Source organism: Dipodomys spectabilis, unplaced genomic scaffold, assembly GCF_019054845.1.
Source record: "Dipodomys spectabilis isolate Male_0828 unplaced genomic scaffold, ASM1905484v1 ptg000514l, whole genome shotgun sequence".
Lineage (NCBI taxonomy): Eukaryota > Metazoa > Chordata > Mammalia > Rodentia > Heteromyidae > Dipodomys > Dipodomys spectabilis.
This window is the reverse complement of record NW_024871191.1, coordinates 607,523-679,611: the sequence shown is the minus strand read 5'-3', so window position 1 is coordinate 679,611 and position 72,089 is coordinate 607,523. Positions and strand designations below refer to the sequence as shown.

General features: G+C 37.4%; 1 non-coding gene and 1 pseudogene across 1 annotated transcript; both read right to left on the bottom strand.

The window, feature by feature from the left end:
- Positions 1-32,567: 32,567 nt before the first annotated feature.
- Positions 32,568-32,674, bottom strand: LOC122099449. Its single transcript, XR_006145924.1, has one exon. It is a non-coding gene; the product is annotated as a U6 spliceosomal RNA (small nuclear RNA).
- Positions 32,675-36,546: 3,872 nt separating this feature from the next.
- On the bottom strand, positions 36,547-36,643 carry LOC122099445 (annotated as a pseudogene).
- Between the last annotated feature and the right edge of the window lie 35,446 nt (positions 36,644-72,089).

The following is a 72,089-nucleotide window of genomic DNA, read 5'->3' as shown; positions in this document are numbered from 1 at the left end:
CAGTAACTTTTCTACTATTTTTCTTCATTATTGATGCTCATAGTACTTTTTATTGTTGTCTTCTGCGCATATGCCATTTTTAAGGCTTGAACTCAATGTTTAATGGTCTCCATTGTATTTTTTGCTCATGGGTGATGACACTATTCATTGAGCCACATCCATACCTTCTCCTTCTTGCTGGATAATTGAAGATAAATTTTCACATTTTTTTTCTGTTTGGACTGACATTGAACCAAAATGTTCAGGTCTTACCTCCTGAGTTTCTAGGATTCTACTCATGAGCCACTAACACCTATCTTTTCTTTACTGTTATTTTAATTATGTGGTAGAAGAAAGTGGAAGTATATTTGTTTTAAGTGTGCAATTTTCAAATACAAGTTAGAATCAACTTGATATAATGTAACTGTCATCAATTTTAACAGTTAAATCAATAAATACTACACATTCCCACAGAAATATAATTGAAAACAAGAGGCATAATTGTTTTCCTAAAACAAGTAATAGATTCATGAATTTCTTTCTCATTACAATTCATGTTTTATATAACTTTAATTAGCAGACTTCCATGACTAAAAGTTAAAATATTAATTTTATACCATAAGAAGCAAAGTGATTATAGCTAAAAATAGACATTTCATCACAGCCAAAAGATAAGGTTGAGCAGCCTCACTAAAAAGAAATGTTACATACAGAAACTAATAGATATCATATAGTTTGATTATTACACAAGTTATAAATGAATGGGATTACCACTCCATACTTCATAAATGTGTAAAAAATAATTATGTAGCTAAGTGCCAGTGGTTCATATTTGTAATCCTAGCTACTAAGGAATCGCACAGCTCAGAATCATAGTTCAAAACCAGCATAGGCAGGAAAGTCCATGAGACACTTATCTCCAATGAGCCACCAGAAAACTGGCAGTGGCTCAAGTGGTAGAGCACTAGCTTTGAGCTGAACAGCTGAGAGAAAGCGTCCAGGCCCAGATTTCAAACCCCAGGATCGACAAAAATTAGAAATAAACAAATATTTTGATGTAAATGTTAAAATCTATTCTAAAATTTAAATCTTCACTAGATATAATAGTTTACATAAATGTAGGGAAGTGTTTTGTAGTTTTAGTTGTCATTGAATCAATTGTGTAAATCACACATTTCTCACTCAATTCATATTTACATGTTTGTATACTTATATGTCATAAGTATAATTAATGATAAGTGATAGCCAGTGCTGTTTAAGGAATCTCCCTTGGCTTTCTAACATTAACTCTTCTACCCTAAAATCGATATGCCCTCCAACGTTGTCAGAGGTTTCATGAGTTACTCATCTCATTGAAGGAGAAAATTATAAGCCATAATCATTGTTTGGAACAACTGTCACATTTACATGCATTTCACTTAGTTTAAGAACCATTCCAGTAATAGCAAAATGTCTTCTGAGCTTTTCAATCTCTTAAGTGATGAAAATCTTTAATTATACATCTATTTTTTTGACTAACATCCTATTCCTTAGAAAGATCTTTTTGTGTAACCCTGTGTTCCTGATTAGAGGATGGAACAAAGGCAATAATGAAAATAGCCAAGGAAAATACTTGAAAGCATTTTATAAAAGCAATCACAGACATTCCTGTTTTCACTGGTTTCAATGAGAATGTACATTAAAGTATGACATTTTTGTTATCATTTAAACTTCAAATAGCAGTGTAGAAGGGAAGAGAAAACTTTGTTTGGAGGTACTTTGACTTTGAACAATTCAACATAAGCATAATGGATTTATCTTGTTTTTCTGTGTAGTCGCCAAAATAATGGAGAGCAACGGCCAAAGGCAGGAAAACACCTAAGCCAAAACGGTAAACTTTTGTCTATAAAAATAATTGTGAGGGTCTGACTCTTTCAAAATCAGGCTTGCAAAGAGGAAATGTGTATTTGCTTTAGTGTGAACAATAAAAATATAAAATCCTTTATTAATGTTTTGCATATCTTGACTAGGATTTCTCATGTTGGAGAAGAGGAAAGGTAAGAAAAAAATCAAAATGGTTTGACTATTCACAAAAATCATTCTTATTTATCAGCTATAGCAACACAATACCCTTGGTTACTCTTAGTATCATTCTTTTTTTACATTTAGAAGCATTATTTGTTGCTGGGATATATGCTGCAAACCGTTGAGTATTAATAAATAGTCATTACTTAAGAGAGGAAAGTTGCTGGGTAAACAAACCTAAAATATCAAAGAGAGAATAGTGGAAACTATTTTCTAGCTATATCATAATCTTTCGGTGTGGAGTTTGTTTCCCATTGTTCCAAGGGATGCATTTTTGTTATCTTCTTTTTCAACATCTAGTGATCGTATAACATCCTATACCATCCTGGGATTGTTGTATCTTTACTGGATTTTCTATTTTCTGTTGCAAAGTTAGGAAGGATAAAAAATTGAGTTTCTGTTTTACCTTATTTTTTATTACTTTAAAGAGTATAATTCAAAATGACATAAGTTATCTTTATAATATTAGGAGACAGATTTCATTTCTATATTCTTACCCTGGTCTTCTACATAACTTTAGTACTTAATGATCCCCAAATGTGAAAATAAAGATAGGGAGCTTTTTATTTAGATATTATTTATAATTTCAAGACTTCATTAATGCAAGGCCCTTAGTAGTATGTACACCACACATGTGTACAAAGCCAGTGGCAACTTTTTCTTATTCTCAGAAACTAGGACATGTGGTGTCCCTGTAGTTGCATAGGGAAAAGGCTGTAGTTGACTTAGTTTACTCAGTCAAATCTGTTGTAACAAATTTCTACAAGTTAAGTGGCTTGTATAATCCGTATTTATCATTTTGCAGTTCTAAAGGACAGAAATCTAAAAGACGTCTCACTAGATTAAAATCGAGTCACTGAGAGAGCTGAAATACTTTTCAGATGATTCTAGTGCAAACATGCACTTACTTCCGCTTTCCAGAAACTTCAGAATCTGGGTTGTTGTCTTTTCCTTTATCTTCTTTACATCTTTCTGAGGGTTCTTACCGAATCATGTCCCTTTCCAACTACAGCTGGGACTTTTAAGTACCCATTTGAATATAATTTTCCCATCTGATAATTATTCAAATTTGCGTTCCTTGGGTAATGAAGGGTGATTATTTTACAAACTTGTATATATATATATATATATATATATATATATATATATATATATATATGTATAAAATGCAAATCTACATTTGAGGGATTACATATTTCAGGATGATAGATATTTTGGGAAGGTATTTTGCTGCCTACTACAGTGAGTGTGTAGCATTCTTTCTACTATAAGCTGTTATCCTTTCATTAAATTTGAACAACATATTTCTTATATGAAATATAACTAAAAATTTTAGTCCCTGAAAGCAAATAATCTTGGTTAAAACATTCTCATGTACTAAAATCTCTAAATCCCAGAGAGCATCTCCTGAAGCAGTACAGGCACTGTCAATTTTGATACATTCTGTTTAAAATCTTCTCTTTTCAAGAGAATTTGCCTGCTATTATTTTGGAATTATAGTTAATATTTATTTGACAGTTATTTTTAAAGAATGCACCACCCAATACTGGTTCTCTTTTTCTAAGTTTTTGTAGTCTAATCTATTCCTGAAACACAGCTATTTGAATATACTGGTTCTCTTTTTCTAACTTTTTGTAGTCTAATCTATTCCTGAAACACAGCTATTTGAATTACATGAACTGCTTATTGAATTTGAATCAGTGTGGATAGAAAAAGAAGAAAAAAGATGTCTCTGTGTGTATTTCACGTTAAAAATGTAACTACCAGCTATTTATCTTAAAATCATTTTTTTCATTATATTTCGATTCTGATCAAATTTAGCCTCTCAACTCAAAAAATAATGCAGTCTTATTCAAACAGCAAATTACTATTTATTTTAAAATTATTTTTAAAAAATTTTAAAAATTACTATTTATTTTAAAAACTATTTAAAAAATTAGCCAAGGCAAATGGTTTATTAGATATTTAGAGTCATGTTCCCACCCTATGGTAGAAGCCAGACAGGGAATAAAATCATATTTTTATACTTCCTTAAGCTACTCTGATTTACTTCACCTATTTTTGAAAGAATGAAATTCTGGCTTTGAAGCCTTTTGCTTGATATCTACTATGTGCATTCTTACTTTATTAATAGGAGAATTTGGAGAAAGGATGAGAATTCACACTAGAAAATGTAGAAGAAGAAAAAAGGAGAAATCTAGACATTTTGTTCTTCCTCATCTCAATGACTAGGTCTGGATAATGATTGTGGATATTAGATACAGTGGTCTATAGTGATTAAACACATGTTTAGAAAAAGATAACCACACAAGTGATCACATAGAGAATGCTTATTTATATATAAAAAAGAATAGCATCAAACAGGAGAGAATGTTTATATATAAAACAAAAAAATTAATAGCATCAAACAGTAAATGTTATCTATTTGTTTAGTGCTATACTCACCTATCATAAATGTATATAAGAATGGCAAGAAACTAACATCTTAATATCATATTCAATATTAGCTTAGTTCTGCCTGTTTATATATATATATATACATATGTGTGTGTGTGTGTGTGTGTGTGTGAGTGTGTGAGTGTGTGTGTGTGTGTGTGTGTGTGTGTGTGGCTGTATTTGAGTTTTGCCTCTATTTCACATGCTATATTCTTCCACTATATAAGCTGAAAGAAGACTCCCTTTAGAAATATGCTGTTTTTAGGGCTAATGGAAAATAAATCATCTGTTAGACACAGACAATGGGATAAAAATCTTCCCCTAGAAATACCCTTTGACCACTTCTGGTTCATTTTTGTAAGCTGAAGTAAGTCACATGGCCCATCTTGACACTGCAGAGTAGAGGTAAATCTCACCTACAGGAATCAGGACAGAGAAATATGCCAAATATACAACACTTGTGATAAAGAGGAAAAAGAAGAGAACTATAATACAATCAATCATACTTGCCATCACATGTCTCTGCAGGAAGGAAGTATTATGTACCTTTGCTTCTAAAATTACTGAGATCCTCAAATCATGATTTTATGCTTGGATGTTACAGGAATTAGAGAATATTTTGATACTGAGGCAGCATAAAATCTCAAAGAAACCTCGATTAATCATTTCAATACTACATTTTGTTCTGCTAGGAGAAGAAACCATTTTATATACAATACTTTATACTTTCTTACCTAGTATTTTTTCCAGAAATGGATTTTGTTATTCTCCACCAGAATAAATGCCTTCATTTATCTGCATCTTCTGCAGATAGCATAGTCAATTATATATATGCGGATTTCATCAGTAGCACTTTTTAAAAATGCAAAAAATGTGGACAGGAAGCCAATATACATATTTTTCCACCATCACCTTCCACATTCTCCTTCTTCCTTCCTAGGAAACACATCCAATCAATAAAAAAGTCTTAGATATTTAGCTCTTGACCTTGAAAGTGGAAGCAGAATGTTATGGATGTCGGAGATGACTGTTAATGGTGTTTTACATAATAATGTCATATGTAACAGCCCTATGAGTCCTGCAGGTCTTAACACTGTACTTCTTTAGTGATGTGATAGGAATGTCAGCTTACTAAACTTAGTATTGTTTTGCACTTCTTTTCTACCACCTGGCCAAAATTATAATACAAAGCAATGGAATGAAAAAGTGATGCCATCTTAAGAAAGTCATTTAGGGCTGTGGAAATGTGGCTTTGTGGTACAGTTATTGCCTAGCGTGCATGAAACACTGGGATCCATTGCTTAGTACCACATACACAGAAAAAGAAACACTGGAAGTGGTACTGTGGCTCAAGTGGTAGAGTGCTATCTTTGAGAAAAAAAAAAACTCTCAAGAACAGTTCCCTGGCCCTGAGTTGAAGCTCCAGGACTGGCAAAATAAGTCATTTTGTTAGTAAATGCAAAATAACCCATCCATAGAATATATAATTGCTCCTTCCATACTGATACCTGACAATAGTCCTTAATTCATGTACTTTACCTATATTTAAAAAAAAACTTTGTTGAGTAGAAAAAGTTTTGTTAATAGGTCACGGCAAGTAATGACAGGAATGTGTTTAGATATCAGTTGAAAAATAATCCTGGAAATTCAAAGATTCCAAACTTTTGAGTGTTCAATGCTAATCACAATGAGAAGGGTAGTCTAAGTGAGATTTTGGAAATATTTTTATCAAGCATGGCACCAAAAAGGCACAGCATAATTAATAGTTTTGACAGAAGGGAAGGAATAACTCCAGATGGAAGGAATAAATGATAATAATAACTAAGTTATACCAAAAACAGTTCTAGGGAACCATTTTCAGTTATTGAAGAACTAGTTATCAACTAGGCTTATTCCTCATCGCCTTTGGCATTCTAAAATTCTTCAGCTAGTTCTTAATATCTCTGAGGTAAGTTTTATATCCTTCTTTCATACCTGATCTCCTTTGCTTTCTAAAAATCTGTCTTTCTATATTTCTCTTTGAACAATTTCTGAACAATTCCCTATGAACAAATTCCTAACCAGTATGAATTAACTTCCTCTCTCCCAGCACTACAAACAAATATTTAAGAGTTTTAACGGGACCATTTCAAGTAATATACTGCAAATATCACTACAATATCATGTGTATATCTAAAATTCCCTTGAAAATAATAAACTCTACTTTCTATTGAAGGTTAGTTATTTTATTCTAGGAAAGTTTTGGAAAAATAGACAGTATATCTTTGAAGTGAAAAAGGTCAAAAATTAGTAGCATCAAAGTTTTAGAAGGTGTCTGTCTTCAGAAATATATATATATATATATATATATATATGCACATATGTGTGTATAGAAAGACATACATTTTTATAGATTATTTGTCATCATATATATATATATATATCATTATATATCTAAATTTATGTATAGAAAAATGTACATTATACTGAAACAAAAATCTTAAAATATAATTAAAATTAAAAAAATACATCAAACCAAGTGCCAGTGACTCATGCCTATAAATGGAGCTGTTCTGGGTAATGAGATCTTAGAATTGTTTTTGAAACTAGCCCAGACAGGAAAGTACTTGTTAGATTCTTATTTCCAATTAACCACTAAAAACAAGAATTAGCTCTGTGCCTCAAGTTGTAGAGTGCTGGAACTGAGCATAAAAAGGCTTAGGGACAATGCCGAGGCCTTATAAACAACAAAACAACAACAGCAACACAATATATTACATTAATTTCACAAAAGCATCTTTTAACTGCAGTGAACATTTCTTAGAAACATGAATACATGCCTCTGGAAAATGTTAAGTAAAAGTATAGAATATTTACATCTATGTTAAATACATGACTATTTAAATTGTTTAAGATATTTAGGTAATGATTAGGAATTAAGAATAATGATAATATATTGAGACTGGTTTTTATTCTATTTTACAATAGTAATAAAATGATATTTGTAATGATTACGTAAATTACTTTTATTTGGTATTTGAATTATAATAAGTGATAAATATTTTTATGTGATTTCCATAGGAAAGCATCATTTTCTTAATGGTATCAATTCTTTTGTAATTTCAAAACATTTAAGAAAATTAGTCCAAGGTTTATGCTAAGGCTATGTTTGTCCTAATTCGTAGGAATTAAAATTCCAAAAATTCAATGGATATTGCCATTCAGGAACATCTTCATGGGTACTAATATTGGAGTTGCTTAAGTGGAATTGTTTTATTTAATTTGTTATTTTCACAAATAAATCATGATGATTATGTATTTTGCATCTTTTTTACTGCTAATGGCTCTTACCTTGAGAATAATTTTTTCCTTGCAAAGTAGAGAAAAGCAATTGGATTCAGCAAGTAACATATGGCTTTCATAAAATGCAGATGCACAGATTAGGGCCTTCTGTCATTTGCTAAAAGTTTCTTCCAGAAAATGTTATCAATTACTTATAAGTGATGCACAATTCCCAGGTATTCTAGTTATCACATACACTTTTTGATTGAGTTATCTCTGCATAAACTCAATATAAACAGACCAAAAAATTCAAAATAAACAGAAATCAAATATTTGTTAAAAAAGTTGTAGTTTACAAATAGTTTTTAGCCAACACCGAAAACATCTTTTTAGATATTCTGCAATTTTTGTGAAGTATTTTTAACAATAGTTTTTTTTTTGGCTGACATGTAATTCACATGCCTTATATGATCTCCATCTATAGTATACATTTTAGTGCTTTGGAAGTGAATTGTACAATCATAGTTTTGCCAAGCCTAATTTTCACAAACTTGCGATTCTTCCAATAGAAATGCTGTAAATTTTAGAACATACATTAAAATAGATATAAAATTCACTTACAAGAATTTGTCCAGCATACATCCTCTCTAGTGTGTCTCTTCAAAAATCGTTTTTGGGGATCATTTCCAGGGTCTCACACAGACTACTCAAGTGCACTGTCAATAAACTACATTCTCTGTCCAAACAAGTTTTTTTTTTAATTCTCTTTAATACATACATAAAAGTGTAATGGCTGGATCTTATACAATTCTCTTTGACCATTTGAAGACTTGACAACTTGTGTGCTAAAATGATTGCAGAATTATACAAATCAATCCAATATGTGGAGTATATAAATTTCTCCACAAATGCATTACTATATTTTGTGTCATCTTTTTATATTATGGTCATACTAGTGAGTTTTCATTTTATTTTTTCTTAGATACTAAAGAGGAGCTTATTTCATATGCTCCTCCTATTCACTATTAATTTACATATATTCTTTAAAGAAATATCCTGTTTGGGAAAAATTATATAAAATTAAAAGATATAAAACTACTTAACACTCAGTATCATTGTAGCTTTAACAAATATGTGCCCTCTATCTGTTGGATATGTTTTCACTTCTTTCATAGAATTATGAAAACTTATCAGTTGATCTTAACCAGTTAATTCTTGCTTTTCTTTAGCCACTAATGCTTTCCATTTCAAATTTTTAGAAACCTTTACTGATCCAATGTCATTAATTTTTACATTTATGTTTTATAGGTTTTTACATCTCACATTTAGTTTGATAATCATATTTTATTTTAAATTTTTGTTTAAGTTTTGAGGAAGTAGTCTAAGATCTAGAAAGGCAACAGTGCCAATACACCCATTTAAGATTCTATTTTTATTTCATAAAGTCATGGCATCCTTTTCAAAATCTATTGACCATAAATCTAAGAATTTATTTTTGATAAATCTGTTACATTCTTCTATGTGTCTGTCCTTATAGTAGAGCAATGTTGTCTTCACCACTAAACATGGTAATAAGATTCAAATCTAGTATGGGGGCTCAAGCTACACCATTTTACAAAATTGTTCTGACTGACCTGTATTCCTTGAATTTACATATGTGTTTATTGAGCAGCTGGACCAATATTCTACAGAGTTATCTAGATGTTTGATAGTCACTCATATTGTGCACTTTGTGAAAACACAAAACCCCAGATATTATATATAGAAAAAGTCTTAAGAGAATGCTTGAAACAACTAAAATTAATTTAGGAATGAGTTAAAATTTAGATATAGATTTAGATATATGAATAGCACTATACCATAATAAACCCGAATGATAATGACTTAGCTGTACTACAGAAGAGAGTGAGAGGGGATAGAATAGAATGATGGACCGCATAGGAGCTGTATGTCATTGGTATTGTGTTTCAAAAATCAGAAACTCTTCAGCGAAGAGAAGGAGGAAAATAATCAAAGGGTCCTGAATCAATTTTCTTTTTAATCCACCTAATAGTATGGACTGAGAGTCAGAGAAGATGGGAAAAAATAAAATAGAAAATAAAGCATTGTATAGACCACTTACAATGTAAAGAAATATTAATAGGAATATGAAAAATAATTTCCAAAGAAATAAAAGAAAGAATAGGTAATCTCTAAAGAGAAAAAGAATGAAGCCAAAAAAAGAAGAAAAGTAAAACCTTTATCAAAAACAAATGCAAGAGTTTGGAAGTGGAAAGGCATTGGAAATATTCTAAATACAATAAAATAATAAAAATTGCCAACATGGATAGAATATAGATCACATTTTAGCATATATAATTTTGAAAAAAACATACTAGGGATGAAAATTTTAAAGTCGTAATTTAAAACAGTACATTATAACTACACAGTATAGTTCAGTGGTTAAATCTTGGCCTAGCATATGTGAAACAATGGTGTGATCTCCCAAGCATTACAAAGTACACACAAAGCATACACACACAAAAACAACATAAACACACACACACAGACAAACACCACATTCACACATTTGGAATATTGTTATTATCATATTAAACAGAGGAAATTATCACAAATAGTAAAAGTAAGTTAATATATGAAATCATAATATAGCTCATACTATTTAAAAATTTAGTAGAAATAAAATAGACGCAATATACTTGGATTTTTATAGATGAAGTTAATTGAAAATTAAGAAATAGAAGACACGAGAACCTTTGCAAACAAGTTTTAAATAAGAAACATTTTGAAATATTTATCCTTTTATTTTGACAAAAGATTGATGTTACTGGTGTTTTAACTCAAGATTTAGAATATGATAACGGGCTGCTCTATATCTCACTAGGGATGGCTATATCTCTAATCATCTCAATGTGGATATTTCTATAATTAGGTCTCAGTTTCTCAGGCTCTCCCGAATTACAAACCCTATTCACAGTTCCTACCATTGCTAAAAAATGGAAGCCACAAATCACCATGCCCAGCTCAACCCTTTTTTTAATTCAAGTACAAATACCAAATACAAGTACCAAAAAGTGAACAGGTAATGAAGCCTTTCTTATTAAAAGTATGTGCTTCTTAGAAATAGAGTAAGTATTTGTTACCTGGAAAATATGTTTAGCACTATAAGAAAATAAATTTATTTAAATTCACCAACCATATAAAATTCAGAAAATAATTTTAGATATTCACATATTAAATATTTTAAAAGTAAAATATATATGTCTGAATAATTTACATGTGTTAAAATTATGCAAAATTAAATTAACTAATCCTACAACCATGAAAAAAGAATTACCCTAAAGAAACAAATGAAAATAAGTAATTAAGTTCAAAATTTGAAATTTACACAGTAAAACGGATTGTACTGTTTAGTTGACTTATGTAACTGCAAACCATCTGTATATCAAATTTAATAATAAAAATACATGAACAAAGAAAGAAAAAGTACAGTAGTTGAGTGTATAAATAAAATTGATGGAGGGGATAACAATGTTCCTTCCATGAGAAATGTACTCATTACCTTACTTATGTAACTGTAAGCCCCTCTACATTACCTTCATAATAAAATTAAATTGAAATTAAAAAATGAACCAAATAATATTCCAATTAAGAATTCTTAGAAACCACTGGTTAAAAACTTTGTAAAATCCGCCCCACTTACCCAAGGGTTATATTTTGAGGATAATATATAAATACATAAATTTCAGCAGAGAAGCAAAAAGTTTAAAAACTGTTACAAAGTTAAGTAGTAAATCAGAATATATTACTATAATGATCATTATATGAATTTTTAGTGGTAGTCAATTATGTAAGAAATGAGGCAATTTTCCATTCGTTTGCACATAATAAGTGAGAAATAATTTTCTAGGTCTTTTTAAATATATCATAAGTTTAATAAAGAATTATTCTGTCACATCATATGATAATCAGTTAAAGATGATATTAAAACAAAGAACAGATTGTACTAAGTTTTGGGATGTTAATGTATATACTTATTTTGGTTGTGGGAAATTGTGGGTATTTCAACTTTGGGTATTGTTCTTGCTAGGTTGGAATAATATCAGTGGCTAATTTTAGGATAGGGATTCCTTTCCACAAGAACATGCACCTGATCTGTCCTTTTATTCTTCCCATCATCTATGGCATCTGAGTTGCAAACCAATGTCTCTAGCTTCCTACCTTAGCTTGCCTGGATCCTGCAGTCCTTCAAATCTTAGTGTCTAGATAGTGCAGGATGGTGTAAATGATCCAATGCATCCAGCATTTAGGATATTGAATGTGATGTATTGATATTCATTGTGTTGGTCACTTTTCTGTCATTATGAGGAAAATACCTGCAAAGAAAATTTCTGTGGAGGAAACTATTATTTTGACTCATGTTTTAAGAGAACACAATGTTAGAATTCATCACATGATAAAATAACAGGTAGAAAGTATCAAATGCTGATTGTTTTTCCAAGAAAGTTACCTATAGTATCTAACTTAATCCTCACAATAATCCCATGAAGTAGAACTACATCTATTTCTAATGCTCAGATGATGATATTGAGGTCTTCAGAGTTGGAATTACTAGTACAACATTGCACACATGGTAAATGCTAGTCTGCGGCCCATTCCCACTGTATCAAATAACTTCATTCTATGACTAAAATACCAGCACTTAGTCTACTAAATCTAGGAAAATTTCCCAGAATTATTGTCCACACTCTAATAATATTTCACTTTATCCTTGTTAGAAAATAGGTAACTGAGCCGGATGCCAGTGGCTCATGCCTGTAATCCTAGCTACTCAGTAGGCTGAGACCTGAGGATGGCTGTTCAAAGCCAGCTCAGGCAGGAAAGTCCGAGAGATTCTTATCTCTAATAAACCACTAGTAAACCAGAAGTGGCATTGTAGCTCAAGGGGTAAAATGCTCGCCTTGAGAGGAAGAGCACAGAGACAGTGCCCAAGCATAGAGTTCAAGCCCCACGACCAACCATAAAAACAAACAGGAAATAAGTAAATGTAATATGAAAACTCCAAGTTCATAATCAATTTATACCTCCTTGGTGAAAGGAACTGTTAAACTATAACATTCTTTATTTCTAGCTCAAACTTGTAGAAATCATATTCTATCCCATGACTCAAAACTGCACTGCCTGGAGACCCCCCCCCCCATCACTGTTTAACACAGTCATACTGAATGACTTGCCCAATTCCTGATGGAAACAGACTACAGTACTTATGCACCAATCATATCCACATTGTAGCTCACCTAAGTTGTTTACCATTAGAAGTATTTTGATTGCTTTCTTACCTAAGGTACTACTTTAAAATGCTATTAAAGCAAGACTGACATAAAAATCAGCTTTGACCCCAGATAAATATTTTACGTTTCATATACCCAAAAATGCAGTCTGACCCCTCATTAATGTTAGGAATGAGAGGTTAAAAATCATAGACACCAAGACCTAAGCATGAATTAAAGACACTCAAACTTGTGAATACCATTGATTTAAAAAGACATCAATACTACTGCATATTTTCAAAATTTCTTGGATATTGAAGATTCAATCATAAAATATTAACACTTGAAAATAACTCATTTTCTTGGGAGTAGGACACAAAACCCAAGATTAATCCTAATCATTTTCAAAGACCTTTATTTATCCTAAAAATTCACTCATAACTACAAAGATTCCAAAACTAAATGAAGTAGAGAGACACAAAGGAAATAATTTAACTACATCACATACATCAAAGGACTGTGTTAATAGAAAACAAAGTTATATAATAATTAGCTTAACAAACTCACTTACATTCTTTTATTCTATTTCATTTACTTTCATAAAAACTGGGTTTTCATAAAATGACGCATAAAAAAGCTTATATACCCACTTTCATTTTCACTTAAATCTTAACAATATTTATTTCAGAAATTTTAGCTCTATAGTCAATGAACTGAAAGAATACCAAAATATTCAAACGCCTTTCAGAAATTGCAAGAGCCTCTCTGGGATGTTATGTATACTGGAAAAGATATTCAAAAAACCTTATTTGTTAAAGTTGTGATAGTTACTCCCACAAAAGAACCATTAGTGATATTCCTCCAGCAGTGTTCTTTCCGTTGAGGAGCGTTTTTGCTATTCGGGGTCTTTTATTGTTCCATATGAATTTTTGGATTGCCTCTTCTATTTCCTTGAAGAATGAGGGTGGAATTTTGATAGGTATTGCATTGAATTTGTAGATAGCCTTGGGAAGTATTGCCATTTTCACAATGTTGATCTTTCCAATCCAGGAGCATGGGAGGTTTTGCTATTTTTTAAGTTCTGTGTTGATTTCCTTTTTCAAGATTTTAAAGTTTTCATCATAGAGGTCCTTCACTTCTTTAGTTAAGTTAATTCCTAGGTATTTTATTTTTTGTGGGGCTATTACAAATGGAGTTGCTTTCCTAATTTCAGCCACACTTTTCTCATTGTTGGCATACAGAAAAGCCATGGATTTTTGGGGGTTAATTTTATAACCTGCTGCTTTGCCAAAGTTTTGAATCAGCTTGAGTAATTTGGGAGTGGAGTGCTGGAGGGGATGTGGACAGAAAGGAACCTTACTTCATTGTTGGTGGGAATGTAAACTTGTTCAACCACTTTGGAAAGCAGTATGGAGATTCCTCAAAAGACTCCACATAGAGCTCCCCAATGACCCAGCAATCCCACTTTTGGGCATTTACCCAAATGACCTCAAACAAGGCCACACTAAAGCTACCAGCACAACTATGTTTATTGCAGCATTATTTACCATAGCTAAGATATGGAACCAACCCAGATGCCCCTCAGTAGATGAATGGATCAAGAAGATGTGGTATATATACACAATGGAATTCTATGCCTCCATCAGAAAGAATGACATTGCCCCATTTGTTAGGAAATGGAAAGGCTTGGAAAAAATTATATTAAGTGAAGTAAGCCAGGCCCAAAGAAACATAGGTCCCATGGTTTCCCTTATTTGCAATATCTAGTATAGGTATGAGTCAAGCGGAAAAAGTCAGAGAATGTGATGTTAGGAAAACGAACCCTCAAGTATGTATTTTAATGTTTTTGTTTCTTTCATGCATGTGGTTCTAATGCATTTATAATATTATTTCTTTGTTGCTTTGTATGTCCCTCCCCCACAGTGTAACCCCCGCTTTCACTATATTTGATGTCAGTATAACATGTGGAGGAGAGGGGACAAACAAGTCGTTTAAGGATTCAGGTGGACCTGTTGCAACAATGAGAAGTACAAAATGTCATGTCAAAACCAGCTTTACAATGTCGGTGGGGGGGGGGGGCATGATTGGGTGGGGGGGAGGGGGGAGGCTGGGAAGGGAGGTGAAGGGTAAACAAAGGAGGAGGCTGCAATGCTTGGTAAGAAATGTATGCATTTTCCTGCCCATGTAATTGTAACCCCTCTGTACAGTATGTTCTCAATTAAAATAAAATTAAATTAAAAAAAAAAAAGAACCATTAGTGAAGATCCTTGTGCATGTACAAAACAACTTGAAATACATCCATAATCTCAAGATGACACATGCTTTTTGTTTGTTCATTTTTGAAAGGAATATCTAACAATACTTATTTTCAGTCAATTAGATGGGATATTCAAACATAATATGGGGTTGATTATCTCTTAGTGAGAATAGATATGATTTTACATAGAAAGTTATTTTCACAGAAATCCGGAAAGAGTTTATCAACCTTGTGTTTCATAGGAATAACCAGAGAGTAATACCCGTTTGGTCAATTCGGTCAAACGCAATCCTTGAGTATATCTTAAAAGTATAACCAATTTAAGAGGTCAAATACATATATTGTACTGACAGTCATCTTACAGCAATAACTTTCTACCTAATTATATCTGTATCTTCTAACCTAATATATACTAAGCGCTGAAAGTGATCTCATTTATCTAACTTAATGTTGTAAATGCTTATATTGTGATGATATTATTTGACAAATAAAATGTACAGAAGGGTGGTTCCACTGAAATGACATGACAGAACACTGATAAATAAAAACATGGCAACACAGTTAGCTCTTTTCAGCCTCATTCTGTCCACATTGGCAAGCAACATTGCAACAGCACACGCACACATATACACATACACACGTGTGCACATGCACACACATATACATGCATGCAAATTCAGGATTTAGTACCAAAACAAGTACAAATAAAATATTGGTGATTAAGACAAATGATAATTTGCCTTATTACAAAATAATGCACAATCCAGTCACCATGGGTGTTACATTTTACTTGCCTCGCCACATGTGACCACTTAATTTATTTTAATTATTTAATAATTCATTTGTTCGGTGCTAATACTCAGGCTTGAACTCAGAGGCTGGTTTTCTCCCAGAATTTGTTGTTGTTTTTTTGTTTTAGTTTTCTCAAGCCTAGAGTTTTACTGCTTGTACCACAGCTCCATTTCTAACTTTTGCTGGTGACTTTCAAATCAGAATCTAATGGACTTTTTTTTTTCTTGGTCTGCTTTCAAACCACAATCCTCAGATTTCATCTTTCTGATTATCTAGGATTAAAGACATGAGCCAACAATGTGGCGTCTACTTTTTCCTCTGTAGTTATTTAATGCAAATACTTAGATGGTAATTTAAATCTTTATAGAAGCAAGATGTACAGTGATGATATTTTCCTGTCAGAAATTTAAGCTACTAAATTTCTTCTTAAGACCATGAACAAAAAATATCATGATATAATATAAGAGAACTCACTATTGAACATATGAGCTTTAAGAGCTTTCTAATAGATCCATTATTTGTTACCCAACATTAGGAAAAAAAAGTGTATAATGCAGTAGTAAAATAGAAGTATTTTGTGGGCATACTTAAATGCCTTGATTTTTAAAAGACACTTGTTTTCATCTAAAAAAGTAGGCCTGTCTATGTCTTCATGTGATTTTGATGATTGAATGTGCTTATTGAGAAGTCAAAGTGTATTAGTAGTCCTTTGCTATCAATTAAATCTCACCTTTTCTTCTTGGAGAATATAATGGTTAAAGCAATAGTTCAGAATCAGCAAGCAATTGTTAAGATCACGCATCCAGCGCAAGTGGATCACCAGTAAGTAATCCTTGATCCCATTTTCCACAAAGTTTTGTCCCAGATACAATCGACATGCCTTCTCTAGCTGCTTTCCTTCACTCTACAGGAAAAGTGTGATTCAACTAATTTCAGTCATATCTGTTACTAGAATTATCGGATTTAGATTCTTGTCTGCAATTTGCTCACAGCTATGTCTCTTTATATAGGCTACTAAAAAATGTATTTACTAATTTCAAGTAAATAAATAAATTCTATTTCCATATCTTTTATTATTATTTTTAACTGTGAAAATACTGTACAGAGTGATTACAATTACATAGGCAAGATAATGAGTACATTTATCAAGCATTGTAGCCTCCTCCTTTGTTTCCCCTTCCCATCCCTTCCCATCCTTCCCCTGCCACCACCCTCCCCCCGCGCGCTGCACCAAAGTTATAATGTTTATTTTCGACATAACGACTTGTACATCTCATTGTTGCAATAGGTCCACCTGTATCCCTATTTAAACAATTTGTTTTTCCCCTTTCCCTCCACAAATTATACCGACATCAAATACAGTGAAAGCAGGGGTTACACTGTGAGGGAGGGACATACAAAGCAACAAAGAAATAATCTTACAAATGTGTTAGAAACAATCACATGAAAGAAAAAAAAACATTTGAATATATATCTTAGGGTTCATTTCCCTAACATCACCTTATCTAACCTTTTCTGCTTGACTCAGATAATATACAATTGTTTACTCTATAAATTGATCAGAGGCATGGATTTTGTGGATAGCTAGGCTATTGCACATCTGTCTCTCTCCTCTTCCTTTCATGGTTCTCATAGAAAATATGACTGTTCAATAATTATCCTAATTTATTTTGTTTTTATATTTTTTGTTGCCTCATTTCACTTTTTGCTCTGCCAGTTCCCAAATCACTTACATAGAAGGCATTATTTCATATTTTCTCATTCTTAGAATAAGCTTCACATGAAGACACCACTGGCCCTCATTTTCAGTCTGTAACTTTGAAGTTGGGTTAAGGTTAGAGAGGCTGGAATATCCAGCAAAGGGTTAAGGGGGCTGGCCTGAGTCAAGGTAAGGTGGGTCCTGAGCACCTTCAAAGGAGGTACCTTTTGAATTTTATTAAGGGCTATGGTAAACCCCCCCTTTTTGAATATGGCAAGAACCTGAGCCAGAAGGCCCTCCAGGCAGCTTGGGTTTTGAAGCCCCAGAATTATATCATCCATGTAGGCATAGGCAAGAGAGGTATCTGAACCCAGAACAGGCCGTAAAAGTGTGGCCAACTATTGTTGGCAGAAGGCCAGGCTATTGGCTATTCCCTGTGGCAGCACCGTCCATTCACACCTCTAATCAGGCTGGGAAAAATTAAGAGAAGGGATGAAGAAAGCAAACTTTTCACAGTCATCTGAATGCAGGGGGACAGAAAAAAACCAATCTTTAATATCTGCTGGAGCCTGCTGGCAATGAAAGGCAATCCTGAATTAGGGGGCGAGGATGCGGAAAAATAAAGACATAAGACACAGGATGGGGTTGGGAGGTCTGCAGCTCAAGACTGCAGCACCGTTTATTTTTAACTTTCCCTAATATATACTATTAGAAGTCAAGAGGTAACATAAGGTTACAATAGTCCAGAAAAACAAGGTAAATTTCAGGAAAAACAGAGTGCAGTAAAAACAAGACAAGGTCAACTGGTAGAGAGTAAAAAAAACTCTGCAGACATAGCAAAGCAATCCCGGGCACCTAGTGTTTCTTTTTTTTTCTTTTGGTCCAGTCGTGGGGCCTGAACTCTGGGCCTGGGCGCAGTCCCTCAGCTCTTCAGTTCAAGGCTAGCGCTCTACCACTTGAGCCACAATGCCACTTCTGGGTTTTTTCTTTTTGCTTATATAGTGCTGAGGAATCGAACCCAGGGCCTCAGGCATGCAAGGCAAGCGCTCTACCACTGAGCCAACTTCCCAGCCCACCTAGTGTTTCTTAAGTAAGCCAGCTCCTTGTACGTGCCTCCAAGTGAGCACAGGGGTCAAGATGACCTTAAGAGCTTTACTGCCGACTCCCAAAAAATGTAAATTACAACCAAGGTATATTCTGAAGGTAGAGAGGAAGTCCAGGGCATGCCTCTTAAGGGCGTTCCTACTAGCTCCATCCCTTCATTAACCTTACATCTTGGAGCATAAGCCAATCCCCTGAGGCTTTTTGAATAACAAATACGGGTGTGTTCCAAGGACTCATAGAAGGACATATGTGCCCAAGATTTATCTGTTTCTCCACCAGAAGGTGGAGGGCTACAAGTTTAGGTTTGTTCAATGGCCACTGCTCCACCCAGATTGGGCTTCCTGGCTTCCATCTAATGGGAGGTACTCGGGGGGCAGTGGCTTTTAGGATTGGGGGTGCACCCAAGCGAGTCCCCTTTGTTCTTCTCTGTAGTTATGAAAGTTAAAAAAATCCTTTTTCTTAACTCCCTCTAGATCCTGTTTAAGACTTTGTGCTTCATATCCATCCAGGATATCATCATAGGATGCTTGATGGTCTGTAGTGAACATGGCATCCATTTGTAGGGTGGAGTCCTTCCACCAAGGGGACGATCCTATGGGCTGAGGTCTTTTTGCCACGAGGCTGCCTGGGCCTCACAGCAGTGGGGATTCCTCCTTGAGTTAATGGGGCTAGAGGATGCCCCTCCCCTAATTTAAAGGCTTTCCATCTAAATCAAACTTGGATACACATTCTTTTTCCAATGGTATCCCTCCCTGACCCTGGGGCAGGGTGTAGGGGGTGGTTTGCTCCCAGGCTGGCTGGCAGGATATTGTTGTGAACAGTCCCTCTTAAAGTGCCCCTCCTGGCAACATTTGAAACAAGTCCTTCTGCCCGATGGTCTTGGGGTTCTTTAGCCCTGGGCTGCCAGTGCCTGGGTAATAGCCTCAGTCATTACAGATGTCTGACCCTGTAAAGCTAAGACAGTGATTGGGACTGGTGCTGTTGCATGTCCACATCCTGCGAGGCCACCACCCATCTGCCCAGGGAACTCTCTCTCAATCCTGTGCAGGCCATGTAGTGGTCTGCATTCATCTCTTCCCAGACAAGCAGGTTTACAAACTGATCTCGGAGGTTCCCTGCTGGCAGCTTCCAGTGAATGCCCTGTTGGACTTGGTCTATAAAATCAGGTAGAGGCTCACCTGGTTTTTGTCTCACTCCTGCTATGGGGCACATCATCCAGTTTGTACCATGCGGCAAGTCCTGCTGCCTCACCTGGTCATGGAACAGGCCAGGTATTGCGGCCTATTGGATGCCAGTGGAGTACCCTTCCCCCATCCCTGTAAACATGAGTAAGTAATAGCTATAGCTGGTTGAGCCTGCCGGTTATTCTCCGCTCACACTCTGCATTCCTCCTTAAAGTAAGCACAACATTTAATAACTGAGAACAAGTAAGGACGGCTTTGGCCACATCCAGCCAGTCCTTAGGGACACACAGGTGATAAGCAATGTCTGGTAATAGGGTCTGGGCCCGAGGAGTTTGGGCCATCCTCCGCCACTGCCTTACGGAGTTCTTTAAGATCCTTAGCTTCCCATGGATACCATTCCAAGGGCCTGTTAGCTCCTGGTGCCAGATTGACTGGATACGCTTGGGGAAATGAATTCTGTGGCCTAGGGTCTGGGCTCTTGGGTGGTGGCCCTTTCTTTCCAGTGGTGGCCTCCGAGTAGTCTACTTCCCCAGCCCTCTGCCCCTCCATGGAAGGTTGGTAGGGGTACAGGTCTTGCAAGTCCCTTTTGCAGGTTGCATAAGGCACCGTGCCTCCCCTCTAATCGGGGGAATAGGGAGGGGGCCTACAACTATCAGCAGCATCTGAGTTAGAGGGAGTAACATTCACCCTTATTTTGACTTCCACTGTGCATGTGTCAGTGTGTTCTCAGTCGAATTTGACCCATTCCTTTTCCTTCTCACTTCCCAAGTCCTCCTGTACTCTTTCTAGGCCTAATGTTGTCTCCTCCTCCTTCTTCTGTGAGATAGCATTACCCATAGTAAGGGTTTCACTTACCCTGAGAGACTGCTTAGCCTCGGCAGGTATCTTTTACCTTTGTGCCCCACGTTGGGCGCCAGATGTCGGGACATTGTCCATCCCACGAAAGATGGACGGGGCCCGAGGAAAGGTAAGTGCTGCCGCTCGCCCATTCCCCAGCCTCCCTCAACCCAGGAGATAATCAGATGCAGCAGGGAGTCAAGTCAGGCAGGAAGAAACTCATTTATTAACAGAGCAAGCCCTTTTAAAGCAAAAAAGAGTGGGAGGCATGGCAGGGGAGGAAGAGGAATCAATCACTGTCAAGGTCACACCCTATCATGCACCTAAGGTTCCACAGGCTGGTTACGCACTGAATGTAAAGCAAATTGGGTTCTGCCCACTCAACTCCCTCTCAGCACCATCTTTGCTGCCCATGTGTCCTACAATCAAGGAAAGGATTCTTAAAGGTGTCATAGAGAAAAGATTGATTATTTATAAAGGATATACTGTCAGAATAAATACAGATTCCTTAGCTGATATGATAAAAAGGAAAAAAAGAGGCTTGCATGATAGATGACAAACAGTAAAGGCAAACAACTACCAACCGTGAATATGATCCCAAGCCAAACTCTCCTTTATATTTAAAGGATATATAAAAATATTTCATGGGGCTGGGAAGGTGGCTAATTGGTAGAGCGCTTGCCTTGCGTGCCTGAGGCCCTGGGTTCAATTCCTCAGCACCACATAAGAAAAAAGAAAAAAGCCAGAATCAGTGCTGTGGCTCAAGTGGTAGAGTGCTAGCCTTGAGCTGAAGAGCTGAAGGACAGCACCTAGGCCCAGAGTTCAGGTCCCATGAACACACCACCCCAAAAAAAAAATCATGACAAAGAAAACTTGAAACAATGTATCTCCACCAGTTCAGCAGGATAGAAGTGAATCAAATGTATCCTACATAGAGAAGATCATGAAGAAAAGAAACTGGTAATATAAGATGTTGCCTACCAGAGAACAAGGTAAATACATTAAGAGTAGATGAGGCACAGCTCCTAAGAGCTCCTAAAAGAACTCACCCAAATATATAAAATTAGTTGGAAAAAAATGAGACATCACAACATAAATTAGCAAAATTGTGAATGTGATAAGAGAGAACTTTGAAAACCATATGCCAATCACCAGGAGAATCTTGGAGAAATTGATGCTTTCCTATAGTTGAATTGAACCAAGAAATGATACATAAGAAGAAATGAAAATTAAATGTCAATAAACAATTTTCCATACCAGAAAAATATAGGACTCAATGGATTTACCATGAAATTAAGGCATGCATATAACTTACAATACTCAGAACTAACTCTTCAGTGGAATAGAAAGGGAAATGGAATTATCAAACACATTCAATGAAGCTAGAATTAGATTCTTCCTCATATCAGATAGGGACTCACCAAAGAAAGAGAACTATGAACCCAGCACTTTTATAAGCATTGATGCAAAAGTTCTTAATAAAATTCTCACCAACCAATTTCAGCAACTATCAAAAAAATCATATCCTATGATCAAACAGTATGCATCCTAGGATACAATTGGATTCAATATACTTGTCAATAAACATAACGCACACCATCAGCAGAAGCAAGAACAAGAACTACATGATCATCTATAGGGATGTAGAAATAGCTTTTAACAAGCTCAAATAGCACTTTATGATTAAAATGTCTGAGAAGCTAGGAACGCATGGAAATTTCTTCAATATAATGTAAAGTATGTGTATGAAAAAGAGATAATAAGCATGTACCGAATGGTGGAAGCATGAAGATATTAAAATTAGGGAAGAGAAAAGGATGTCCACTCTCTCTATTATTCTTCAAAATAGTAATGGACTTTCTAGAAGGGCTATAGGTAAGAGAAAAACATAAAGGGAATTTAAATAGGGAAGAAGTAAAACTATCACTTTTCACAGATGAAATGATCCTGTATTTAAAGGACCCTATAGCTTCCTACCTCAAGTTAGTAAAGGTGATGCTAACCTTCAGCAATGTAGCAGGGTATAAAACCCACAAGAATCAGTACTTTTTCTGTGTTACCAACAATGGGAAGACACAGGCTGAAATCCAAAAAACCACCTCATATGTATTAGCCTCAAAATCAAATCAAATCTAAACAAAACAAAACAACAACAATAAAAGTAGGAACTAATTTAACTAAAAATGTGAAGGATCTCTACTGTGAAAACTTTAAAACTCCAAAAAAGGAAGTTGAAGGAGATTCAAGGAAATGGAAAGCGTTTCAATGCTCCTTGTTGGAAGAATTAACATTGTGAAAACTGCAATACTGCCTCAAAACAATTGACAATGCAATACCTATCAAAATCCCAACAATATTCTTCAATGCAGTAGAGAAAGCAATCCAAATTTAATATGGAATTACAAAATTACAGTTGAAACAAAAGGCTTAGAAAGGAACTCATGGGCCTATTGTCATCTTACACACACACACACACACACACACACACACACACACACACACACACACACACCACACACAATGCAATTCTATTCACCCATCAGAAAGTGCCACGCCTACTCCGGTGGAGTCTGCTTAGCTTGGAAAACCTGCGTTCAGACCTGAGAATGGGGCTTCACAGAGACCTATCTCTGAGAATGGGACTTCACCGAAGTCTACCTCAGAGAATGGGGCTTCAAAGAGGCCTACCTCCTGGAAAGGCTGGCAAGCCCCTGGGAAAGATGTGTTTCTGTCCCTGTTTTTCTTTTCTTCACTGTATAGGAGTGGCTATTAATCTTTTACTGTTCCTGCTGCTCATTGTACTTACTCATTCTCAATGTTCCCTTATTCAAGGCTCTTTCTTAAGAGTGTTGACAACTCCAACATCTGATGAGTGTCTTAAAAATATGACTAACTCAACAGAGTTAAGTGCTACCCTGAAAGCCTCTCTTATGGAGGCTAGTAGACAAGTCATAAGTAAATATAAAAGTATTGGGGATTTCACGATTTCATTTCAGCAGAAAGAATTGTTTGTAAGAGATTTACAAGAAGCTGTAGGCGTGGCTAGAACAGAAAGAATGTATGGCAATTGCTGGGAGAACTACTTAGGAGAAAGAACTTCCTGTTACTCTCTTTCATTTACTAAGAGACTTGCTAGATCTAGGACTCCTTGGTGCTTACTATTAAAGAAGGAACAGGAAAGATCTTATGGGACAGTTAAGGCCTCTATAGAAAAAAGTAATGGTTAAGTGGTGATAAACATCGAAACCCATTGTATTTCTTAAAAATAGAGGTAAAGCCGGAAACAAGTGCCTATCAGGCAACCAGCTGGTGACCACCCAAGAATGAAGCCCTGCAGCAAGATTGTGTAACCTTTTGCCCTTTCTCATGGAGACTTTTGCTTTAAAAGTTTGTTATCCTCTGCATTAAATCGCACTCAGCATCCACTCCTCTTGTGTGTGAGTTGTCTGTTTGCCATCTCCCCACCTATTCCAGTTCCTCCACTAGGTGTCCTCCGTTGTCCCGACAGAGCCGGTCCGCAGCAAGAAAGGATGACTTTTCACCAGTCTTAAGGAAAATGAAAGGCTTGGGAAAATTACAAAGAGAAAGGAATGAAGACTCAGAGCAATATAGGTTTCATAGATTCATTCATTTATGGTAGTTAGAACGTGCCAACAAATGTACAAGTAAACATGACAGATTCTACCTCATCCCACTTAGAATGGCCACTATGAGGAAAACTAAAAATAGCAAATGCTGGCATGGATGTAGCCAAATGGGAACTCTATTACACTGTCGGTGGGGAATTAAACTTTTTAACCTACCTTGAATGAAGTACAGAGTTTCTTCAAAAGACTAAACATAGATCTCTTATGACCCATTAATTCCTCTCATGGGCAGTAATCCAATAAATAACAACCAACCTCACATTAAAGCTACCAGCATAAACATGTTCAGGGCCCAGTCTCAGAGTTCGAGGACAGGAAGCAAAGTTACCACTGCTGGTATTTGTTTCCTCAAATATGAAACTTTTGACGTAAGATATCAAATCATCCTATTTGCAGCAGCTAGGATAGGACTTAACTGTAGTGGGTGATAAAATGGCTTTTTTGAATGTTAGGAAAAGATGTAGGCAGTCCAAGAAAAGGGAGATTTGTTTTTATTGTTGTTGGTCCAGGGGCTTGAAGTCTGGGCTTGGGCACTGTTCCTGAGCTCTTCAACTCAAGGTGAGGTCTGTACCTCTTGAACCTCAGTGCCACTTCTGGTTTTCTGGTGGTTTAATGGAGATAAGAGTCTCAGGGACTTTCCTGCCCAGGCTGGCTTTCAACAGCAGTCCTCAGATCTCAGTTTCCTGAGTATCTAGGATTACAGCTGTGATCCACTGTCATCAGGCTAAAAATGGGGTGGGGGTTAATAAAAGAAAACTCATTTCTTCACCAGTGTCTAAACCTCAACTATCACTATTAAAACACTTCATCCTCAACTCATTTCATCAGACATTTGTAAATTTTCTCTTTTCCTTCATGTGGGAATACTGCAGTCAATATCAACTCAGTTGTGAGACTGGATCAATTGTATGGTAATTTCTATCACCTAAATCAAGAACACTTACATCAAAACAAATGAAAACCTCATTTGGAATAATTATTTTCTCTTTTTATTACAAATCTGTGATTGATTACTTCATTGGACCTCCTAACAGAGTGATGACTTTTTCTTTCTCTTTAGCAATTGGCTTTCTTCCACATGTGGTCAAATATTTAAGAATTCAAAGAATTCCATTGATATTTCATTAAGCTGACCTCTAAGAAAATGTGCATTTCTGGTATTTGGTCTGCTGTCTTGTCCCTACACACACAGTCATTCTATGATTTATTTGTTCTACAAGGAATTCTATTTTCCAATCTTTGTATTACCAATTTTAGTCTCTCTAATCAGTCTTTCTGACCCACTCTTGGGACTCTCATTTCAGTCTGCCTCATAAGAAATATATTAGTTATCAGCTAAATGACTTTCAGCTTTTGTTTTTTGCCTGATTTAATGTAGGCTGTGATAGCAGCCCTGACTGGCTGTGCTCACTGGAGTTTTTTGTTTGTTTTGTTTTGTTTTTAGAGGTCTAGGATTACTATTCAATGTATTAGCTTCTCTGGGCCCCAGTGATCCCCTGGCGTACAGTCAATGTGTTATTCTCCTAAAGATACAAAAACAGCTGGCTAAATTCCTGTTTTATTTGTCTCAAAATGAGCCAATCTGGCATCCTTGCAAATCCATGAATATTCCTCTGTAACCACTTGCAGAAATAGTCTATCAAGATGGCTTTTCAAGGTTGACTGTGAAAAATGTTCATTTCCAACTTACCACCATAAAACTGATCACATCCCTGGGAGGAGAATTTTGGAAGGAATGTTCCCCTTCCTTTCTTTTCTTATGATAGATCAAACCATAATATTCTGCAATTGTGGTCAGCCTGGAGCACAATTTCCCAATAATATTCTGTAGTGTAAAAGAGGATCAACTATAAAAATAAAGGTGAAAATACTTGTCTACTAAGACTGATTCATATCTGTTGCTTATATCTGTTGTTATTTTCATTACTTCAAGCACATGGATAATTTATATTGGGATTAGACAAGTTGCAAAGGATTAATGGAATAAACATTCAGTTTACTTTCATATATCCAACATAATACACTTAACCCCTTATGGAAAATTAAATCTAACTGTAGAAACAATGTCAGGAATATAAAATAAGCCTCAATATGTATAATCTGGCACACATAACCCATCATCTACTCAGAAATTCAGTCTCCATAAATATTTATTTTGTAAAATAATAAAAAATTTAATTAATGAGTATGACTTTTAATTATCATCTGAAATACTCCTCATGTATATAATTTAATAGATATCACCTAGACACGTATTTAACATGCATGCAGAAATCAAATTTCCACCATTTAAGCTAGATGAGAGGAGTCATACTCTCGTGTACTGTGTGGTGTGAATTTTACTACAGTGCTGAACCCTTTCACCTAAAACCAAGTGTATTGTGGAATAATCTATTATTTGATGTTAAGATGAGTGCTAAGTGTAGAATACACTTTGAACTACTACATTAATTCAAAGAAATGAAACAATAATATACATTATTTAAGTTCTAATGCTTCTCAATTTTACAATTCATAAAATATATCATTAAAATTAGCTTCACTTTCTTCTTTTCTATAGCTGCTGAAATTAAAATTATATATTAAGCATTCAATATTAAGAAATCAATAATGAGTAACCTATTATTAAAATGATATACTATTAAACTGTGATTTGAAGTATAGTTCTAACAAATTTTGATGCAAAAAACATTTATTAGAATTATGGGTAATATTTTTAAAACTTACCTGCTTTTTATTTGTTTCCTAGTTGTGTCATTTGTTTCTCTTCGTCCAAGTCATCTTTCCACCTTGTTTAGTTTTCTATTTTATTGGTTTGCTGATTGTGCATTTTGTTTTCCCTTTTTAGTGATTGACATGAGGCTGAAAATCTGTACGCCAGTTCATTACTTCCTATGATAACGTAAAATTCCTGTTCTCCACAGCTGTTGTAGTCTTCTTTGTATAGTACAGTATTTCCCCCACTCCCATCTCCTGTATTGCTGCTCTTGAATATTTTATTCTATTTTTTATTTATATTTTATTGTCAAGGGAATTTAAAGCAGGGTTATAGTTATGTAAGTAAGGTAATAGATTTATTTCTTTTCTAACTTGTTACCCCGTCCCTCATTTTTCTCCCTCTTCCCTCCCAATGCCCACACCAAGATCATTTCCTACATATTGTCTTGTGAGTATCACTGTTACCTAGGTTCCCCCTTTTTCCTTTGTCTCACCATTTTGTTTTTTCCCTTTCCCTTGCCTAGTTCAGCTCAACATATTTACACTACTCAGGGTATCAAAATCAAATATAGTGTCTGCAGGGGATAAATCATAAGTGGGGAAAAACAAAGTTAAAAAGAAATCACGTAGTACATTAGAACAACAACAACGAAGAATATGTGTTAGAGTTCATTTCACTTGGAATCACCTTATATGGTCATATCTACATAGCAATTGACCTCTTCTGCTCATCTACTAAGATTATCCTTCATGTACACAATTATGATCCCCTATTACCCAGTAATCCCACATCTGGGCATTTACCCAAGTGATCACAAACAAGGCCACACTAAATCTACCAGCACAATTATGTTTATCACAATATTATTTACCACAGCTAAGATATGGAATCAATTCAGATGCTCCTCAGTAGATGAATAGATCAAGAAAATGTTACACACACACACATACACACATACATACACATGGAATACTATGCTTCCATCAGAAAGAATGATACCACCTCATTTGTAAGGAAATAGATCGTCGAAAAAAAATCACAACAAGTGAAGCCAGAGTTAAAGAAACATAGGTCCCATGGGTTTCCTTATTAATAATAATTAGTTTATATCAAGGATAATTTCATGTACATTAATTTGGCATTTTGTTCCATGTTGAGCATAAAACATTATTGCTATATTGTTTGTTATTATTTCTGCAAACAGGCAAGTATATGTAAAGAATTACGTTTATCTCATCCATTAATGAAGGAAGAACACCTAAAAGAGAAACCCCTACAAGGAAGACCAACTCCTACATATTTAGCTGCATTCCTATGTAAGGCCAGTGTTGTCCCCTGTATCCTCACGTTATACATTACAAGTCTATACTTGGTCATCCTGTATATCCACTATCATCTATATTGTGACCTAAATGCCCCAGCAATATCAGTTGCTTTACTTTTTGAAAAATTTCTCTTTTGCTTAGGTTGGTGTGTGTGTGTGTGTGTTTGTGTGTGTGTGTGTGTGTGTGTGTGTGGTTTTACAAAGATCAGAAAGCAACATTTTACATCATTTAGATTACATCTTTTAGGTCATTGTAAGTTGTGGCTAATGGGAGAAATCTTGCAATTTTAAAGATGAAACAGAAAATTATATTTGTGCATGTGCCACATTTGCTTTATTAGTCTGTAGTTGAACACATAACTTTGATTTATATCTTGCCTGTTGTGAATAATGTGAATAACAGTGAACTACAGATATATTTACGAGTTACCCAGAGAGAATTAATCATATGATTGGTGGGCCAGATGATATTTCAACTTTGCATTTCTTTAGAAAATTGCATACTACTTTCTACAACGAGAATACTAACCTATATTTTGACCAAGAGTGTAGAAAATTTCCTTTGCTCCACACTCTCACCAACATTATTAACTTTTAAGTTTTTTTTAAAGGGCATGTTTTTACTATGTGCACTATCCCAGGCTGGCCTTAAGCTGAAATCCTCTTACTCCAATTACCCAAATGCTTGGAATTACAAGCCTTTACCACCATACCAAGTTCCTTCGAATATTTTTGATAAGAGTTATAATAGTTATGTAGTAGTATCATAGTAATTTTGAATTGCATTTCTCTAATGACTTCTGTTCACACAGCATTAAGCCAGCATAGAAGTGATATTAAACACAACTTTTTAAAGCCACTGGTGATTTTCAGGGCATATTGGAAAATATGTCTATTCAGAACTTTTATCGATTTTTAATCAAGTTCCTTGTTAATCTCATCTTTAATCTCTCTATACAAAATCAATAATACATTCCAGGTAGTAGAAAGGAAAAAATTGAGCAACACCTAACATTTTTCAATTTTCAATAACATGATATTGCTTAAATCATTTTTGCTTATGCTTGAGACTATATAACTCAATTTAGTGAAGCCTTTTACAAGGCTATATGTTTTTAGTTTATTTTACTCTGATTGCTTTTTCCAAAGCCTGTGTGTCTAATTTTCCTTGGTTTCTTTCAGTCTCATGTAGTTCAGATTTCAAACTGAAGAATAAATTGAAAGAAGCAACCAAAAAAATAGAGTTCCTCTCATCTGATGATGCCTCTACAAGAATGAGGAAAGAGTTCATCCTGCTAAGGACCTATGATAGGTTATCAAAAAGAGAATTCATTCTTCTAGGTCTTCCCTTTCTTTGCAATTTAACTTAAATAATGAAAAACACAATATACTGCTTAGTTACTTTTAGGCTTTATCAATTTTGAACATTTTCATATGGACCTTAGCTCAGTCTACAATTCCATCATTATTCTGACCCTGACAGTTTAGCACTATCAAGACATAAGATAAGCAGTTTGATTTACAGCATGAGAAGTTATCCACCTGGCTTCCTTGGAAGCACAGCATAGTCAATAGATAACGTTACTTCTGGTGGCTCACTACATGTATTGATTTCTGTAATACATAGCACATTCTGTTTAGTATTAAAATAAACTGCTGGCTAAACTCAAAGTTCATTAGTAATTTATGTTAAGTATTTCACAAGTTTTATGTCTCTTAGTTCTTAAGAAAACATTTGCTATGATGCTAATGTTATTACCATTTTAGAGTTGAGAAAAATTGTAATTAAAGTCACTAAGTGCATGGCCCAAAGACACACAGTGAGGAAGGAAATGAGTCAAAGTTTCCAAAAGCCTTTCAGCAATACAAAAACGGTAGGTGAAATATCTCCATTCTCTTACACTCTCAATTCAATATTCATATTGTCCAATAAATAATAGCATAGCAATTATTGCCCATGGTAATTGTTTTCTGTCAATTTTGTCTTCAACACAGATTGTGTTGGTGACATTGGGTTATCGTGCACAGAGCTGAGCTTATAAATTGAGGTCCAAAGAGAGGCAAATTTCTTCTGTCCCACAGTTCCAGTGTTCTTTTAAAAAAGTACTAAAACTTTTAAGTACCATCACTTACTCTCTTTTAAGAATCCCAACATGAATTAAATTCACATATAATCACTCCAAAATGCTTTAAAAGTAGGAAATGATAAAACAGTCCCCCCGTGAAGTAAATTTTTTTCTACTTTTAAATTATTCTGAAAGCATTGTGATGGTTGGTCACACGTGTAATCCTGTTTACTCTGCATATCTACTCAGGACCCTGAGAATTATGGATAAGAGTTGGAAGCCAATCAGGCCAAAAAATTCCTAAGATTATTTTTCCAAAATTTAAATAAACTAGCAAATGTCCAGGAATGGAGATGTAGCTCATATAGTAGCTCACCAAACTAGACAGAAAAGGCTTAGCGAGACCGTGAAGCCCTGAGTTAAAACTCTGAGCACACCAACATGCAGGCATGCACACACACACACACACACACACACACACACACACACACTCACACACACACTTACTCAAAATATCTTTGGGTCAGTCTTTTCCATTAATTTCTTTTTTTTTGTTTGTGTGTTTGTGTGTGTGTGTGTGTGTGTGTGTGTTTTAATTGTGAAAATACTGTACAGAGGGGTTACAATTACATGGACAAGATAATGAGCACATTTCTTATCAAGTATTGTAGCCTCCTCCTTTGTTTCCCCTTCCCATCCCTTCCCAGCCTACCCCCGGTCCCCCACCCAATCCTCCCCCCCCAATAATTTCTTTGTTAACAATATTATATGGGTAAAATAAAATAAACTCTTCCATCTCAGAACATTTTCTAATGTTTTTTATTGTAAAAGTACTGTACAGAGGGGTTAAAGTTACATGAGCAAAGTCATGAGTGCATTTCTTATCAAGCATTGTTACCTCCTCCTTTGGTTTTCCCCCCACCATCCCTTCCCCTCCACCTCCACAAGTACACTTCTCATCCCCACACCCCCACACCCCCCAACATGTTGTCTTGTGCATCTCATTGTTACAATGGCTCAACTTTTATCTCTATTTAAGCATTTTGATTTTTCTCTTTCCTTCCCCAAATTAGAGAAGTGTATTTTCAGGATGTAGGTGCACCAACATCAAATCCAGTGAAAACAGGGCTTATACTGTGCGGGAGGGCCATATAAAAAACAAAAAAAATCACATTGTACATTATAAATATGTTAGAAACAACAGTAAGAAAGAATAAAAAAAAACACTTCTGTCCTTATCTTGGGGTTCATTTAGCTTAACATCATCTTATTTAGTAATATGCATGTAGCTTTTGATCTTTTCTGCTTATCCCAGTTTTCTGCTTATATTATTTATTGCAAGTAAGGGATACCTTACATATATATACATTCCAATCTATATTTATATTTATGTATATAAATATACATATATATACATATATACAAATATATATACATATATATGTATGTGTAGATAGATAGATAGAAAGATAGATAGAAAGATAGATAGATAGATAGATTAGATAGATAGATAGATAGATAGATAGATAGATAGATAGATAGATAGATAGATAGATAGATAGATAGAAAGATAGATAGATAGATAGATAGATAGGAAAATACATACACACACACACACACACACACACACACACACAAAATTTTCTTGATTCATTCATTTTCTGAGGGGCATCGGGTTTGGTTCCCTATATTAGCTATGGTAAATAATGCTGCAATAAACATATCTGTGCTGGTAGTTATAGTATGGTCTTGTTTGATCATTTGGGTGAATGCCCAAAAGTGGGATTGCTGGGTCATAGGGGAGCTCTATGTGGAATCTTTTGAGGAACCGCCATACTTCTTTCCAAGTGGTTGAACAAGTTTTCACTCCCACCAAGAATGGAGTAGGGTTCCCTTCTGTCCATATACCCTCCAGCATCTGTTGTTGTAAAAATGTGGAAATCTTCATGAATTTGCATGTCATCCTTGCGTAGGGGTCATGCTAATTCTCTCTGTATTTTTCCAATTTTAGTGTGTGTGTTGCCAAACTGAGCACAGAACATTTTTTATACATAAAGTGGAATTGATTTTCCTAAACTAGAAAATTCAACAAAAATAAGTTCAAAAGACTTGTCGTGAAATTTTAGAACCATATATTTCTTATGTAAGCACACATTTAAGAATAAAGTCAAGTTAGATATGTCAAAAACAAAATAATTCCAGATATTTGTTGTTCAAGAGATGTGTAAGAGTAGAAATTCAATTATTCTATACATGGCACCTGTCATAATGAGCACTGTAGCAAGTGCTAAGGTTTGTTAAAAATTTTATTGTTTTAAATATGTTTAATTTTGGGAATTTGCTTATATATGCCAAAATTAAGACTGTTCGGCAGATCATAAAACTTTTCCATAAAGTATTTAAGATTTATGGTAGCAGACATATGCTACAAAGTATGTACATTTCAGAGTTTATAGAAACTTTACTATGAGAAGTTACAAAGTCTGTGTAAAGAAACAGAGAGAAGAGTTAAGATTTTAACTACACAGTTTCTGTTAAAACTTGAGGGCTTCTTTTATGTTAGTGAGAAACAAATGATGATATGAGCCATATACAAATGATGAGATGAGCCATAAAGAAAGAGTAACCTTAGTGGGTAACTTTAAAGGCTACCCGTAGCCTACAAAACTCTTGTGAAATCATAATCTTAGCCAGTTTTAAATGTACAGGAATATGAGTAAATAGTAAAATCTAATATGTAGAACACTTCAAAAACTGGAAACACTGGTGTTTGGTTTTTATTTTATTAACCACTAATAATTAATTATTGGTTTTCTTTATTTGTAGCATTGTTTTCCTTTTTGTAATAGAATACAACTTTTCATAACTCATCATGAGGAGGTACTTTGAGAATGTTACTGGGATGTCCACACCATTTTTTATTGATGCATGTGAATGTACAAAGAGAAAAATTAAGAACAAAATATTGATTTAAAATTTTCTCAAGTAGAAATCTGAATCAAAAATGTTGATAAATGTATACACTTAAAATCTTAGTCCTAGGCTGAAGCAGTGTCCTTACAGAATTGAGGCTACAAATGTGAGAGCTGTGTTTTGTTTAGTTTTTTGGTTTGGTTTTTGTTTTTGTGGGGCTTGAACTCTGGAGCCTGAGTGCTGTCCCTCAGCTTTTCAGCTCAAAGATGGTGCTACCACTTGAGCCACAGCACCACTTTTGTCTTTTTCTTCTTCTATGGTGCTGAGGAATCAAACCCAGGACCTCATGCATGCAAGGCAAACACTCTACCACTGAGCCCCCTTCCCAGCTTCTGAAAGACTATGTTTTAAGAAATCATCTAAACAACATTTGCTTTCTGGTTTGGGTTATATAATGAAATATATGAATATCTTTTTACATTTTTGTCATTTTTATACTTCTTTTTATTGTGAAAATACTGCACAGAGGAGTCACAATTACATGGGTAAGATAATGAGCACATTACCTTTGTTTCCCCTTCCCATCCCTTCGTATCCTCCCCACCGTCCCCCCAACCAAAGTTGTAAAGTTCTTTTTTCGACATAAAGACTTGTATATCTCATTGTTGAAATGGGCCCTCCTGTATCTCTCTTTTAACGATTTGTTTTTTCCCTTCTCCTCCACATACACCAACTTCATATATAGTGAAAACAGGGGTTATACCATGGGGGAGGGACATACAAAGCAATAAAAACATAATTTTATAAATATGTTAGAATCCATCATATGAAAGATCTCTCTCTCTCTTTTTTTTGTCAGTCGTGGGACTTGAGCTCTAGGCCTGGCCGCTGTCCCTGAGCAATTCAGCTCAAGGCTCATGCTCTACCACTTGAGCCATAGCTCCATTTGTAGTTTTCTCTATTTTTTTTTTTTTTTTGTAATTAAGTGATTACAAAATTTGCCAATTTTCACAGTATTTTGGGATGATGATGCTCATTTAAAGTCACAAACTCATTGTAGCTTTCCTGGAGCAAATTGTCTATCACGGTGTGTAACATATAATGGTGTACACATATACACCATACATGTGATCAGCAGCATGGGGTTATTTAATAGTGGTTCGACCAGAGGAGTGGAAGTTCTTTGTTTCTTCTTTTCTTAAGTCCTTCTGCGTGGGTGATCTGCAGGCAGCCTCCTTTTTCTCTGGGACTCCAGCAGCCCCTGCTGCGCTGCTTGCCACCAGTAAGCATTGGAGGAGGAGTCTTCGTGCTTCTCTGTTCTGAAAATCTTTTTCTCTCTTTCTTTTTTGTTATTTTCCACCTCCTGTATTTCTCTGGGTGTTCATCTTTTTGTTTTTGTCGGTCTCTTGGGGAGGTTAAGCTTAGGAACTCTAACTCTCTTTTTGGTTGGGGAGAGCTGTGGCGTTTCCCTACTGCCCTGTTGCCATCTTGGTCCCCCCTCCCATTTTCATACTTCTAAATTTATACTAACTTCAGCCACTTTATCCTTTGCAAAGTCATGAAATAGCTCTGACAATTTGCTTCTGTGAAGATTGTTTTTGGATTTATTTCTTCTGCTCTCTATCCATTCCCTATTCTCCCGTTAGAATAATTTCAAATAGTAAAAATGGAAAAAGAGAAAAAAATCATGGTGAAAAAACAGAAGTAGAAAATTCACTGGATTTTTCTGACTACTTCAACCAACGTGAACTATTGGGGAATACATGTACACCTCATTCCCACTGGTACTCAAAGTCTCTAGTTAGGCAATTCTGATGAAGACAAGGAATTAGATGAAAAAGGGAGGAATGGTATCATTTGCTAGAAAAAAATAGAGAAGTGTCCAAGCAAATTTCTTCATTGGGCTGTTGAAAATAATCGGCTTACTAGAGTGCAGAGACTACTTTCCAAAAAGGCCACTCATGTGAATACTAGGGATGATGATGAGTATAGCTCTCTTCATCCAGAAGCCTACAGTAGATAGACATAGTGCTTATATGTGGAATAATAGCAAAGTGGCTTCTTTCTTACTGCATCATGATGCAGATACCAATGCCCAAACTAAAGGACTCTTGACAACCTTGCATCTTGTTGCTGGGAATAGAAATAACAAAGGTACGCTGGATCTGCTTCTCTTGAAATATTATATCAAACCAGGTCAAGAACAACTTGGAAGAAGCTGCATTTGATATTGCCAAAAGGTTAAGTATGTATCACCTCTTTGAAGTTGTGGAAGGCTGCAAAAATTTTTCTCCTAAGTCATAATGGTTTGGTTAAGTTTCTTAAATTTCAAAAATGCCTATCCATCTTTGTGTCCGTTCAAAATATTTTCACAATAAAAAGCCACATTAATATCTTACTTTAAATATTCATGGATTCCATGCTATTCTTCCAACTGAATTGCCTAACTTCGATGTCAAAATGTATTCAAGATTTGTTTGTATACATCTATAATGATTTCTGCAGAGTTTGTGATTTTTATAATCAGAAATAATTTTAACTTATCTGTTGAAATGAGTAATACAGAAACTAAAGATATTTCTGTTGCTTGTCTGAAAAAGGATATTTTAAAGTAATCTGTATTCTGTTTGTATAATATCCATAATCTATTTCATTCTCTCCTAGATATAATACTTTTAATTCTACATTGTTTCATAATATATAGGTTCATTAATAAATGTGTCATTTCAGATAGCATTCCATATAGAAATAGTTTAAGATTCTTTTTTTCCCCTAGGTCCTTATAGTATTTTATTTCTTTGGGATAAATTGAAAATGTTATCTAATTTCAAAAGTTTTGTAAAGGTTATGCTATGTAAAGGCCTTTCTAAGGTGATGATTTAATACACTGATGTCAAACTAACTTTCAATTCAATGAATTACATGTATCGTTACAACTGTATTTTTGTAATCAATTTTTAATAACTGTTTTTCATTTCTTGCATCTGAAGAATGAAAAATATGGAATACTACACAAATTTTCATATCATCCTTGTGCAAGTGCCGTGTTAAACTTTGTATTGTAATTAGGGTAGATGTGCTGTTGAAGCATGTAGTATCCTCTAAATTTAAGTAGTTAATGATGCAATCTTTATACAGGCATATATCCTTGGTTGACTATTTGTAACTAGGAAAACTTATTGTTCCTAAAAATGCTATTGATATTACTTCTCTAAAATTCTGTGTATATTGGAAAAAAACATATTGTTTGTTCGATTGCTCACATTTGCAATTTTTTTGTCAATGAGTATTTTAAGTCTTTTTCATTTTAGATTTGATCATACTTTGAAGAATTTAAAGCTAGGTCCAAAGGTGATGGCTTTTCAAGTACTTATTTATCAGCTGAGTTAGCTTTGTGGAGCTAAGGATTCAAAGTAAGCCTTGCTTAAGAGCTACTTCTAAACTTCTGCAGCTTAAAAATTCCTAAATGAGATCTTATTGGTACAAATGTCTACCTGACCCTTTACCTGTCTTCCATTTAGGAACAGACGAACCAGAATATCTTACCCTGACAGCATAGATTTTCTTACTGGAACAAAACTAATCTTAATTACAAGGTATCATAAAGACAGGAACAGTTCAGACAGCACTGTTCAGACTAGAAGGTATTTTATCAAAATATAATTGTTTATTATACCTATCATTTCAAAAGGTATCTAAAGCCAAGAAGGTGAAAAAATTGTTCATATGCATGATTAACTAATGTCCTGGCCAGTCTACCATCCAACCAGGCAGGAATTTACACTACTGCATTTCTATCACCAAATATTTTCAGAGTTACAAGAGAAGTCTATATGTCTCTCCTCGATATTAGGCCTTAAATTGTTAATGTTTTAATCAAAGTGTTTCCTCTTGCCACTAGGCTGTAAATCTTCAAATGGTAAAGCTTTAGGTCCAACTCTACCAAACACTGAGGTAGAGATAATGAAATAATACATTAAATACTTTAAATAATTTGATACTCTAACCACAACAGAATATTGCAAAACGTGTGCCTTTTTCTTATATATAGTTATACATTTTATATTTATATGTGCTGATATTTTAGTTCACACAGTGAAACTTATTAGAATTAATTGATAATTTGACAAATAAATAGGTATTTATTCCAATAAATGGAATTGGAATATAAATAATTAGGTTTAGAATACATATTAGAATATAAAAATATCAATGCAATATCTTTGGTATAAACTTGTGATACATTCTAATGTTCTTGGTCTTCTGAATTCACATTGCAAAAAAAAATAATTTTCCTCTAATCTATAAGGGATTTTACGCTGCTACTCTGTTTATTGTTTTAACTCACTGGTCCCAAACTGATTTTCTCCATATTTCTGAAGCATTCCTAATGATTATACACAAATTTTGCTGATATGATGTCTACAAGGTATTATTCTTCTGCAGGACCCAAGGGTCCTAGGATCCCAGGTCCCAGTTATTCGCATCATCATATAACAAGGGCAAGATTTCTCACCTAGGCCCATGCAACATGCCAACAGAAAGTAATTGAAAATCCATCTCAATTTCTCATTTACTATAGTATTTCAGGACCGCAGCAGTAAGCAATTGTGAAATGCAAGACAACTTAAAATGAAAGATGAGATCACAATATCTGAGAGAAAGTACAGTAATTACAACTTTAAATTTACAGATGCCCAGCCCATATGAGTGAACAAGATCGCAAATGTCACAAAATTATTTTTAATACCCCTCTCCTAGTGATTACTGAAAGATTTCAGTCCAGTATAAGTAGGCCTAAAAATTGTTCTGGGAATGATAGATCCATAATTGGTCTACCAAGGCTAGGAAAACTTTACTTACAGGTCAATTATAATTCAGAAAAACATTAATTGAGAAGATCCTTAATGCTTCAAACTACTGGTACTACAGTAAACCTTGGTTCTGTAGTGTAAAAACGCTGTCATTCTCAAGACAATGATACTTAGTGACATTACAAGTTTTACAAGTGTAGGGAGCAAGTTACAATAGAGTTGAATTATTTACCCAGCACTAAAGCCAAACACTTTCAACCATTCATTAAAGTGTAGAAATAGTACCCCCCAATATTTGTTTTGTTCAGTAGGTGCCTTCCAGAAATGTGTTAAATAGATCAGCCTCCCATAATTCAAACCCAAACACTAGCTAATAAAGTAAATTTCATCACTTAATAAGGTACATTTTAAAAAGTCACAAATAGTTGCCTTATTATATGTTCTTTTATGTTTTCCCTATCTGTTTAACATAGTATGAAATAAGACTTTAAATCTTGAATATGGGTACTCATCAGAGATGTGACAAATATAAAATCTGTCTTCTATTTCAATCATATTCCTCTATAGTAGTAAATTTTAGTTTTCTTCCTTTTCCAAAACTTATAGGTAGTAGAAAATATTATCCCATGTCAAATAAAATAATCACAAAACTTTGTACAAATCCATTCATAAAAACTGGTAGCTAGGAATATATTCTGAGCCATTTTTAAACTTTCTTGTTGACTAAAGATTAATCTTCCAAATGAATGAGAATATTATCACATCTCCAGTCTTGCAAATTGTTATTGCAGATGAATGAAATATGGAAATATAAGCTGACATACGTTCAAGTATATGCAGGATTGAAACTCCATGGAATGTATATAAACCTTTCAAAGTATTAACAGATAGTTTAACAGAATGACTATCAGGAAGTTGAAACCAGAAAGGAATAATAGTAAAAACATAGAATGAATGAAAAATGGAACAAGGGGCAAGTACACCTAGAATACTCAATGTACACATGGGACAAAAGAAGTGGTAAATCTGAAATAAATATTGGAGAAGGGGTTGGTTGAGAATGATAGAAGGAGTCACTCTGACCCAGGAGCATTGGAAAATTAGATAGACATATTTATTGTAATACACTTGCACAACATTTTGAAATTCAGTTAAAAACATAACAAAAAAACAAAAACACACAAAAATCACAAGCAAACAGCAAGCTCTAGATAGGATAAATATGACCTCTCAAAATTTTAAATATTTAATGAAGGGTAGTCTTGGGAAAAGCAAACAAAACTGTTCAAAGAGGGAAGTTTGGGGTAGCAGAGAATTTTGAACAGATTTAAATAGATTGTCTAAGGTTATAAATCACCTGCATCTGCTGCAAATATTTTCTTCTCTGAGTTCTCTTTCTCTGCACTGGATACTCCAGTCCTAAGCCACACTTGATAGCTTGTGAAGATAGATTGGAAGAAACAAGATCAAGAACCCTTTACACTACTGGAGACAGAACACTCCTCTATATTTTCTCTCATCTCTCTTCACTACTCTTTCATCATTCTTTTAAGTCAAGTGATTTTGAATTATATCTTTCCTTTTTGTTCTGGCAAAGTAATTAGTCAAACTAATTCACTAAATTTTATTTACCATTTTTTTCTATCATGCTGTTATCTTGTCCAAGAGAGTGCATTAAACTTTACCCTTTCATTTGGTTGCCAGGAAAACCCAACATCTATATTAATGAGGACAAACTCTAATGTAAAACTTTGTCTCTGAAAAAACAGTCCAAGGAGCTGTGATCACAAATATTTAGCTATACTTTTTCTTTTACCGTGAAAGTCTTCTTGTGTTTAAAGTGCCCACAAAAATAAGGACTCCACCACTTTTTGATTCAATAACTTCTAACCTCAAAGATATATTTTGCTAACAAGATGCTTCGAGGAAACTGAAGAATACTCCACTTTTATCTTCTCTCTTAAGACTCTCCATAGACTTGGAAAAAATTATGTGAAGTGAAGTAAGCCAAGCCCAAAGAAACATAGGTCCCATGGTTTCCCTTATTTGCAATAGTTAGTATATGTATGAGTCAAGCAGAAAAGGTCATATAAGGTGATAGGAAAATGAACCCTAAGATATGTATTTAAACTTTTTTTATTTCATGCATTTGTTTCCAATGCATTTATAAGATTATTTCTTTGTTGTTTTGTATGTCCCTCCCCCACAGTATAACCCCTGCTTTCACTGTATTTGATGTCGGTATAATTTGTGGAGGGGAAGGGAAAAACAAGTCGTTTAAATAAGGATACAAGTTGGGCCGTTGCAACAATGAGAAGTACAAGTTGACATGTTGAAAATGAACTTTACAACTTTGGTGGTGGGATGAGGGGGTGGGGGGAGGCTTGGGTGAGGGGGGAGTCTGGGAAGGGATGGGAAGGGGAAACAAAGGAGGAGGCTACAATGCTTGATAAGAAATGTACTCAATATCTTGCCCATGTAATTGTAACCCCTCTGTACAGTTTTTTCACAATAAAAAAAGACTCCCCTTAGATACCATATGAGGAACAGTGAAGATATTTTTTGTAAAATTATTTCAATAGATGGAAGTGGCACTGTAGCTCAAGTGGTAGAGCACTTGCCTTGAGCTGAAGAGCTGAGGGACAGCGCCCAGGCCCAGAGTTCAAGCCCCATGACCAACAAGAAAAAAAATTATTTCAATAGATTATTTTTCTCTTGGTCTTGCATTTGCTCAACAAGATGTATGGAGAAGAATAGAGTTAAATCATCCATACTGTGTGACAGTGTCTGTTACAACGGACAATAATTCTTTGTCCTACTTCTATGTTCTCCTCTTAGCTCTTGCCTGATTTCCAATTAATCACAGCTTCTTGGCTTCAAGTCTAGTGAACCTGAAGGACTATAAGGCATCCCCCACTGCTACATCATCTTGGTTTCTCTTTTTAAACTTTTTTATTTGGATGTGGAATTTATTTTCATGTCTTCACTCAATTTGTTCTGCATTGTAGTGAGCCAAATAGGCTCTGTAAAATCACTTTAGGTAGCAAAAATATTAACACAATCTATTTCAAAAAGTTTTGGAATCCCTCTACTGCTGAAATTAATACGCTTAGCCAGGGCTTCTAAGAATGTGTTTTCTTATTTGCTCAATTATTTTCTGATCCCAAAACTTTTTGGCTTATGTAATAAGAGAAGTCTTCACTATGTCATGTTGATAAGGATATTATATTTTGTGAGCTACTTAGAAATGAGAAATCATTGGTTTAAGATATCCAATCAGATTTTTTTTCTTTGTTTCAGTGTTTCACATGCAAAGACATTGTGGAAAGTATTTTAATCAGAAAAGTGTATACCCAATACCTGCTTTCATTGTGGAGGGCACTTTCTCCCTAAATATTTTGACCCAAATTATTTTTTTTCAGAGAATTACTGTTTGGTAATTAAAGGTCAATTCATAAATTTTGATGCCTTTTTAAAAAGAAATTTGAATTTAAATTCCAGTACAACATTGTTTCACAGTGAGAATATGTTTTCTGGGTAAGGACAATTCTCACGGGAACCTACAGGATTTATAGCAAGGTTTCTGAGGTTTGTTTGTTTACTGTGAAAATGAGCCATCTTCACCCACATTGCTCCCTCTCAGCTTAGTCTCCATGGATTTCTTTGCATGAAAGCCTATTTTCCCAGGCAATTTTAAATTTTCTTAATAAGCTAAGTTGTTAAAAAGTTTGAACAGTTAAAATTTACCTATCACAATTTTTAAACTTTTTTGAAATTCCTTTATCAGAATTGCGAATTCACCAATCCTAATTCCACCTTTACCATCAAAAACACTTAACATATTGTTGTCATGATAAAGTGTCGGTGAAAATATTATTTTCAAGTGGTTTTGTAATGCATATATATGATCATATAAGCTGATGCTGAGCAAAATGAACTCCAAGATATGGAAACAGATATTTATTTGCAGTTGTTGTTTTTAATATACTATGTGATTTCTATTTTCTTTGGGGTTTTCCCTTATGGTTTATCCCCTGCTGTATTTGATTTTGATACCCTGTGTATTGTGTATACCTTTACCTTAATTAGGGCAGGGAAGATGAACAACAAAATGGCGAGACAAGACAATATGTTGAAAATGTACATTACAACTTTTGAGGGGTTTGGGTGTGAAGGAAAACTGTGAGAAAAATGAGAGAGGGGTAACTATTTTGAAAAGTTATATATTCACTACCTTACAATTACTGCAACCCCACTGTACATCACTTTGACAATAAAATTAAATTTTAAAAATAAGCTGCATAAAATATAATTTCACTGTATTGGTATAGTACATATTATTCTTTGTGTAGTAACTTTTTAAAAATCAACACTATTTGGCATCTAATTTGAATTAATTACCCCTTTTTAATCAGAGGACCATCAACTTGAAACCAACTAGACAATATTTTCACAATATACTTGCCAATATTTTGAAAAAAGAATAAGTTTATTACTTTCTCATACCAAAACCAAAAACATTGTAATTCTTTAGAAACCCATAACTTTTGAAAGAAAATGCATTGCTAAGAGGAGAGAATATATGTATTCTTCAAAATTCCTATGACTGATAACTACTCATTTTCAAATTCTGAACTTTCCATATCTGTTTGCATGTTATGAAATTCTGCAATAAATGCAGTTTCCAATGGGATGTTACAGATTGAGAAGTCAACAGAAAAATAGCAACATTGTGGTAGAGGATAAAACAATGAAGCATCTTAATAATTAATTCTTCAAGAGTAAGCAATTGTTTATCAGATTAAGCTATTATTTCTATGACCATCAATCCCAAGATTTATGCCATAAAGTCATCCTAGCCCAACAGTTTCCAACATGTAGTGTGCACCTCAAAATTCCCTTAATTCACATCATGAATAGCTTATCTCTATTGTGAAAAAATACTACACCTCTGCTATTGTGTTGCCCTCCGTGTTCTGGAAAGAACACCACCATAAACTGGGCTGTATCATTTTTCCACCAGTGGTATTCTTGAGATCAAAATACTTGCAAATATTATTTATATTTATTCTTTTTTAACTATCATAGATATTCAGGATGTTAAGATCGGAAGAGTACAGTTCAAAGCCCACCCAGGCAGGAATATTCCCTAGATTCTTATATCCAATAAACTTCTCAGAAAAAGCCAGACATAAGTGGCACTGAAATTGAAGTGGGAGGGCAGGAGCCTTGAGCATAAACAGGCTTAGAGACAGTGTCCAGGCCCGGAGTTCAAGCCGTAGGACAAACCAATAAAACAAAAACTAAAACAAACCCCAAACCTAAGCATTTTTTTTCATTGTACACAAAGGTACCTAATTAAGGAAATTGCTTCCTGTGTTACATGCAGGCAGAAGAAAGAAGATGTCACAAAATTATTCTCTTTATAGCATGTTATACCACAGCCTCAAAAATTGCTGTCTTTCTAAATTTATAAATTTATATAATCTATTTGTTGGCAACTCTGTCTATATTATTCACATTATCATTTCATACATGAACTGTTAGAATTATCTGTTAACTAAGTTCTAATTACAACTCACTTGAAAGAATATTCTACGCAAATAGAATGCAAGAATCATTTGTGAATTTGTCAATTAAACCCTCTATTAAAAAGAATTTTGTAGTATCCTATAGAATATGAAATTAAAAACATTTAATTTAAATCTAAATTCTAATTTAGCAAGATCTACAAAGTCCTACATTAGTCAAACTTTGCTTTTTCTCTGGGCTTAAGCTTTTGTAATCCTTCATTAATTCTTTGGAATCAAACAGAATTATGATAACTTTGGATGGGAGTTTTGCATGGAAATAATGAGCCATTTGTAATGAAGAGAGCATTTAAAACACAACTGAGGATTATATATGAGTTGCATTGCAATAGGAAACTTGACTTCTCAAATCATAGTGACAAAATTAGCCCAAACTTCCAACTGTGCACTCCTTTCTTGTTTGGTTTGTTTTATTAAGACAAAATTATATTACCTGGTCCAAGGAAGGTATCACTATGTAATTCCACTCTCTAATCTCCTGTCTTAGTCTGAGTGCTAGAATTCTAGCCTTGTATCACAGTGCCTTGGCATAGTTTCTTGGTTTATTTAATCTAGATACAGACTAGCAATTCTGAACTTCTCCAGTGATACTATCCACTAGACTTCTCAGACTGTTCATGTACTATTTTCAAAGATGTTCTAATCTTTGACACAGGATACGAACATTTTCAAATGCACCTGCGGGGTCTCTGATTTATTCCTCCATGGATCTGATCCCATTAATAATGATTACTTGACTCTCTTACTATTTCTGGTCCCAACCTAGATAACATTCTCAAACTTTTTTGAAGAAAGTTCACTTGAAGACTTTCTAATTTTAAAAATTATCACGTGATTCTAGTCTTACTCAGGACATATTTTCTATTGTTTTCTAACTTTTCTACATATTCTGAGAGTTGCTTCATTTGTGTATTTGTGTGTGCACATATAAGTGCCTCTGTGTGTATGTGTATTTTAATATGTATGTATGCAAAAGCCTCAAGCTCTTATTCATCATTCTTGCTCATGACTCATATTCCATCACCTAAGCCATTTGTCCAATCCAGCTTTTGGCTGGTTAATTATAGATAGTGTCTCAAAAACTGGTCTGCCCAGGCTGGATGTAAACTGAACTTCCCAGACTCCTTTCCATTCTTTGGTTTTATTTATCCCGTAGAATCAACTTTTAAACTACAAACATTTTTATGAGTGTAAAGTCTATACTCCAGCCCAGATTTTTTTCTTTAAATTTTATTTTATTTTATTTGAGAACATACTGTACAGAGGGGTTACAATTACATGGGCAGGATAATGCATACATTTCTTACCAAGCATTGCAGCCTCCTCCTTTGTTTACCCTTCACCTCCCTTCCCAGCCTCCCCCCTCCCCCCCACCCAATCATACCCCCCCCACCCTCCGACATTGTAAAGCTGGTTTTGACATGACATTTTGTACTTCTCATTGTTGCAACAGGTCCACCTGAATCCTTAAACGACTTGTTTGTCCCCATCTCCTCCACATGTTATACTGACATCAAATATAGTGAAAGCAGGGGTTACACTGTGGGGGAGGGACATACAAAGCAACCAAGAAATAATCTTATAAATGCGTTAGAAACACATGCATGAAAGAAACAAAAACATTAAAATACATATTTGAGGGTTCGTTTTCCTAACATCACATTCTCTGACTTTTTCCGCTTGACTCATACCTATACTAGATATTGCAAATAAGGGAAACCATGGGACCTATGTTTCTTTGGGCCTGGCTTACTTCACTTAATATAATTTTTTCCAAGCCTTTCCATTTCCTAACAAATGGGGTAATGTCATTCATTCTGATGGAGGCATAGAATTCCATTGTGTATATATACCACATTTTCTTGATCCATTCATCTACTGAGGGGCATCTGGGTTGGTTCCATATCTTAGCTATGGTAAATAATCCTGCAATAAACATAGTTGTGCTGGTAGCTTTAGTGTGGTCTTTTTTGTAAACATTAGGGTAAATGCCCAAAAGTGGGATTGCTGGGTCATAGGGGAGTTCTATGTGAAGTCTTTTGAGGAACCTCCATACTGCTTTCCAAAGTGGTTGAACAAGTTTACATTCCCACCAACAATGAAGTAAGGTTCCTTTCTGTCCACATCCCCTCCAGCATCTGTTGTTGTTAGAGTTCTTGATTTTTGCTGTTCTAACTGGAGTGAGGTGATATCTCAATGTTGTTTTGATTTGCATTTCTTTTATGGCTAGGGATGTTGAACATTTCTTCATGTGTCTATTGGCCATCCTTCTTTCTTCTTCAGAGAAGCTTCTCTTTAAGTCTTTCGCCCACTTACTTATTGGGCAGTTGTTTCTTTGAGGATTTGTTTTTGGGTGGTTTAATTTTTTGAGTTCCAAGTATATTTTAGATATGAGACCCTTGTCCGTTGTATGGCTAGTAAAGATCTTCTCCTAGTCCGTGAGCAGCCCAGATTTTTAACTCAAGAATCCATATAAAGATAGATGAACATACACATTACATACGCTGAGTGTACACTGTTAGTAATGTGATCCTAAGCTGGGTGGTGGTGAGATCTGAGGACTGGGGTTCAAAGCCAGCCCAGGTAGAAAAGTCCCCGAGACTCTTTTCTCCAATTAACTGAAGAAAACTCGAAGCAGCACTGTGGCTCAAGTGGTAGAGCATTAGCCTGGAGTGGAATAGCAGAGGGACAGTGCCCAGGCCCAGAGTTCAATTGCCAAGATGACCACCAACAAAAAAATATATAAGTAAAGGATAGCCACCAGTTCATTGCTAGTATAATCCCTGCTCTTTCGAGATGGACGTTTTTTTCCAGTTAAGTCCATGCTCTTATATCTGACTTGCATTGGAAGCAGAATTATACTTCCATTCTTCTTTCTATTGATTTATTAGCAAGCATGATTTAGAAAGGGAGTGCCCTCATAATTCGTGTGCCACCTGGGAGTAATGTTTTCTCTATATCACTCCCATAAATCAAAATACTGGACTTGGCTTTATTGTTTCAATGTTGTCTTATTTGTAGAGTCTTTTATAGTATACTGACCGCTTATACTTAAACACAGAACTTCTTTATCTCCTATTATTGCCATTGTTTCCCTTACTGTTAATGCATGTACACTTGGGAAATAATGCGCAACACATACACTCAAAAAAAGAATGATCTGAGAACCTTCTTCCCATTTAAAATTCGCCTTAATTTACAGAGAACTTACAAAGTTTGAACTCAATGTACTCATGGATAATGTATTTATATGCAACATAAATTTCATATTTTCTCTTTACTAAGTTATCTCTGAAAGACGTGTTACCTCAGGTCCAAAGGTGTTCTTGTGTTATTTCAGTGAAGCCAGAAATCATTCATCATAACTCAGGCAGCACCATCTATTGTTACTGGAGGTAACTGCTACTGGATGTGGAAACTGATCCCAGGAAAGGAAATGAACATAGAGGAATGATAAAGTTCATGTTAATTTGTGCTTTCCTTTTTACTGTACAAGAAAAGAATCCCCGAGAGTTCCGGGAAGATGGCGGAGGAGAAGCTGGAATCTGAACAAGCTCTTGCATAGAAAACAGTTTCAGAGTTCCAGTGAACAGTCCCAAGCCAGAGAATCACACCAAGTGTGCCATCACAGGACAGAGAGTTAGTCAAGAGAGGGGAAGCCAAGCAGACACATCTGAGCAGCTGCCGCTGCGGCGGCAGGGTTGCAGCGGCGACCACCACCGCGGAGGCTTACCTGAGACGCAGTCCGGGACGAAGGAGCCAGACGCAGCGGACGAGCAGATTCTACTCAACACCAGCAAGAACCGACAAGGAGCGAACAACTTCATCCTGCACTTTGCAGACCAGAGACGACCCGAGATCCAAGACTCCGTGTGAGTAGAAGCCCCACTTCCTCACTCCTTCTCTGCGAGCAGAGGAGGGAAGGCCACCCCTCCCCCCCCAGCACCGGTGATCTCCATCTTGGATACCGACAAAGCTCGGAGGAGCGGCTAGCTCCAGCTCAGGCCTTGGAATAGAGCTAGTCATTTGGCAGGTCACAGGAACTTGGCGGCGAGGTGACCTCACAGACTCAGTTCCATCCAGGGAGGGGTCGCCCAGCTCAGGCACCAGCCATTGGAGTGGCTCTCCTCGCTGGGTGGCCAGAGCCAGAGGCTGCCCCTCCCTCTAGCAGCCACCACAATCAATTGAAAAACAGAAACCCTGAGAATGGCTCCAGGCTCGGTGCTGTGAGTTTTTTTTTTCACAAAATAGCCATAGGGAAAAGCTACTGTTACTTGAAAAGCCTCAACTCTACCCAGAACCTAGCCTCATCACTGCATCCCCCTCTTTTGTGATTCTCAAAGCAGATCACCCTCCCAGTAAACTAACCTGGGAGGGGGATCTCAAAATCTTGGGTAAAGCAGAGCATTTTTCTGCCTGTTCCAACAAACTGACTTAAGAAACCAATCAAGCCACAGGACCTCAAGCTGACCAGAGACTCCAACCAGACTTTTGTCTGGTTACAGACAAAAGGGAGATACAGGACTCTTCCCACCCCTCCCAAAAAAAAAAAAAAAATCAAAGAACTTTTTTTTTCTTCTTCTTTTCTTTTTTTTTGTTTTGTTTTTTTTTTTCTTCGTTTTTTGTTACCTTATATATATATAAAAATTTTTTTTTGCTTTTCTAAAACTTTTATTAATCTTTAATTTTTGCCTCTTCTGAAAAAATAATTGTTTTCCATTAACTTTTTTTTTTCTTTCTCCTCTTATAATTTTTATTTTAGGAATACGTGAATGTGTGTTTTCTTTTCTTTTCTTGTCTTCTTTCTCTTTTTCTTTCATTCTTAATTATCTTTCTGTTTTTTTTCTAGCTCTACTGAACTTCTGATCTTTTCTTCTCACTTTCCTATCCTTTCCATCTTTTCCTCTTTGTTCATCTTTATGTGACTTAACTCTTGTCCTGCACATCCTCAAATAAACCCGTAGTTAACCAGTAGACCCTATCCCCCATTGTGTACACACTTAATCCACAAACTTATTACTCAATTCAAAACCTCTGAGACTTAAATTCATTAATAGCAGTACTACCTCTTTATACCTATACAATATTTTAAGCATTTTTTTAAAGTTTTTCTCATCTCCTCTATGTCCCTCCCCTTCTCTCAACATATTCATATTCCTCTATAAATCGATGGTCTTTTAATCTCTAAAATAACATTAATTTTTACGTTTCTATTTTTTTTCTGGTCTCTTTTCATTCCCCTTTCCCTTTCTTCTTTTTCTCTCTCTCTCTCTACTTACATCCTACCCAACCTATTTCCTGCATTGTGATTAGGACATAGTTAACTCTCCCTGTGCCTCCCCACACCAATCTATTCCTATTTTTTACCCACATCTCTTCCTAACCCTAATAATTTCTGGTTTTCCAAATTCTTCTCTGCGGTTCAAAGTCCTTTAACATATAGTTGTTTGATGTCGAATAGATGTATCTGTTGGACGAGATTGTATCTGTAGACTATTGACTGTACAAATGCAAACTTTGGTTGATGGTTGCCTTAAGATAGTGTTCTAGCACAAAACTGGTGCTATCTTCATCTCAAATGGGCAGAGTAAGCCGGAAAAACACAAGAAAAATGGCAAATTCGGGTATCTCAATTCCCAATCCTGATAATCAGGGGTTAGAACAGATAATGAATAATCCAGAGGAGAGTTCCCAAACAGCTCTACAAACACTGCTGGCAAACATGATAAATGAAAAGTATGACAACGTACAAAGGACTCTGTATGAGCGTGATAGGGAGAGAGAGGAGGCATCCCAGAAGTTTATACAGGAATATCATAAGCATGAGGAAGCTACTCAAAAACTGATACAGGATTTGCGTGAACAACTTGAGAATACTCAAAGAGAAAGGGAGAAATGGCGTGAGCAGGCTGAGAACACTCAAAGAGATCTGCAGGAATCCCACAAACGGGAGGAAGCTAATCAAAGAGTAATACAGGAATTGAGAGACCAGGTAGAGAACACACAAAGATCACTAAAGGCATTCATAGAATCCATTAACAAAGAGCTGAAGGAAGTCAGGGAGACCACAAAGGGAATGCTGAATGGAACCCAACAGAAGGAATGGGAGCCCAAAGAAACCATAACCAATCAACTAAGTGATTTGAGGACAAACACTGAACACCAAATTAAGGAAGTAAAGAAATTCATACAAGACCTAAAACAGAGCTTCAACAAAGAACTTGAAGCCATCAAAGCTGACCAACTAGAAGGAAAAGAGATAAAAAACAAAGTAGAGAGTCTTGACAGCAGGTTAGACCATGCAGAAGATCGAATCTCAGGGATTGAAGACAGCCTAGATATTATAGAGGAAGAACATACAACCATCCAAGACAAGTCCAAGAAATATGATAGATCTATCCAACACCTGGAAGACACCATCAGAAGGCCTAATCTAAGGATAATGGGTATAGAGGAGCACCTAGAAACAGAAGTTAATGGTCTAGGAAATCTGTTTAACAGGATCCTAGCAGAGAACTTCCCAAACATGCAAAAAGATAGGCCTGTCCAGATACAGGAAGCCTTTAGAACCCCAAATAGACCAGACCAGAATAGGACATCCCACCGTCACATTATAATCCACACAGGATCAACTCAGAACAAGGAAAAGATCCTTAAAGCTGTCAGGGAGAAAAGGGTAATCACTTATAAAGGGAAACCAATTAGAATCACCTCAGATTTCTCAGCAGAGACAATCAAAGCAAGAAGAGCCTGGAATGATGTATGCCATGCCCTAAAAACAAACAACTATCAACCAAGAATACTGTACACAGCTAAACTCTCCTTCATAACTGAAGGCCAAATAAAAACCTTCCATAGCAAAGAAAAATTGAAACAATACATCTCCACCAAACCAGCCCTACAAAAGATTCTTAAAGATGTCCTACACATAGAAAACCAACAAGACCACAATAAAGGCCAAGAAACTGCACCCAAACTGAGAATCCAAGAACCATAGGAAGAACCCAGTTTTCGCAGCCCCCAAGAAGGTAGATAACATGGCAGAAACTCCCAAATACCTCTCAGTCCTATCTCTTAATGTTAACGGACTGAACTCTCCAATTAAGGGACATAGACTGTCTAGTTGGATTAAAAAACAAGACCCTTCTATCTGCTGCCTGCAGGAGTCACATCTTGCCCATAAAAACAAACACATTTTCAAGGTTAAAGGCTGGAACAAAATCTACCAAGCAAACGGACTGCATAAACAGGCGGGAGTTGCAATCCTAATATCAGATAAAATAGACTTCAAATTAAAATTCATGAAAAGAGATAAAGAAGGTCGCTACATACTAATTAAAGGATCTCTCCTTCAGGAGGATATTACAATTCTAAATATCTATTCGCCAAACAATGGAGCACCCAAATTTATCAAAGAAACACTACTTTCCCTCAAATCCCATGTAGATCCAAAGACATTAATCGTTGGGGAATTTAACACACCACTCTTCCCACTAGATAGATCAACCCGGCAAAAACTCAACAGAGAAACCGCAGATCTAAACAGCTGCATAGATCAACTAGACTTAACAGACATTTACCGAACATTTCACCCAGCAGCATCAGAATACACGTTTTTCTCAGCAGCACATGGAACGTTTTCTAAAATAGACCACATTTTAGGCCACAAAGCAAACTTGTCTAAATTCAGAAACATTGAAGTTATACCTTGCATTTTCTCTGACCAAAAGGGAATAAAGTTAGAACTCAACACCAAAAGCCACCAAAGAAAGTCCGGTATCACATGGAGGCTGAACAACACACTGCTGAATCATGAGTGGGTCATGGAAGAGATTAGAAAGGGAATTCAAATTTTCATGCTATTCAACAAAAATGAACACACAAAATACCAGCTCCTCTGGGACACAGCAAAGGCAGTACTCAGAGGCAAGTTTATAGCTCTGAGCTCCTACATCAACAAATTGGAGAGATCTGAAACTAACAATTTAATGACACATCTAAACCTCCTTGAAAAAGAGCAGCAAGATAAACCCCAATCCAGTAGACGGAAAGAAATAATCAAAATTAAATCAGAATTAAATGAATTAGAATCCAAAAAAACTATAGAAAGAATCAACAAAACAAAGAGTTGGTTCTTTGAAAAACTTAACAAAATTGACAGACCCTTAGCAAATCTTATCAGAAAAAGAAGAGAACACACCCAAATTAATAAATTCAGAGATGAGAATGGAAACATCACCATGGAAACAAGCAAGATTCAGAACATTATAAGGGAATACTTCTCAAAACTTTATGCTAATAAGTTTGAGAACTTGACAGAAATGGACCTCTTCCTAGCAAATATTGACATGCCAAAACTAAACCAAGATGAGGTAAACTATCTTAACAGGCCCATATCAAGCATTGAAATAGAAACAGCAATAAGAGACCTCCCAGCTAAGAAAAGTCCAGGACCAGATGGTTTTACAGCGGAATTTTACAAGGCCTTCAAAGCAGAGCTCACACCAATTATCCTCCAACTCCTCAATGAAATTGAAAGAGAAAGCTCACTACCGAACACATTCTATGAAGCCATCATAACCCTCATCCCAAAACCAGGCAGAGACTCATCAAAGAAAGAGAACTATAGACCCATTTCTTTGATGAACATTGATGCAAAACTTCTCAACAAAATTTTGGCCAATCGACTTCAACAATTCATCCAAAAAATCATAAACCACGATCAAACAGGATTCATTTCAGGGATGCAAAGCTGGTTCAATATACGCAAATCAATTAATATTATTCATCACATCAACAGGAGCAAGAATAAGAACCACATGGTTATCTCAATAGACGCAGAAGAAGCATTCGACAAGATCCAACACCCCTTTATGATGAAGGTTTTGGAAAAATTAGGAATCCATGGAACATTCCTCAATACAATAAAGGCTGTATATGACAAACCTACAGCCAGCATTATACTCAATGGTGAAAAACTAAAGCCATTTCCTCTTAACTCAGGAACAAGACAAGGATGCCCACTCTCTCCACTTCTCTTCAATCTAGTATTAGAATGCCTAGCTACAGCAATAATACAAGATGCAGACATAAAGGGGATCCAAATAGGGAAAGAAGAAATAAAACTCTCCCTCTTTGCAGATGACATGATCTTGTATTTAAAGAATCCCATAGACTCCACTCCCAAATTACTCAAGCTGATTCAAAACTTTGGCAAAGTAGCAGGGTATAAAATTAACCCCCCAAAATCAATGGCTTTTCTGTATGCCAACAATGAGAAAAGCGTGGCTGAAATTAGGAAAGCAACTCCATTTGTAATAGCCCCACAAAAAATAAAATACCTAGGAATTAACTTAACTAAAGAAGTGAAGGACCTCTATGATGAAAACTTTAAAATCTTGAAAAAGGAAATCAACACAGAACTTAAAAAATGGCAAAACCTCCCATGCTCCTGGATTGGAAAGATTAACATCGTGAAAATGGCAATACTTCCCAAGGCTATCTACAAATTCAACGCAATACCTATCCAAATTCCACCCTCATTCTTCAAGGAAATAGAAGAGGCAATCCAAAAATTCATATGGAACAATAAAAGACCCCGAATAGCAAATACGCTCCTCAACGGAAAGAACACTGCTGGAGGAATATCAATACCAAATTTCAAACTCTACTATAAAGCCATAGTAATCAAAACAGCTTGGTCTTGGCATAAGAACAGACCTCAGGACCAATGGAATAGAATTGAAAACCCAGAAATGAACCTACAGACCTATAGCCATCTAATCTTCGATAAGGGAGCTAAAACAATAGAATGGAAGACAGACAGCCTCTTCAGTAAATGGTGCTGGCAAAACTGGTTAACTACATGTAGAAAACTAAAGCTAGATCCTTATATATCACCCTGCACCAGAATCAACTCCAAATGGATCAAAGACCTTGAACTCAAAGCAGACACTCTGAAAACATTACAGGATGGAATAGGAGAAATCCTGGGTCTCCTTGGCTCAGGCCGAAATTTTCTGAATAGAGACCCGGAAACACAACAAATCAAAGAAAGGCTGGACAAATGGGATTGTATAAGGTTGCAGAGCTTCTGCAGGGCAAATGACATAGCTAGCAAGATCAATAGAAAGCCCACGGACTGGCAGAAGATCTTTACTAGCCATACAACGGACAAGGGTCTCATATCTAAAATATACTTGGAACTCAAAAAATTAAACCACCCAACAACAAATCCTCAAAGAAACAACTGCCCAATAAGTAAGTGGGCGAAAGACTTAAAGAGAAGCTTCTCTGAAGAAGAAAGAAGGATGGCCAATAGACACATGAAGAAATGTTCAACATCCCTAGCCATAAAAGAAATGCAAATCAAAACAACATTGAGATATCACCTCACTCCAGTTAGAACAGCAAAAATCAAGAACTCTAACAACAACAGATGCTGGAGGGGATGTGGACAGAAAGGAACCTTACTTCATTGTTGGTGGGAATGTAAACTTGTTCAACCACTTTGGAAAGCAGTATGGAGGTTCCTCAAAAGACTCCACATAGAGCTCCCCAACGACCCAGCAATCCCACTTCTGGGCATTTACCCAAATGATCACAAACAAGGCCACACTAAAGCTACCAGCACAACTATGTTTATTGCAGCATTATTTACCATAGCTAAGACATGGAACCAACCCAGATGCCCCTCAGTAGATGAATGGATCAAGAAGATGTGGTATATATACACAATGGAATTCTATGCCTCCATCAGAAAGAATGACATTTCCCCATTTGTTAGGAAATGGAAAGGCTTCGAAATAATTATATTAAGTGAAGTAAGCCAGGCCCAAAGAAACATAGGTCCCATGGTTTCCCTTATTTGCAATATCTATTATAGGTATGAGTCAAGCAGAAAAAGTCAGATAATGTGATGTTAGGAAAACAAAATCTCAAATATGTATTTTAATGTTTTTGTTTCTTTCATGCATGTGTTTCTAACGCATTTATAAGATTATTTCTTTGTTGCTTTGTATGTCCCTCCCCCACAGTGTAACCCCTGCTTTCACTATATTTGATGTCAGTATAACATGTGGAGGAGATGGGGACAAACAAGTCGTTTAAGGATTCAGGTGGACCTGTTGCAACAATGAGAAGTACAAAATGTCATGTCAAAACCAGCTTTACAATGTCGGTGGGGGGTTAGGGGGGCTATGATTGGGTGGGAGGGAGGGGGGAGGCTGGGAAGGGAGGTGAAGGGTAAACAAAGGAGGAGGCTGCAATGCTTGGCAAGAAATGTATGCATTATCCTGCCCATGTAATTGTAACCCCTCTGTACAGTATGTTCTCAAATAAAATAAAATAAAATTTAAAAAAAAAAAAAAAAAAAAGAAAAGAATCCCAAGGTTTGAAGGAAACTCTGTCCCTGACTTTTTTGACTGTGTTCTATACTCATATAAAACTTTTCTGTAAAATTCTAGTTGAGAGGATTACAAAAAGAAATAATGTGCCATGTGAAGTCCAGCATAGAACAAAAGGAAATAGCATTGTTTTAAAAGGGTTCTACAGCAAAGAAACAAAGACATGGAGGTTTTAAAGTGTCTTATGGATGGATGTTTCACCCCTGAGATGATTCTCTTGTTGCAGGAGCCATTGATCAATTCCTTTAGTCTGGTCCTGAGTTCTCCAGAGCAATGAAGATTCCAAAAAAGCAGGATCCAGTGAGTATGATAAGTCAAGTAGCCTCTTCTCACACTAGTGCACTTTTAAGGAGGGTCTCAAAGAAATATCGGATTTTTTTCTTTGTTTGTTCGTTTGGTTTGTGTTAGTTCTGGGGCTTGACCCAGAGGCTGGAGCCTGTCCCTGAACAATTGTCTTTCCTGCACACCTGCCCCCAAAGCTAGTACACTACTGCTTGAGCCAAAATTCCACTTCTGGTTTTTTGGTGTTTAATTAGAGATAAGAGATTGACAGACTCTCCTGCCTGGGTTGGCATTGAACTAAGATATTAAGACAGCTAAGTGACATCAACTGTATAGATTTCTCTTTTGAAACAAGAAATATTAGATGAAGTTTATTATAAACCTAATATTTGACAATTTTTAAAAAAAGACTATGTCCAGAAAAAGAAAAAGCTATAACTTAAGTAACTCAGCAGAAGTAGGTGTACTGAATCATTTTAGAATTATTTTTTCTGCTTGGGAAGATCTTGTCGTTCCTTTGGGGAAAATTTAAAGTCATATTTCACTTTTTTTGTTGGTTGTGGGGCTTGAACTCTGATCCTGGGTGCTATCCCTATGCTCTTCAGCTCAAGTTGAGTGATCTACCACTTGAGCTAAAGCACCACTTCCAGGTTTCTTGAGGTTAATTAAAGATAAGGATCTCTTGGACTTTCCTGACCAGGCTGGCTGTGAACCACAATCCTCAGATCCCAACTTCCTGAGTAGTCAGGATTACAGGCATGAACCTCCAGGACCTGGCTCATATTTGCATTTATGTGCACTGAATGACACTATGTAGCCAAAGAATGAAAATTTGAACCAAATGATGACATTGCAGCTTTTCAGTAAATTTGAATTAGCAATAAATATATCCTCTTTTTGCCATTTTGTTACATTAATGACTCAACCTATGGGACCCTTACATTAGCATCCTCTGCCATTTGTATAGGTGTGTTGGGTCTTCGTCCATCCCACGAAAGATGGACGGGGTGGAGGAAAGGTAAGTATGGTGCTCAACTGTTCCCCAGCCTCCCTCAGCCCAGGAGACAATCAGACACAGCAGGGAGCCAAATCCAGCAGGTAGAAAACTCATTTATTAACAGAGAGCCGCCCTTTTTAAAGCCAAAAGGGCTGGTGGCATGGCAAGGGAGGAAGAGGAACCAATCACTGTCAAGGTCACACCCTATCATGCACCTAAGCCTACACGGGCTGGTTAGGCCCTGATCGGAAGGTCAATTGGGCTCTGCCCACTCTACTCTCTCCCAGTGCCATCTTTGCTGCCCATGTGCTCTACAGATTCCCCCTTTTTTTTGTTTTAATGGCAGACCCAACTCCCAATTAGTTATGCTTTTCCCTCCTCTGTAAAGGTTGTTTTAACAGGATTACATTGGTAGGGATAGCATTGGCTACACAGGGGGTTCCAGGCAAGTCTGGGGGTCGAGATTCGACAGACAAGGATAGGGAGGGCCCTTGTGCATGATCCAAGAGCCTGTCCCAGTTACCTCACATCCCCACCTAGCACAGTAATAAACATTAGTCCCACCACAGTTAGAAATGTCCGAAGCAGATCAATTAATTCCTGGGCACCTGGTGTCTCTTAAGTAAGCCAGTTCTTTGTATGTGCCTTTAAGCTAGCACAGGGGTCAAGATGACCTTTGAGCTTTACTGTCAGCTCCCCATGGCTCACAACATCATCTCCGCCCACCATCTTTGTTTAAAGAAGTGAACCCACCTGTCTTAGGTTGGGTGGATCGCCTTGTCTGCCTTACCCGTCATCGGGAACTTCTTCAGAGAGAAGCTGAAGGCCTTATCTTAGGTTGCTCAGACTGACACACCCTCTTACCCATCTCTGGTTGTGATTCCTCTTGGGGGGGGGGAAAATTCATTCATTTGGAGCTTGATAACTGGCTGGCTAAGCTCATGAAAGTTTTGTAGTGCACATATAATGCAAGGAAGGCATAGAAAAAGCCATCAGCAAAAGCATTACTAAGCCAGGAAATGTCACTACTAGCCCTTTAACACTAGTGAAGGATGGGATAGCAGTCTTTGCCACTTCAGAGTCCAGAGGTGGGGATTTTTTAATCCAGCTATTTGCCTGTGGGGTTGGACAAGATCTAAACTGGAAGCATAACAAAAGGTGGTTGTTTAACAATAAGTATGGATTCAATGCCACTATATAAGCAATTAGTAAAAGAACAATTAAAACAGGTGACATTAAAATAATTAACTCCTACAAAAATATTAAAGTCCATAAGGTGGTGATCAAAATGAAGGTCAGGCCACCAGGTCAAAGGGACAGCTTCTCTTGTGGTGCTATTGACGATTTCTGCATTGCCAACGTTGGTCACTGCCCAGGTTACCTGTTAAGGTTGATGCAGATTCCATAGGGCCGTTCCCAGGATTGAAAGAGTCAGGATAGCCAACAGCTGGAGTATCGCCATTTGCAATTGTTAGAGAACACAAGAGCTTCTCAAGGGCTGGTTGCCCTTGGGGATGGTTACTAATTGTCTTTCTGGCTTTTCTCTTAAAACACAAGCCTCGGCCATGGCCGTTTTTCTTTCCTTATTGGTTAGCTTATTCTTAGGCATCCTCTTGTATAGAGGATATGGGTAAAAATGTAAGGTTCCTGGCAGGGATCCAAATGGGGGCTGTCTCCCCTATGGGAAAAACGCATCCAAATCCCCTGCCCATAGTAACTGGGGGGTCAGGTCCTCTCCATTGTTGTGTCAGGGGGTCCTTCCACCTGACTTTCACTTAGGGCTTCGGGTTTAGTTGTCCCCAGTGCTTCTGAAATCTGGATTCAGTTGCCTCTTTTGAAAAATTTAAAATGTTAATGGTAAACAAAGCTCTCTGTAAATGTATATGGGGGCTAACTCCCCCTTTTTTGTTTTATAGGCTATCAGAATACAAATTAAATGGTTTTTGAATGTCCTGAAGGGCCATAATTATGACCAGCATTTCTTTATATTGTGCTGACCCTTGACAAGGTTGAAATCTTTGTTGGCTCGGAGTCTTTTGTTGCTCCACAAAGGCTGCATACGTAAAGCCTACCTTACCTCCATCAATAAAAACATGGAGGGTGCCAGGAATAGGCGTAGAAGAAAACAGAGATGGCATTTTGAGGGGAAGTCGCCATAAAATTACAATCCATTTGGATGGCCCATAATGGCAGTCAATTTGGCCTAGAAACCCCTCCAAGGAGAGAGCAAGACGAGCATTGGCTCGAGTGAGCCACTCAACATATGCCATCCGAAAAGGAAAAACAATGGAGTGAGGGTCAAGGCCATAATGTCTTTGGGCTTGCGTCCTTCCCTTCACAATATCATCTGCAAGTTGGTCTGCTTGAGAGTACACTCGAGGTGTGCCTCCCAGGGGAGTATGAACCCACTCTAATAGCTCCCCACTTTGAGTTAAAACTGCAGAAATTAACGTGACACCTGCAAACAACCAAAGGGAAAAATGGTCTCACTAATAGAATACCTCTTTAGAGAAAATTTATCCAGGGCTTTTTGGAACTGCAAAAATATTGCCCTATGGCTGTCTGTAATTGTAATAACTTCTTGTGGCGTCCTGTCTTTTAACAGGGCAAATAAGGGCACAAGACTATCTTTAGGGACAGAAACCCATGGCAACAGCCAATTGATTTCCCCTAAAAGACTCTGAAGTTGGGTTAAGGTCAGAAAGGCTGGAATATCCAGCAAAGGCTTAAGGGGGCTGGCCTGATTCAAGGTAAAGTGGGTCCCAAGCACCTTAAAATGAGCTACCTTTTGAATTTGATTAAGGGCTATGGTAAAACCCCTTTTTTAATATGGCAAGAACCTGGGCCAGAAGGCCCCCCAGACAGCTCAGGTCTCGGTGCCCCAGAATTATATCATCCATTTAGGCATAGGCAAGGGAGGTATCTGAACCCAGCACAGGCCCTAAAACTGTGGCCAGGTATTGTTGGCAGAAGGCCGGGCTATTGGCCATTCCCTGTGGCAGCATTGTCCATTCGAACCTCCGATCAGGCTGGGAAAAATTAAGAGAAGGTATAGAGAAAGCAAACTTCTCACAGTCATCTGGATGCAGAGGGATAGAAAAAAAAATCTTTAATATCAATCACAACCAAGGTATAATCTGAAGGTATAGCAGGAGTCCAGGGCATGCCTCTTAGGGGTGTTCCTACTAGCTCCATCCTTTCATTTACCTTAGGTAGGTCTTGGAGCATACGCCAAGCCTGGAGGCTTTTTGAATAACAAATATGGGTGTGCTCCAAGGACTTATGGAAGGGCGAATATGCCCTAGATTTATTTGTTCCTACACCAGAAGGTGGAAGGCTTCAAGTTTAGGTTTGGTCAATGGCCACTGCTCCACCCAGATTGGGCTTCCCGGCTTCCACCTAATGGGAGGTACTCGGCGGGCAGTGGCCTTTAGGATTGGCGGTGCACCTGAGCGGATCCCATATGTTGTTCTCTGTAATTATGAAAGTTTAAAAAATCCCTTTCCTTAACTCCTTCTAGATCCTGTTTAAGCCTTTGTGCTTCTTCCCCATCCAGGATATCATCATAGGATGCTCGATGGTCTGTAGTGATCACGGCATCCATTTGTCTTAGCATGTCTTGCCCTAGTAAATTGTCAGTGAGGTTCGTTGCCACTAAAGGGTGTATCTTTCCCTGTTCTCCATCTCGGCTAGTCGATGTCATAAGGGCAACCATTTCTTTGGACTGTGAGTTGCACCCTACCCCCAATGTCTGGGGCCCAGGTGCAAGCTTCCAGTCCAAGGGCACTTCCTCCTCCCTGAGTATGGTTAGGTCTGCCCCAGTGTCAATTAAGCTGTGAAACCTCTTTCCGCATATGAGAATACTCATTTTAGGGTCGAGTCCATCCACCAGGGGGACGGTCCAATCGGCCTGGGCTGCCCTGCCACGAGGCTGCCTGGGCCTCACAGCAGAGGGGGTTCCTCCTTGAGTTAACAGGGCTAGAGGATGCCCCTCCCCAAGTTTAAAGGCTTCCCATCTAAATCAAAATTGTATCCCTCCCTGCCCCTAGGGCAGGGTATAGAGGGAGGTTTGCCCATGGGCCAGTTGGCGGGGGATTGTTGTAAACAATCCCTCTTAAAGTGCCCCTCCTGCCCACATTTAAAACAAGTCCCTCTCCCCTATGCTCTTGGGGCTCCTTGGCCCTGGGCTGCCAGCACCTGAGTAATAGCTTCAGTCATTGCAGATGTCTGAGCCTGTAAAGCTAAAGCTAGTGATTGGGACTGGTGCTGTTGCATTCCTCCATCCTGTGAGGCCACCACCCATCTGCTCAGGGAACTCTCTCTCAATCCTGTGCAGGCCATGCGGTGGTGTGCATTCATCCCTTCCCAGACCAGCAGCTTTACAAACTGATCTCGGAGGTTCCCTGCCCGTAGCTTGCAGTGAATGCTCTGTTGGACTCGGTCTATGAAATCAAGTAGAGGCTCACCCAGTTTTTGTCTCACTCCTGCCATGGGGGACTCAGTAGGCCCATCAATCCAGTTTCTACCATGCGGCAAGTCCTGCCTGCCTCACCTGGTCAGGGTACAGGCCAGGTATTTCGGCCTGTTGGATGCCAGTGGAGTAGGCTTCCCCCGTCCCTGCTAACATGACATAAGTAATAGGTATTGCGGGTTGAGCCTGCCAGTTACTCTCCGCTCCCACTCTGCATTCCTCCTTAAAGAAAGCACACCATTTAATAAACTGAGAACTAGTTAGAACGACTTTGGCCACATCCATCCCGTCCTTACGGACACATGGGTGATAAGCAATGTCCTGTAATAGGGTCTGGACCAAGGAGAGTTTGGGCCATCCTCTGCCACTGCCTTGAGGCACTCTTTAAGATCCTTAGCTTCCCATGGATACCATTCCAAGGGCCTGTTAGCTCCTGGTGCCAGATTGACCAGATAATCTTGGGGAAGCGAATCATGTGTCCTAGAGTCTGGGCTCTTGAGTGGCCCTGCCTTTCCAGAGGAGGTCTCCGAGTAGGTTACTTTCCCAGCCCTCGACCCCTCCATGGAAGGTTGGTAGGGGTCTGGGTCTTGCAAGTCCCTCTCGCAGGTCTTGTAGGGCGCCGTACCTCCCCTCCATTTGGGGGAATAGGGAGGGGGCCTAGGACCATCAGTATCAGCTGGGTCAGAGGGGGTAACTTTTACTCGTTTTGACTTCCACTGTGCACGTTTCAGTGTGTTCTCAATCGGATTTGACACATTCCTTTTCCTTCTCACTTCCCAAGTCCTCCTGTACTCCTTCTAGGCCTAATGTTGCCCCTTCCTCCTTTTTCTCTGATATAACATTATCCTTATTTAGGGTTTCACCTACCCCGAGAGACCGCTTAGCCTCGGCTGGTATCTTTTCCTTTCGTGCCCCACGTTGGGCACCAGATGTTGGGTCTTCGTCTGTCCCACGGACGGGGTCCGAGGAAAGGTAAGTGGGGCGCTCACCTGTTCCCCAGCCTCCCTCAGCCCAGGAGACAATCAGATACAGTGGGTAACCAAATACAGCAGGTAGAACACTCGTTTATAAACAGAGAGCAGCCATTTTTAAAGTCAAAAAGGGCAGGTGGCATGGCAAGGGAGGAAGAGGAACCAATCACTGTCAAGGTCACACCCTATCATGCACCTAAGCCTTCACAGGCTGGTTAGGCACTGATCGGAAGGTCAACTGTGCTCTGCCCACTCTCTCTCCCAGCACCATCTTTCTTGCCCCTGTGTTCTACATAGGTATATTTAGTATCAGGAAATTTTCATAGAGAAATACAAAAAGACTGAGATTTTTAGAAAGCAAAGGAGATCAGGTATGAAAAAATAGCATAGAAGGAGATACATGTTTCACACAGAGTTTAAGAACTAGCCTAAGAAATTTAGAATGCTAAAGGCAATGAGGAATAAGCCTAGTTGATAACTAGTTCTTCAATAACCAAAAATGGTCCTCTAGAAAAGTTTCTGTTATACCTTAGTTATTATCATTTATTCCTTCTCTTCTGTCACAACTCTGCCTTTTTGGTGTCATGACTGACCAAAAACATTTCCAAATATCACTTAGACTACCCTTCTCTTTGTGATTAGCAGTCACCACACACAATCCCGGAATCTTTGAATTTCGAGAATTAATCTTCATGTGACATCTAAGCACATTCCTGGCATTAATTTCTGTGACCAAATGAACAAAACTTTTTTTTCAACACAGTATCCTAATATAAGTAAAGCATATGAATTAGGGACTATTGTCAGGTGTCAGAATGGAAGGAGCAATTCTATATTCCAAGTATGGGCTCTTTATTTTGCATTTACTAACCAATTTTATTTTTGCCAGACCAGAGGCTTAAACTCAGGGATACGGAATTATTCCTGAGCTTTTTTTTTTTTTCTCAAGGCGAGACAGCTCCTGACCCACAGACCAGACCAGCTCCAGAATGAGAGAGCCAACTTGGGTTCCAGCCACATGGGGATGCTTTGCCACCTCCTCCAGCGCCCATTCAACCAGTTCCTGTGAGAGAGAGAGAGAAAGAAAGTCAGAATTACACGTAAGTCTGGTGCCGGTGGCTCAGAACTCTAATCCTAACTACACAGGAAGTTGAGATATAAGGATCATGGTTCATACCAGCCCAGGCAGGAACGTCTCTGAGACTCTTATCTCCAGAGAACTACCAGAAATCCGGAATAGGCTCTGTTGGCTCAAGTGGTAGAGCACTAGCCTTGAGCTGAGAAGCTTGGGGATGGCGCCCATGTCCTAGAGTGCAAACCCCATGACTAACAATATGTGGACTTCCCACCACAAGAAGTGGACTGAATAGCACCCATTGTTCTAGGGAGCATGGTAGAGACGTCAGGCTGAGCTTCCTGTGAACTTGAGGTCATAAGTAGGTCACCTGGCTTGTCTGTGCCTTGTTTTCCCTAGCTGCAAAACTCAACAGAATGAAGGATCCCCTTCATTATGGGGATAGGGTAATGATGAAAGATAGCCATGTTTTGTTTCATAATTCCCACCTGTTGCACAATTAATAACTGGCCCCACTTGAGTCCTTTCCAGGTATCTTCCTGTCAAATGCTCACAGAATTGCTAAGAACCTTACCTGAAGGCTGCTCCCTCTGTGCTTAGCCGTGCTACAGAGATCCCTCTGTATAAATCCATTGTTTCCTCACAACTCTCCTGTGAGGAGACTGAGGTCCGATGGTTGAGGCCTTACCCAGAGCTTCACCAGTGGTCAAGAATCGGGTGCTGTGGACTAAGAGTTTGGTATAATCCATCAAAACCTATGACTGAGCATATCACTACATGTCTATCATTCCAATTACAGAGGACAGGCCTGGTGGAGCATACCTGTCACAGATAGGAGGACCTCAATCCAGCCCAGCCTGAGCATATATTAAGTCTCTATTTTAGAAATGCCCAAAACAGAAAGGTGGCTTCTCAGAGCCAGGGAGGAGAAACAAGCAGGGGGTCATGGTACCCCAGAGGGGTGTCTGACATGTGTAGGAGTGGTGCTGGGGCAGTCACTCACCTATGCTGCTGGAAGAAGCTGTTGGTGTCTGCTCCAGGTGGGGCAAGCAGCCATGGTGGCAGCATTATGGACATATGGGCCCAGAGCAGAGGACCAGAGGCAGAGACCTGGTAGGGGCCTTAGGTCAGCTGGCAGTGCACCATTGTCTGAGGATTGAAACTTGCACCACCTCCGGAAGGTAAGGAGGAGGCCAGGGAGTGGGCTGGCGCATCAATTTCCTACTATACTCCAAAGTCACATCGAGTCTCTTGCTCACCACTCAGCCACCTCTACATTCCTCAACTGCTGGTAGTGGTATAAACTAACAGAGGGAATCTAGGTGCTACTGGGCAGCATGGAATATGGGCGTGGCCACCATTCTTGTATCTCATTGGTCAGAAAGAAACATGAAAGAATGGAGGTGTGGCTGGAATCCTGTGATGCCAGCATCATGGGCAGAGTCAAGATGATAGCAGGTCCCCCAGCCCTTTCTGATGGAACTCTGTCCAATTCAATTGGGGACAAGAGGGTGACCTGCTTTAGCTGTATGGCTGCACTGATAGTTGTGTATGTCTGTTTGTTGCCACTCCTGGACTTTGAACTCAGGATCTGGGCACAGTCTGTGAGCTGTTTTGGCTCAAGGCTCACCCTCCACTGTGGAGCCACAGGGCTTTTGGCTTTGTTTACACTGATGTTGGACAGGGGTCCCAAGGACTTTCCTGCCTAGGGTGACTTTGACCATGATCTTCACAACACAGCCTTGTAAGTATCAAAGAGGATTGCTGAGAGCCACTGGTGCCTGCCTAATAATTGGTCTTTCTGATTTTCTTGGACAGACCCGTGAGTTCCCTATCCTTGGGTTGAAGTGGTGGGAGCTAGAGCTCACAGTTTGAATGGCAGGAGATCCTAAGAAACTTGTTCCTATCCATATGATTACCAATGGAATGTGATATATGTCATTATTTAATGCGCAGTTATTGAATGATTCCAGGATAAAATTATGCACAATTATATTACAGGACACTGATCGATTTTAGTTATACTTTGTGAAGTATTTAAATAATCACATTCATAAACTGGAGGTATAATGAAATACCTAAGAATTGGGCCTCAAACTGTATAAAGGTGTCATTATTTTTGCCATGACTGGGATTGGAACTCATGGTCTGGGTAACTCTGTTGCACTGTGTGAGAAGGGGAAGCTTGCCTCCTTGAAGTCAAGAAATTCAAGTCTGTTCCTTAGGCCTGAATTCAATCACCACCATTAGAAAACATCCTATTCATGTACAATTAATATATATGATTTATATTTGTATACATATGTTGACTCCATATTGTGTTCAGTGTAGTTATTTTATTTTTTGTTTTATTCATGTATTGACCATTTATTTTATTGACTATTATGGCACATAGAACATTGATTACATTGATTACATAGGATATAATTCTGCATATGTATTCCACTTCATACCTGACACCCAGGACATTCAGAGAAAAGGAAAACATGGGTCACCATCAGCTTCTTACTCCACGATTCACTGTTTGGGAGTGCTGGCATCTGAACTCATGGCCTACAAGGCCAAATTCATGAATGGGTGAGTGTCAACACGATATCCTGGGGCAAATTGAGTGAACAGGCAGTTACCAGGACCTGAGATCGTGCCCCAGGTGTTAACAAAATGAGAATAGATTGACATGCAGATGGTAGTATGTTAATAAATATATATCTTTATAGAGTGCCAGAGATGTCTATACATTATTCAGTTATATAGACTACATTCCTAGCAATTCCTGGGTATTTATTATGCCTCCATGTAAATAATGTTATTGTTTTCATCTTTAAACTATTAATGAAATCAATCAGTGCCATGAAATTATTGTGCTCCTGTAAGTAATAATATTCTTTTAATGCTTCATAAATAATAAATAAAATGAATCAGCCTCCTGAAATGATGCAGTCTAATTTTATAGGAGCATCATTCATGATCAACTCATTCAACCGTGATATTGATAACATTCCATTGTTATTCCTATGGATGGGTACCAGATTCTTAATATCTCCTGTCATTGGTTGGTGTCAGGACAGGGATTCGAAATCAGGGCTTATGTTGCCACGTGGGCTTATGGCTTCCCTGTTAGTCTGCCAGGCTTCAGCAATGCAAGGTGAAGTACCCCAGGAGGGTGACCGTGCAAAGGAAGAAAACTTAAAAAGGCCATATTTTTTCTGTGCATTGTTTTCCCTGAAAGGCCTGGGGGTCTAGGATCCCAGTATCACCTGTGGGTCCAGTGGCTGCACCCCAGTATAGGGTGATAGAAGCTGAGGCAGAGTTACCATGACCTGAGTTCAAGCGCCGTAATGAGAAAAGTAAAATAAAAAAAAATTAGCTCCCTGGCTGGCAATTCATACTGTTTATTCTTCCAGACTTTAGATTTGAACTCAGGATTTGGGTAAATCTGCAGAAATGTGGATGAAGGGGAAGATCACTGTACTTGAAGATGAGAAAGTCAGACCTGTTCACTAGTCCTGAATTCAAGCCCCAGCCCTAAAAAACATACTATTCATAAACATTGTAAAGACAGGATTTATACTTACCTATAGATGTTCAGTCCATACATGTTTGGTGTGGTTGTTCCTTGTATTTTTGTTTTATTCATTTAGTTACCGTTGATTTTACTATGATGAAATCCATTCAGTTTATTACATTGATGACATCTTATCACAGAGCATCTAGATTTGTAGAAATGTTTTCCATCAGGCCTGACACCAAGGATTCTCAGAGAAAGGGAAAACAAGTTTCACACTCAGCTTCTTACTCCATGATCCACGTATTGGTAGTACTGGGATCTGATTTCAGGGCCTAGCAGGATCAATTGGCCAATAAGTCAAGGTGAACATACCAACCTGTGAGCAACTAAGGAGGTAGGCCATTCCCAGGATCTGACGTTGATCCCCACAATGGTCCACTGTAGTCATAAATTCATAATTTAAACATAGAATCTATATTGACATACATGTGTGTACAGCATCTTGTATTCAGTGCAATTCTCCTTTTTTGTCTATAATTCATGGAGATATTGTGTATTTTACTAAGTATGGTGACACAATATCAGCATACTAAGTGTGCTGACATGGATGATGACACATTCCCATGGTTATAGGGTTGCCTATGCATCCTCCATCCTACTTGAGACCTAGGAATTTCATGGGAGAGGAAAACGTGTGCAACAACTGGCTTCTGACATAAGGATGAATCTTTTGTCAGTGCTGGGATGTGAACTCAGGTCTGGGTAGCTCTGTTGCATTGTGTAGGAAGGGGAAGCTCAGCATCCTTGAAGACGAGAATGTCAAGCCTGGTCCAGGGCTTGATTTAACACCCCAGCACTAGACAAAATAGCAAGCTCACCTTTTTTAAGCATAGGACCTGTCTTTACCTACAGGTGTGGTATGCATCTTGCATTCAGTGTAGTTATTCTTTTTATTTTGTGTCTTATTCATGGATGTTATTTTGTATTTTATTGAGTATGGTGACAGATATAACTGTGCTGACATGGATGACAACTTGTACCCATGTCTATAGAGTTGCTGATATAGCATTCTCCATCCTTGATGAGACCCAGGACATTCACAGGACAGGAAAACATGTGCAACCTTGGGTTTCTCACATCAGAATGAATCTTTTGGCAGTGCAGGAATTCGAACTCAAGGCCTAGCAGGCCCAATTGGTGAATGGGTCCTGGTGAGCACAGCAGCCTGTGAGCCACTAAGGAGATAAGCCATTCCTGGGACCTGAGATGGAGTCCTGGTGGGAGCCAATATAGCCATAAATTCATAATTAAACAGAAGATCTATATTTCCAAATATGGGTGGGCATCATCTTGGGCTCGATGTAGTCACTCTCTTTATTTTGTGTCTTATTCATGGCTGTATTGTGTATTTTCTTGAGTATAGAATGACAGATATAACGCTGGTGACCTGCATGACAACCTATTCCCATGAGCATAGAGTTGTCTATATATTTTCCATCCTAGGTGAGACCGAGAACTTGCACAGCATAGGAAAACAGGTGCAACGACTGGCTTCTCACATCAGGGTGAATTTTTGGCAGTGCTGGGAATCGAACTCAGAGCCTAGGAGGCCCAAATGCCCAATGGATCCACGTGATCACACCAGACTGTGAGCCGCTAAGGAGCTGGGTCGTTCCCAGTAACTGAGATTGAGCCCCAGGGAGGCCAAAATATTCCTCAATGCATCATTTAAACATGGGATATGTATCCACATACGTGAGTCGGCTGCATCGTGCATCGAGTGTAGTTATTCTCTTTATTTTGTATGCTATTCATGTATGTATTGTGTATTTTCTTGAGTATATGATGACAGGTATAACTGGACTGACATGGATAACAACTTATTCCCATGGCCACAGGGTGGCCCACGCATTCTCCATCATAGCTGAGACCCAGGACTTGCACAGGAAAGGAAAACAGGTGCAATAATTGACTTCTGACATGAAGATGAATCTTTTGGCAGGGGTGGGATCAGAACTCAGATTCTATCAGGTCCAATTGGTAAATGGTTCCACATGAGCAAACCAGCCTGTGAGCCACGAAGGAGCTAAGATTGAGCCCCCCCCCCCACGGGGGAAGAGTGGGGGGCACAATAGTCATCCGTTCATAAGCTGAGGATAGAATACAAATAACTACATATTTGTATAGAGTAGTAGAGTTGGTGACCTGTGATGGAATCCAATCTACCGAGTGACTACTGATTCTTGGATCTTTCCTGATGGCTCCATTTCATGACTGTGATGATTATTGTCATGCTTCATCAACTCTTCTTTACAAATAATCTATACCCCATACCTATAATTTCCTACTCACATAATGCAATAACTACTTAGTCAACGATGGGATCGATAGCATTCCATGACCCTTTCTAGGACCAGACACCAGTATCTCAGGATCTTCCGACATTCCCTCCTCATAGTAGGACTGAATTCAAGCCTCAGGCCTGGAAAAGATACTCCTTATATACATTTTAAAGATAGGATTTATACTTCTATACAGATGTTCGGTCCATACTGTGTTTGTTGTGGTTATTCATTTTATTTCTTGTTCTATTCATTTATTTACCATTTATTTTATTGACTCTGATGACACCTATACCATTCATTATATTGTTTACATCCTATCACATAGCATCTAGATTTTAGATGTGTTCTCCATCATGCCTGGCAGTGCAGGGATCTGAACTCAGGGCCTAGCATGCCCAATTCATAAATGAGTGAGTTTGAGCATGGCAGCCTCTAGCCAATGAAGCTGTCAGGTGGTTTCCAGGCACTGAGATTGACTCCCATGTTTGGCCAAAACAGCGATACATGAATAGGCAGACGGTGGTATACAAATAAATACATATTGGTAAAGAGTGCCAGCCCTCTATCTATAATTGAATGACACCTACTACATTCCTACCTACTCCTAGGTATTTATTATACCACCACGGAAGTAATATTATTCTTTTCATGCTTAATAAACTATTAATTAAGATCAATCAGCATTCTAGGATTATTGCATCCAATTTTAGACTAGACAGATGCATGAACTTCTCTTTCAATCAGCATTCCTATTTATAGGAATGAGTCTCTTGTGATCTCCTGCCATTGGTGTCAGGACTGGGATTTGAACCCAGGGCCTATGTTGACACTGATAGCCCACCAGCCATCAGCAATGGCAGGTCAGGTCCACTTTGCAGCCTTGTCATTCAGACCCAAGATGGTCACTGTGCAAAGAGAACAATTGAAAAAACCCAACCCGCTGCAGCTCGCCACTTTTTGTGTTTTCCAGCTTATTTTTTCTTCCTGAAAGCCCTCTGGGCATAAGATCTCACGATCGGCTCTGTGTCTGGAGACTGCACTCCAGCCTAGGGAGATCTAAGCTGAGGCAGAGTTTCCACGACCTGAGGTCAAGCCCCATGGTTGTCCCCTAAAAAGAATAAATAAACAAATTAATTAAGTAAGTAAGTAAGTAACTAAATTAAAAAAATAAAGCTTCCTGGTTTGGAATTTCTACTAGTTTTCTTTCCTAGTGTGGGATTTGAACTCAGGATCCTAGTAAATCTGTAGTAATGTCAGGGAAGAGTTGCCACTACTTGAGTTCAAATCCCATGCCAAACAAAAATGAAAAACTAAGTCACTGACTTAGGGGAAGGTAGTTGTGGAGATGGGAGGGAAGGAATGGTAGGCTGAAAACAAAGGAGGAATCAACAATGTTCAATAGGAAATATACTCATTACCTTGCTCTTGTAACTGTATCCCCAATGTACAACATTTTTACAATAAAAAAGTACAAAACATAGAAACAATATAGTTCTCCGACAAGCACTTTGGAGGTAAAGGAAGGTTGTGTGAATAGCTGTACAAAATTCTGCACTGTCTTTTTTTAATGTTCAGTAGGGAACTGAATAAACATAGATACTTCCATTAAAAAAATTGGAACTGGGGCAAGTATTTCTGCCATTGCTATGATTTGAGCACACCGTCCAGGTATCTCTTTTGCCCCATGGATGAAGGCGAACCTCATTGTCCTTGAGGAAAAGAAATTCATGCTAGAATTCCCAGGACCTGAATGAAGGTCCTGCAATGGAAAAAGTATTTCTATGCATGTGTAATGTATTATATATAATTACATATGTATGTTAATTTCATATTACGATTTTTATTATTGATTTTGTATTTTATTTTTGTTTTACTCACTTATTGATTATTGTATTTATTATAAACACAATATTTATTACATTTTGCACATCTATTATAAAATTATACACAATAATTTGGGACATTGACTCATTTTTCATTACTATTTTATTAAGTGTTGAAACAATACATAATTAAATGGAAGCATTTGTCACAGTATTCACATGTTTAGAGTCTCTCCCAAGTATGTTTATCTTCCTATTGGGATTTATTTAGATGATTTATTGTCAGAAGCCTTTTCTTGAGGATACGAAAGTGAGGGATAAAATTGTAAGGGTGGAGATAGAAATGTGGCTTAGTGGTAAAGAGCTCGCTCAGCATGCATGAATGCCAGGGATTGAAACCTCAGTGCTACATGCTCAAAAAAAGCCAGAAGCTGTGGAGTGGCTCAAGTGGCTATCCTTGAGAAAAACAAGTTCAGGGACAGTACCCAGGCTCTAAGATCAAGCCCCAGAACTGTCAAAAACAATAGGCCAGATGCCAGTGCTCACACCTGGAAACTTAGATTCTCAGGAAGCTGATTCTCAGGAAGCTGAGTTCAAAGTCTAGGCAAGGAAAGCCTGTTAGACTCTTATCTCCAGTGAAGCACGAAAAGACCCCGTTTGGTGCTGCGGCTCAAGTGGTAGAGTGTTCGCCATGAGCTTATGGGCTCAGGGACAGTACCCAGACTTGAGTTAGAAACAAACAATTGGAAAAAAATGAGGATTAATCAAAGTACTTTTCCTATTTGTTAATTAAGAGAACATTCTTTGGGAAATCAACACTGATTTACACCAGAATAGGAGTCAGAGCTCAAGGTTCAAGTGTAGGACATCCATATGCCCTGCCTCTCAGACTCTAGCATTGTAACTTTGTGTCCTACATGGTTCTGAAAGATCCAATGTTGAAAGGTTTAATATGCTCCCAAAGTCCTTTGTGATAAGCAGTTGATTTGTATTGTCAATGTTATTACAATTCTGAACCTAGCGGAGCGCCAGTAGCTCAGGCCCGTTGCCCTAGTTTAGGAGGATGAGGTTTCAGGATCACAGGGTGAAGCCAGCCAGGGCAGAAAAGTCTATGACACTCAGACTTCCATTTCTGAAAGGTCAGATGTTCTAGAGCTTCCTGTGTCTCCCATGGTACTTAGACTCTAAATGTTCTTAGAGTTCTTGAGCTATAGAATCAAGAAACATTATTGACCCATCATGGGTTCAAATGAAG